A 72,089-nucleotide genomic window follows, 5' to 3' on the forward strand; every position below is an offset into this window, starting at 1 on the left:
TTGTGGTAGGCTATATACAATTAATTTAAAAGTAAAAAATGCATGTCCCTTTAACAATTCCTACAGTACTGAACAATATATTAATGTGTAGAACTCCAGTAGAATGCCCCTTTAAAACCACACATTAGTTTAACAAGGGTAGTTTATGCCCCTGTTTTTAAGCCAATACTCACTGGTGTTAATCAGATCTTCTGTCTCCTCCTCCTCTCCTTCCTCCTCTTTTATTGAGAGAGCCCCCTCCTCCTCCTCCTCTCCTTCCTCCTCCTCTTTTATTGAGAGAGCCCCCTCCTCCTCCTCTCCTTCCTCCTCTTTTATTGAGAGAGCCCCCTCCTCCTCTCTAAAAGGTTCTTCCTCTTCTTTTACTGTCACATCACCCTCTTCCTCTTTCAATGAGATGGCCTCTTCCTCCTTTTTGATTCTTAAAGATTCTATCCCCTCTTCCACGCTGATATCCTCAACTTCCTCCTTTTTAACTCTGAAAGCATCCATCTCTTCCTCTTCCACTGTGACAGCCTCTATCCACTCTTCCTCTTCCACTGTGCCAGCCTGTATCCCCTCTTCCTCTTCCACTGTGACAGCCTGTATCCCCTCTTCCTCTTCCACTGTGACAGCCTGTATCCCCTCTTCCTCTTCCACTGTGCCAGCCTGTATCCCCTCTTCCTCTTCCACTGTGACAGCCTGTATCCCCTCTTCCTCTTCCACTGTGCCAGCCTGTATCCCCTCTTCCTCTTCCACTGTGACAGCCTCTATCCACTCTTCCTCTTCCACTGTGACAGCCTGTATCCCTTCTTCCTCTTCCACTGTGACAGCCTGTATCCCCTCTTCCTCTTTCACTCCTAAAGTGTCTTTCTCTTCTTTAACTGTAACATCCTCCTCTTTCAATGTGAGAACGTCCTCTTCCCGTTTCATTCCACAAGTTTCTTTCTCTTTTTTAAATGTTATAGCATTTTCTTCCTCCTGCTTAAATCTAAACACGTCTTCGTCTCCTTTCATTCCAATATACTCATGTTCTTCTTTCACGACAAAGTTCAGCCCCAGAGATTCTTTCTCCGTGCAACAGACCTCTTCTTCTTTAGCAGGGGTGGAGTAGCTAAGTGAGCTCATGGTCGAGGATGTCAGCTAGCGACTAGCCTAGTGCTAGGCTCAGAAATAACCTTAACCTTATTTGCAAATGTAACAAGTAAATTATGTTCATTTAACTAGTAGATACTCAAACAGAATTGTGTTTAAAACACTGAGATGAATATATACAAACAACGGCAAAATAAGCGTCAATATCACGTTTTGTGTTGGCTAGCGAGAAAGTTGAATCAGTAACCGTGTTGTTATTGAAGTGTCCTTTCCCGTCCACTAGATTATACGTCACTGCAAGAGGCACAATCTGAAAGACGCACGTCGCCATCTGCTGACTGGAGTGGGTAACGCAGTTTAGGAAAAGTATTCACTACATTGTTTATTCTGTCGTGAGTCATTGCAAAACAACCAGCGCTCATGTTTTCTCTTACTTCTTACCAGTACTTTTCTCTATGGAATTAAATTGTTTATTTTATTTGTAATGAAATATTATCTTATGTTGTTGTTGTCTATATCAGTTCTGTAAACTGTCATGTATTTTTATGTTTGTGCATTTAAAAAAAACGCATTTTCCAAAAATGCATGTACCAATCACAGATTGCCCCTTTAACAAATCCTACAGTACTGAACAACACATTAGTTCAACAAGTGCCGAGTTTGTGCCCCTGTTTTTATGACACAACTAACTGGTGTTAATCTTCCTCTCCTCCTCCTCCTCTTACACTCCCAAAATGTCTTCCCCCTTCTCTTTCATTGAGATGTCCTCCTCTTCTTCAAAAGGTTCTTCCACTTCTTTCACTACAACATCCTCCTCTTCTTCTTTCACTACAACATCCTCCTCTTCTTCTTTCACTACAACATCCTCCTCTTCTTCTTTCACTACAACATCCTCCTCTTCTTCTTTCACTACAACATCCTCCTCTTCTTCTTTCACTACAACATCCTCCTATTCTTCTTTCACTACAACATCCTCCTCTTCTTCTTTCACTACAACATCCTCCTCTTCTTCTTTCACTACAACATCCTCCTCTTCTTCTTTCACTACAACATCCTCCTCTTCTTCACTCACTACAACATCCTCCTCTTCTTCTTTCACTACAACATCCTCCTCTTCTTCACTCACTACAACATCCTCCTCTTCTTCTTTCACTACAACATCCTCCTCTTCTTCTTTCACTACAACATCCTCCTCTTCTTCACTCACTACAACATCCTCCTCTTCTTCTTTCACTACAACATCCTCCTCTTCTTCTTTCACTACAACATCCTCCTATTCTTCTTTCACTACAACATCCTCCTCTTCTTCAGTCACTACAACATCCTCCTATTCTTCTTTCACTACAACATCCTCCTATTCTTCTTTCACTACAACATCCTCCTATTCTTCTTTCACTACAACATCCTCCTCTTCTTCACTCACTACAACATCCTCCTATTCTTCTTTCACTACATCCTCCTCTTCTTCTTTCACTACAACATCCTCCTATTCTTCTTTCACTACACCCTCCTCTTCTTCTTTCACTACAACATCCTCCTATTCTTCTTTCACTACATCCTCCTCTTCTTCTTTCACTACAACATCCTCCTCTTCTTCTTTCACTACAACATCCTCCTCTTCTTCACTCACTACAACATCCTCCTATTCTTCTTTCACTACATCCTCCTCTTCTTCTTTCACTACAACATCCTCCTATTCTTCTTTCACTACACCCTCCTCTTCTTCTTTCACTACAACATCCTCCTATTCTTCTTTCACTACATCCTCCTCTTCTTCTTTCACTACAACATCCTCCTCTTCTTCTTTCACTACAACATCCTCCTCTTCTTCACTCACTACAACATCCTCCTATTCTTCTTTCACTACATCCTCCTCTTCTTCTTTCACTACAACATCCTCCTATTCTTCTTTCACTACACCCTCCTCTTCTTCTTTCACTACAACATCCTCCTATTCTTCTTTCACTACATCCTCCTCTTCTTCTTTCACTACAACATCCTCCTATTCTTCTTTCACTACATCCTCCTCTTCTTCTTTCACTACAACATCCTCCTATTCTTCTTTCACTACATCCTCCTCTTCTTCTTTCACTACAACATCCTCCTATTCTTCTTTCACTACAACATCCTCCTATTCTTCTTTCACTACATCCTCCTCTTCTTCTTTCACTACAACACCCTCCTCTTCTTCACTCACTACAACATCCTCCTCTTCTTCACTCACTACAACATCCTCCTCTTCTTCTTTCACTACAACATCCTCCTCTTCTTCTGTCACTACAACATCCTCCTCTTCTTCACTCACTACAACATCCTCCTCTTCTTCACTCACTACAACATCCTCCTCTTCTTCTTTCACTACAACATCCTCCTCTTCTTCTGTCACTACAACATCCTCCTCTTCTTCACTCACTACAACATCCTCCTCTTCTTCACTCACTACAACACCCTCCTCTTCTTCTTTCACTACAACATCCTCCTCTTCTTCTTTCACTACAACATCCTCCTCTTCTTCTTTCACTACAACATCCTCCTCTTCTTCTTTCACTACAACACCCTCCTCTTCTTCTTTCACTACAACATCCTCCTCTTCTTCACTCACTACAACATCCTCCTCTTCTTCTTTCACTACAACACCCTCCTCTTCTTCACTCACTACAACATCCTCCTCTTCTTCTTTCACTACAACATCCTCCTCTTCTTCACTCACTACAACATCCTCCTATTCTTCTTTCACTACAACACCCTCCTCTTCTTCTTTCACTACAACATCCTCCTCTTCTTCTTTCACTACAACATCCTCCTCTTCTTCTTTCACTACAACATCCTCCTCTTCTTCTTTCACTACATCCTCCTCTTCTTCTTTCACTACAACACCCTCCTCTTCTTCACTCACTACAACATCCTCCTCTTCTTCACTCACTACAACATCCTCCTCTTCTTCACTCACTACAACATCCTCCTATTCTTCTTTCACTACAACATCCTCCTCTTCTTCACTCACTACAACATCCTCCTCTTCTTCACTCACTACAACATCCTCCTCTTCTTCACTCACTACAACATCCTCCTCTTCTTCTTTCACTACAACATCCTCCTCTTCTTCTGTCACTACAACATCCTCCTCTTCTTCACTCACTACAACATCCTCCTCTTCTTCACTCACTACAACACCCTCCTCTTCTTCTTTCACTACAACATCCTCCTCTTCTTCTTTCACTACAACATCCTCCTCTTCTTCTTTCACTACAACATCCTCCTCTTCTTCTTTCACTACAACACCCTCCTCTTCTTCTTTCACTACAACATCCTCCTCTTCTTCACTCACTACAACATCCTCCTCTTCTTCTTTCACTACAACACCCTCCTCTTCTTCACTCACTACAACATCCTCCTCTTCTTCTTTCACTACAACATCCTCCTCTTCTTCTTTCACTACAACATCCTCCTCTTCTTCTTTCACTACAACATCCTCCTCTTCTTCTTTCACTACAACACCCTCCTCTTCTTCTTTCACTACAACATCCTCCTCTTCTTCACTCACTACAACATCCTCCTCTTCTTCTTTCACTACAACACCCTCCTCTTCTTCACTCACTACAACATCCTCCTCTTCTTCTTTCACTACAACATCCTCCTCTTCTTCACTCACTACAACATCCTCCTCCTCTTGTTCTTTCACTACAACATCCTCCTCTTCTTCACTCACTACAACATCCTCCTCTTCTTCTTTCACTACAACATCCTCCTCTTCTTCTGTCACTACAACACCCTCCTCTTCTTCTTTCACTACAACATCCTCCTCTTCTTCTGTCACTAGAAAATCCTCCTCTTCTTCTTTCACTACAACATCCTCCTCTTCTTCTTTCACTACATCATCCTCCTCTTCTTCTTTCACTACAACATCCTCCTCTTCTTCTTTCACTACAACACCCTCCTCTTCTTCTTTCACTACAACATCCTCCTCTTCTTCTGTCACTACAACATCCTCCTCTTCTTCTTTCACTACAACACCCTCCTCTTCTTCTTTCACTACAACATCCTCCTCTTCTTCACTCACTACAACATCCTCCTCTTCTTCTTTCACTACAACATCCTCCTCTTCTTCTTTCACTACAACATCCTCCTCTTCTTCTTTCACTACAACACCCTCCTCTTCTTCTTTCACTACAACATCCTCCTCTTCTTCTGTCACTACAACATCCTCCTCTTCTTCACTCACTACAACATCCTCCTCTTCTTCTTTCACTACAACATCCTCCTCTTCTTCTTTCACTACAACATCCTCCTCTTCTTCTTTCACTACAACACCCTCCTCTTCTTCTTTCACTACAACATCCTCCTCTTCTTCACTCACTACAACATCCTCCTCTTCTTCTTTCACTGCAACATCCTCCTCTTCTTCACTCACTACAACATCCTCCTCTTCTTCTTTCACTACAACATCCTCCTCTTCTTCTTTCACTGCAACATCCTCCTCTTCTTCTTTCACAACAACATCCTCCTCTTCTTCTTTCACTACAACATCCTCCTCTTCTTCTTTCACTACAACATCCTCCTCTTCTTCTTTCACTACAACATCCTCCTCTTCTTCTTTCACTACAACATCCTCCTCTTCTTCTTTCACTGCAACATCCTCCTCTTCTTCACTCACTACAACATCCTCCTCTCCTTCTTTCACTGCAACATCCTCCTCTTCTTCACTCACTACAACATCCTCCTCTTCTTCTTTCACTACAACATCCTCCTCTTCTTCTTTCACTACAACATCCTCCTCTTCTTCTGTCACTACAACATCCTCCTCTTCTTCTTTCACAATAACATCCTTCTCTTCTTCTTTCACAACAACATCCTCCTCTTCTTCTTTCACAACAACATCCTCCTCTTCTTCTTTCACTACAACATCCTCCTCTTCTTCTTTCACTACAACACCCTCCTCTTCTTCTTTCACTGCAACACCCTCCTCTTCTTCTTTCACTACAACATCCTCCTCTTCTTCTTTCAATGTGATATCTTCTTCCTCCTTTTTCATTCGGAATCTCCTCTTCCTCTTCCTCGTCCACTGTAACACCCTCTATCTCCTCTTCCTCTTCCACTTTAACACCCTCTATCTCCTCTTCCTCTTCCACTGTAACACCCTCTATCTCCTCTTCCTCGTCCACTGTAACACCCTCTCTCTCCTCTTCCTCGTCCACTGTAACACCCTCTATCTCCTCTTCCTCGTCCACTGTAACACCCTCTATCTCCTCTTCCTCGTCCACTGTAACACCCTCTATCTCCTCTTCCTCTTCCACTGTAACAGCCTCTATCTCCTCTTCCTCTTCCTCGTCCACTGTAACACCCTCTATCTCCTCTTCCACTGTAACACCCTCTATCTCCTCTTCCTCGTCCACTGTAACACCCTCTATCTCCTCTTCCTCGTCCACTGTAACACCCTTTATCTCCTCTTCCTCGTCCACTGTAACACCCTCTATCTCCTCTTCTTCGTCCACTGTAACACCCTCTCTCTCCTCTTCCTCGTCCACTGTAACACCCTCTATCTCCTCTTCCACTGTAACACCCTCTATCTCCTCTTCTTCGTCCACTGTAACACCCTCTATCTCCTCTTCCTCGTCCACTGTAACACCCTCTATCTCCTCTTCCTCTTCCATTGTAACACCCTCTATCCCTTCTTCCACTGTAACACCCTCTATCTCCTCTTCCTCGTCCACTGTAACACCCTCTATCCCTTCTTCCACTGTAACACCCTCTATCTCCTCTTCCTCGTCCACTGTAACACCCTCTATCCCTTCCTCCTCTTCCACTGTAACACCCTCTATCCCTTCTTCCTCTTCCACTGTAACACCCTCTATCCCTTCTTCCTCTTCCACTGTAACACCCTCTATCCCTTCTTCCTCTTCCACTGTAACACCCTCTATCTCCTCTTCCTTGTCCACTGTAACACCCTCTATCTCCTCTTCCTCTTCCACTGTAACACCCTCTATCCCTTCTTCCACTGTTACACCCTCTATCTCCTCTTCCTCGTCCACTGTAACACCCTCTATCCCTTCTTCCACTGTAACACCCTCTATCTCCTCTTCCTCGTCCACTGTAACACCCTCTATCCCTTCCTCCTCTTCCACTGTAACACCCTCTATCCCTTCTTCCTCTTCCACTGTAACACCCTCTATCCCTTCTTCCTCTTCCACTGTAACACCCTCTATCCCTTCTTCCTCTTCCACTGTAACACCCTCTATCCCTTCTTCCTCTTCCACTGTAACACCCTCTATCCCTTCTTCCCCTTCCACTGTGACAGCCTCTATCCCTTCTTCCTCTTCCACTGTAACACCCTCTATCCCTTCTTCCCCTTCCACTGTGACAGCCTCTATCCCTTCTTCCCCTTCCACTGTGACAGCCTCTATCCCTTCTTCCCCTTCCACTGTGACAGCCTCTATCCCTTCTTCCTCTTCCACTGTAACACCCTCTATCCCTTCTTCCTCTTCCACTGTGACAGCCTCTATCCCTTCTTCCTCTTCCACTGTAACACCCTCTATCCCTTCTTCCCCTTCCACTGTAACACCCTCTATCCCTTCTTCCCCTTCCACTGTGACAGCCTCTATCTCCTCTTCCTCTTCCACTGTGACAGCCTCTATCCCTTCTTCCCCTTCCACTGTAACACCCTCTATCCCTTCTTCCCCTTCCACTGTGACAGCCTCTATCTCCTCTTCCTCTTCCACTGTGACAGCCTCTATCCCTTCTTCCCCTTCCACTGTGACACCCTCTATCCCTTCTTCCCCTTCTTTCAATGTGACAGCCTCCTCTTCCTCCTTTTTTCATTCTGAAAGCTTCCTCCTTTCAATATTTGGTAGCGCTTCATTTGAATGTCTGTTTTAGTACAAATATTGTAATAAATTACAATAATTCATAGTTATGCTGTAATAGTAACATCTAACTGGTGGTAATTGCTGTCTGTAATTACAGGGGTGTAACAATGAATGCTTGTCACCGTGCTTATTACGAATGTTAAAGTTTCCGCTAGCATCCTAATGCATCTTTTTGACCAATTGAAATTATCTGATCAAAACATGGGAGTTTTTGCCACCAAGGATTGTGACACGTCTTCAACGGTCACATGGGGCAGGAATGATGGAATGGCGATTTTTCACAAAGTAATTGACAGACTCTATGTCCATGTTTACATTCCAAGAGCAATTGGATTCTCAAAAAGAACAACGTGCACCACTCGGGGACTCGAGGACGGATTTCGGGAAACGCTGGGCTGAAAATCAAATACCAATAGGGTAACTTTAGACCGTCCCCTCGCCCATACCCGGGCGCGAACCAGGGACCCCCCGGGCGCGAACCAGGGACATCAACAACAGTCACCCATGAAGCATCGTTACCCATCGCTCCACAAAATCCGCGGCCCTTGCAGAGCAAGGGGGAACCACTACTTCAAGGTCTCAGAGCAAGTGACGTCACCGATTGAAACGCTATTTAGCGCGAACACCGCTAACTAAGCCGTTTCACATATGTTACACCACTATGACGTGCTCACATGTTGGCAGTACCCGCGTTTAACCACTAGATGGCCTCCGTGCTCCACGGTAAAGTTTTCCCCCTCTGCACGAGTCTCTCAGCAGCACTGCAATGTGGGGACTTTCAAAGTCAGTTGGCATGCAATGTTTTTCTTCGCTACATGACAATTCTCCATTCCAACACTTATTATTGGGACTCTTTGCCCTATATCATCACTATCACTCATTACTCCTAGTGTATTTCCCCCTCCTTTGACTGTTCTACTATAGGCATACTAATATACATCTAATCACATTCTAGTGGTCACGTCCCTCTCGTTAGCAGATAATATTGAAGCTAGAATTCCGCCGAGTAAAACGTGCACTACGCAGCTTCTATTTCTATGTGACCCTTTATTTAACTAGTCAAGTCAGTTAAGAACCAACTCTTATTTACAATCACGGCCGGTTGTGATACAGCCTGGAATCGAATCACGGTCTGTGGTGACTCGAGAGCAGGGAACACGACGTGTTCGTCAACAACATACATGGTGGGAAATGTAGAGGGACGTGTAGAAATGAAACAATTGTGCCTTTTTGACGGAAATATTTGGGGTATTTTGGAGATCGGGTCATCGTTTAAGCGCGCTCTCCGCGAATACCGCGGGCCAGCTAGATGTCCTTGGACATGATGGTCACCCTCTTGGCGTGGGTGGCGCACAGGTTGGTGTCCTCGAACAGGCCGACCAGGTAGGCCTCGCTAGACTCCTGCAGGGCCATCACGGCGGAACTCTGGAAGCGCAGGTCGGTCTTGAAGTCCTGGCCAATTTCTCTCACCAGGCGCTGGAAGGCCAGTTTGCGGATCAGCAGCTCAGTGGACTTCTGGTAACCTCGGATCTCTCTCAGAGCCACGGTACCGGGCCTGTAACGGTGAGGCTTCTTCACGCCGCGGGTGGCGGCGGCGATCTTGCGCGCAGCCTTGGTGGCGAGCTGCTTCCTGGGTGCTTTGCCACCGGTGGACTTGCGAGAGGTTTTACTTGGTTCTGGCCATGGACGCATTGTACGATACACAGAGAGTAACTGTCGAGAAAAGGAGCTGAGCACAGAACAACTGAGATGCACTGCAGCAGGTAACTTCCATTGTAAACTACATTAAACCACATCCACTGAGCACGTGCGCCTGTTCGCACAACTATGTGGAGATACGGCCCCGCGTCGTCCGGGTTCGGCAGGTATAGGCGGTCATTGTAAAAAATAATTTCTTCTTAACTGACTTGCCTAGTTATTTTTTTTTAAACAAATCTATCATGCTTGTGTTCCTAGTTCCAATAGTGATATCTAACTTGTGTTTGTGTTCCTAGCTCCAACAGTGATATCTATCATGTTTGTGTTCCTAGCTCCAACAGTGATATCTATCATGTTTGTGTTCCTAGCGCCAACAGTGATATCTATAATGTTTGTGTTCCTAGCTCCAACAGTGATATCTATCATGCTGTGTGTTCCTAGCTCCAACAGTGAAATCTATAATGTTTGTGTTCCTAGCTCCAACAGTGAAATCTATAATGTTTGTGTTCCTAGCTCCAACAGTGATATCTATCATGTTTGTGTTCCGAGCTCCAACAGTGATATCTATCATGCTGTGTGTTCCTAGCTCCAACAGTGAAATCTATAATGTTTGTGTTCCTAGCTCCAACAGTGAAATCTATAATGTTTGTGTTCCTAGCTCCAACAGTGATATTAAACATGTTTATGTTCCTAGCTCCAACAGTGATATCTAACTTGTGCTTGAGTTCCTAAAAAGTCAGATCCACTTCATGTATTATTAGGACCTGCCCTGGAGCAGCCATGTTGACGTCATGACCAGGGTCCCTTTAACCAAAGCAGACCTACTGGGCATCTACATCAGCTACTTATCAAATCAAATCACGTTATTGGTCCATTCACATGTTGTAGCAGATGTTATTTGTCCATACACACGTTGTAGCAGATGTTATTGGTCCATACACACGTTGTAGCAGATGTTATTGGTCCATACACATGTTGTAGCAGATGTTATTGGTCCATACACATGCTGTAGCAGATGTTATTTGTCCATACACATGTTGTAGCAGATGTTATTGGTCCATACACACGTTGTAGCAGATGTTATTGGTCCATACACATGTTGTAGCAGATGTTATTGGTCACATACACATGCTGTAACAGATGTTATTGGTCCATACACACGTTGTAGCAGATGTTATTGGTCCATACACATGTTGTAGCAGATGTTATTGGTCCATACACACGTTGTAGCAGATGTTATTGGTCCATACACATGTTGTAGCAGATGTTATTGGTCCATACACATGTTGTAGCAGATGTTATTGGTCCATACACATGTTGTAGCAGATGTTATTGGTCCATACACATGTTGTAGCAGATGTTATTGGTCCATACACACGTTGTAGCAGATGTTATTGGTCCATACACATGCTGTAGCAGATGTTATTGGTCCATACACATGTTGTAGCAGATGTTATTGGTCCATACACATGCTGTAACAGATGTTATTGGTCCATACACATGCTGTAGCAGATGTTATTGGTCCATACACATGCTGTAACAGATGTTATTGGTCCATACACATGCTGTAGCAGATGTTATTGGTCCATACACATGTTGTAGCAGATGTTATTGGTCCATACACATGTTGTAGCAGATGTTATTGCGGGTGTAGTGAAATGCTTGTGTTCATAGCTCCAAACAGTAGTATCTAACAATTCACAACAATTCCACACAAATCTAAAAGTAAAAGAATGGAATTAAGAAATATATAAATATTAGGACAAGTAATGTCAGAGTGGCATTGACTAAAATACAGTAGAATAAAATACAGAATATACACATATGAGGTGAGTAAATACAGTAGAATAAAATACAGAATATATACATATGAGATGAGTAAATACAGGAGAATAAAATACAGAATATACACATATGAGATGAGTAAATACAGTAGAATAAAATACAGAATATGTACATATGAGATGAGTAAATACAGTAGAATAAAATACAGAATATATACATATGAGATGAGTAAATACAGTAGAATAAAATACAGAATATGTACATATGAGATGAGTAAATACAGTAGAATAAAATACAGAATATGTACATATGAGATGAGTAAATACAGTAGAATAAAATACAGAATATATACATATGAGATGAGTAAATACAGGAGAATAAAATACAGAATATGTACATATGAGGTGAGTAAATACAGGAGAATAAAATACAGAATATGTACATATGAGATGAGTAAATACAGGAGAATAAAATACAGAATATGTACATATGAGGTGAGTAAATACAGGAGAATAAAATACAGAATATATACATATGAGATGAGTAAAGCAGTATGTAAACATTATTCAAGAGACCAGTTGTGGAGTCTGTTTTCCCTGGCTGTCACCCTCACATACCACGATCACATCCTGACCTCACTCAAACCCTGACCGTTCAAGCTGGAGAGTGTCCAGAAGAGACCCCTGCAGCAGAATCATTCTAGGCCGGTCGTAACTGTACACCAGCTACCGGGAAGCACTCATGTAAGACAGGAGCAGATTTGCCTGACATTTTGTTAAGTCCCTGAAGAACTCCCAGTTTACAGACTGGCTCCCTCCAACCAGAGAGCAAACTGAACACTCTCTGTCTCCGTGACAACAAACAGGCTGCTATCAGACTCTGCCGTTGCCCAGAGCTTTAGAAATGCCTTCCTAAGAACTCTAAAGATGGACTGTATTTTCTCAAGCTGCCAACCAAAAAAACTTGTCGTTGATTTGTATTAAAATGTGTTTTGCTAGTTTAGAATGTTACTATTTGATAATTATATATGATTGACGTTATGATTGTAGATTGGTGTACAATTCAGTCTATGACTGTGAGAAAGAAAGGAAAAGCTGCTACTACTACTACTACTACTACTACCACTACTGTTACTACTACCACTACTACTACCACTACTACTACTGTTACTACTACTGTTACTACTACCACTACTACTACCACTACTACTACTGTTACTACTACTGTTACTACTACTACTACTACTGTTACTACTACCACTACTACTACCACTACTACTACTGTTACTACTACTGTTACTACTACTACTACTACTGTTACTACTACCACTACTGCTACTACTACTACTACTACTATTGTTACTACTACCAGTACTACTGCTACTACTACTGCTACTACTACTACTATTGTTACTACTACCAGTACTACTGCTACTACTACTGTTACTACTACTACTACCACTACTGCTACTACTACTACTACTACTACTACTACTATTGTTACTACTACCAGTACTACTGCTACCAGTACTACTACTACCAGTACTACTGCTACCAGTACTACTGCTACCAGTACTACTGCTACCAGTACTACTACTACCAGTACTACTGCTACCAGTACTACTGCTACTACTACTACTGTTACTACTACTACTACCACTACTACTACTACTACTACTATTGTTACTACTACCAGTACTACTGCTACCAGTACTACTGCTACTACTACTACTGTTACTACTAATACTACCACTACTGCTACTACTACTACTACTACTACTACTACTATTGTTACTACTACCAGTACTACTGCTACCAGTACTACTGCTACTACCAGCACTACTGCTACTACTACTACCAGTACTACTACTGTTACCAGTACTACTGCTACCAGTACTACTACCAGTACTACTGCTACTACTACTACTACTACTACCAGTATTGCTGCTACTACCAGTATTACTGCTACTACTACTACTACCAGTATTACTGCTACTACTACTACTACTACCAGTATTACTGCTACTACCAGTACTACTACTACTACTACTACTACCAGTACTACTGCTACTACTGCTACTACCAGTATTACTGCTACTACTACTACTACCAGTATTACTGCTACTGCTACTACTACCAGTACTACTGCTACTACTACCAGTACTACTGCTACTACTACTACTACTACTACTACTACTACCACCAGTATTACTGCTACTACTACTACTACCAGTATTACTGCTACTACTACTACTGCTACCAGTACTACTGCTACTACCACTACTACTGTTACTACTACTGTTACTACTACCACAGTTACCACTACTACAGCGACTACTACTGCTACTACAATTCAGTCTATGACCGTGAGAAAGAAAGGAAAAGCTACTTCTACGCAACATAAGTGGTTTTATCCACATTTCAGCCTCATAACGTCAAATAATCAATATTCAGACTATCGACCAATAAAACAAAGTCTGTAACAGTAATAAAATAAAATGGCGTTTAGTCATATATTATCGTAAAATATAGTCTGAAGATGGGGGGAAACGTGGTGGAATCCATTTGAAATTCAAGAAAGCCGTTTTGTGGGACTACTACTGTGTCCACTACCTGGAAAAACACAAACATTTCAAACTGTCATTGAATATTACCATACGTTGTTCCACGTTTGAGATCAGTCCTCATTTAACAATGCTTAACTATGTATTAAAAAAGGCCATTGAAACACACCTAAAGTAAACGTATATTTTCTAGATCAGTAAAAATGCTATGCAAAACGGCATTCTAATGTGTCACTGTAGAGATGACCCTCTTGACTTCTCAACCGCCTGGTAGAGCTCTGTAACAAAGCGCCATTCTAATGTGTCACTGTAGATATGACCCTCTTGACTTCTCAACCGCCTGGTAGAGCTCTGTAACAAAACGCCATTCTAATGTGTCACTGTAGATATGACCCTCTTGACTTCTCAACCGCCTGGTAGAGCTCTTTCACTTGATTGGAAAAATAATATTGGAAATTCTTATTTCAGTTGGTAGTAATAAGAATTTAATGTTGAAGAATTGTTTTAACGCGTTTTCTCAAGAAGAAACAGAGGGTAACTTTTGTTTCGTCGTCATCGCTGTCGAGTATACTTTCTACAATTTGGTTTAATGTGGCATAAACAAAAAAACACGATTTTCAGTCAAAAATATGAGATAAGGGCGGGAGCACTGTGTGTGTTCTCTCATGGAGACTAAGTGCATGTGACGTGAAATATGTCTTTCCACACCGGGAGCAGTGGTAAGGCATCTTCCCTGTGTGTGTTACCTCGTGGTCTGTCAGGTGCCTAAACTGGGTAAATATCGTTCCACACTGGGAGCAGCGGAAAAGCTTCCCCCCTGTATGGCATTTCTCATGCACTTTCAGGTTCCCTAAATTCTTAAACGTTTTTTCACAATGAGAACAGTGGAAAAGCCTCTTTACTTCTGTGTGAGTTCTCTCGTGTGATTCCAGGTTCCCTAACTGGATAAATCTCTTTCCGCACTGAGAGCAGTGATAAGGTTTCTCCCCTGTGTGTATTTTCGTATGTGCTTTCAGGCTCCCTGAATGGGTGAATCTCTTTCCACACAGGGCGCAGTGGTACGGCTTCTCTCCCGTATGTGTCCTCCCGTGCGTTTTCAGGTTCCCTAAATGGTTAAAACTCTTTCCACACTGGGAGCAGTGGTGTCGTCCAGCTGGTTTGGACGTCGCTGGGTCCGGATCCCCCGAAGGACTCTTACCGCTGTCAACGTGAGAGTCTGATCTCTCTCCTGCCAAAGACAGTGTTTAGTTAGACAGACATGTACGAAGTCCACATGATGAAACCTCCTGCTAAGTCTTTGTATGGCATTTAATATAGATCCCTCAGAGCAGAGTGGCTGTAGAGAACTGTAGGCTAATAAAATAAATCCTATTGAACTTTACATGTTGTTGTGTCTTTTTTTGTTGACATCCAAATCTGATCTAGATTTATGACATCCTTATTACATCTTGACATCCTTATTGATCAGAAATGACATCCAAATCTGATCTACTTCTTATGGGGTTGTAAGGGAATTTATCCAAATCTGATCTCTATAACCTCCTTATTGATCTTCACATCCAACATCTGATCTCTATAACCTCCTTATTGATCTCCACATCCAACATCTGATCTCTATAACCTCCTTATTGATCTCCACATCCGACGTCTGATAAAGGGTTAGCAGGGCATCAATGGAATGTGGACGTCAGATTAAAAGAGGTTGGTTTCAATTTATTGACTAAGACTTTGGAAGTAAATCCAAATTCAATATATGACATCAAAATAGGTTAAATAAACAGAAACAGGAAGTATAAATAGAATATTGATTGATTGATTTATTTGTTGATATTCTTTTGCTTTTAACTCAGCTAAGGTGAACTGGAGGAGTGTGCTCGTACATGCCCTTAGGGATAGGGCCACCCCTTTTTTCTCCACTTCCTGTCTGAATGACGTGCCCAAAGTAAACTGACTGTAGCTCAGGCCCTGAAGGATATGCATATAATTGGTACCATTGGAAAGAAAAAAACATTGAAGTTCGTAAGAAATGTTACAATAATGTAGGAGAATATAACACAATAGATATGGTAGGAGAAAATCCAACTGGATTTTTTTATTTTTTGGAGAGACCATCCTCTTAGAAATGCAAGAGAAAGGTCATATTGTAAAATAGCTCCCTGATGCAATTCCTATGGATTCCACAGGGCGTCAACAGTACATCCTGTACAAAAACAAACTCACGTCCTTGACAACTTCCTGGACAACAGCTCTGCACTGCTTCACGAAGCGCAAGAAGTATGAATGCCCTTCTACTTCTGAAGAGGTCGTATCTCTGTAAATGCTACATGGTCAAGTATGAATGCCCTTCTACTTCTGAAGAGGTCGTATCACTGTAAATGCTACATGGTCAGGTATGAATGCCCTTCTACTTCTGAAGAGGTCGTATCACTGTAAATGCTACATGGTCAGGTATGAATGCCCTTCTACTTCTGAAGAGGTCGTATCACTGTAAATGCTACATGGTCAAGTATGAATGCCCTTCTACTTCTGAAGAGGTCGTGTCACTGTAAATGCTACATGGTCAAGTATGAATGCCCTGACTTCTGAAGAGGTCGTATCACTGTAAATGCTACATGGTCAAGTATGACGGCCTAGGAACAGTGGGTTAACTGCCCTGTTCAGGGGCAGAACGACAGATTTGTACCTTGTCAGCTCTGGGATTTGAACTTGCAACCTTCCGGTTACTAGTCCAACGCTGTGGACCTGTGGAGCTTCTCAATGTAATGTTTTCTTCACCTAAAACAGCTAGCAAAATAAAAGTGTGTTTTTACATCCATTGAGAATTACAATAGTTCCTCAATGTATATAAAAAATATTTTCCAGCTCTCTCCCTTTTCGATGAACCACTCAGCGGGAAACAAGTCAATGCTCTGATCCAGTGGAAACGCCATAAAATAGACCTGATTACTTCTCATCAGTACTTGACTTGGACTGGAATAGGTTCCGGTACTCATTTTGGGTGCTGGTACTGTTTATATGTAGGTGCAGGAGCTCCACTATACTTCTGAGCTAATATTCTATGAGAGGAACATTTGAGGTTTCGCTACTCAGCTCCAGTGAGCGCCTGTCCAAGTCGAGCATTGCTTCTTATCTCTTGCGCAAATAGCCTACAGCTGTGTCGGTCCTGAGCTCACCGGTTGAGGGGAAACTCTGAGGATCCAGAATATTTTTATACAATGTTGCTAGGTTGCTAGCACAAGCTTCAGGCCTGACCCAAGTTAATAGTTGATACAGTGTTTCAAGTTGGTTGCAGACAGGCCATGCATAGTCAATGTGATTTTATAGGATATTTATTTTTTAAATCAGGATATTTTCTACCTGCAGGCTGCAATGTTTTTATTTGTTGACTTTATGTCGGCTATTTTTACATAGTTGGAAACAGAAAATACTTTATAGGTTTTTATAATTTTCATTTAGATTGAATTTTGATGAACAACATGACAATGATTTTGACATATGAAGACGTTTATTATAAATGAAATTAAAATGTTCCATGAAAATGTGCAGATGAAAACCATATCTGGCACGCAGATAAGTAGAAATGGTACGATAAATTGGCATTCCACATAAGAAAAGGCAGAATGGTGTCTATATATGGAAAAATACACGCTAAAAAAATAAATCGACCAAGATTTGTATTAGTTGGGGAACAGCTCTACTGGGAACAGATACCAGCCCTACTGGGAACAGACCCGAGTGGGCAGATCTATTGTATTTGTTCAAACTAAACTACAGCACTTACTTTGATGAGTCAAATCTGATCCTTTCTTCTCTTCTCCTCCTCTCACAGTTCCACTCAGCCCTGTTGTTTTCCTGCAGTCCACCAGCAGCACAGACAACCTCTTCATACCCAGCAGTAAGGTGTTTCCGGGAGAGGCACGACACGGGGACTCCGGGAGGGAGGAAGGGCTAGCGTTGTCCTGGTAACCATAAAGAGGGGACACAGACACATATCATTATGGATGCTGATGTCACTGTTGACAAAGTGCTTTACAGAAACCCAGCCCAGACCCAGATAGAGCAAGCTGTATGCTAGACCAGACCAAGCTGTACCATCTGGTGTTCTGATCTGGAGAGACTCTTCTCTGCCTCGTCAGCATCAGGATGTTGTTGAGGCTCCCCAGAGGATCCATAATAGTCATGTCTCTCTCCTGTGTGAATGAGAACATCAAAACAGATGGTAAACTTATGACTTTTTATTGCAATCACAGATGGTAGGGAATTTGATTTGATTGGTCCTCAACTCACAGCTCAGACACAACACTTGAGTCAGGATAAAGTGGGGTTAGCCTGCCCCCTGATTGGTCCTCAACTAGCCTGCTCCGGAGAAGGTTAGAGATGAAGGATTTGTTGCCATAGAAACTTACATGGTTAAGAGGTAAGAGACCTTCAACAGTTATCCTGAGTTGAATTCAGTGAGTCGAATTCAGAATTGAACCGAAGTCAGCTCACTAACTCCTCTATCCCACTACATAGTATACCCCTCAGAGTTAAACAGGCTGTTGTGGGTTCTGATGGGAAATCAAAGTTGAGCAGGTGTTCATAATGTTTTGTAAACTCGGTATATATCGGGTTCAGATGGGGTATGACCGTTGAACTGAGGTCGTTGGGCATTTAGAAGTTATATTCTTCAAGAATCAATGGCTACAACTCTCTCTAATGTGTCATCAGGTTCTAGGACTTCTTCTCTGCTTTTAAACTGTGAGATGTGAAGTTGTGGACTGGTTCCGAGTGACATTATTGGTGTACAGAGCGCTCTGTGAATTTCATAGGTTCCCGTGCCTTATTGTGTCACAATGCCCCATATGTCAGCTCTCGGTTTCCACTCTCAGCGGAGCTGACTTGAACTGGCAGGTTTCACACCCCACATTTACATAGGGAGTAACGTGTCACATTTTCTGGCCTATCCAGAAAAATGATCTCTTCCTCTTGAGAGAGTGAGCCCAGCTTGGGAGACAGCTCCCAGTGTGGAAAGATGTTTACCTGCTGACTAAACTAAATTCATTTAGATGTAAATGGACAATAAAGTATCAATTTAAAAGTTTTTAAAAAATGCATGTACCAATCACAGATTGCCCCTTTATCAATTCCTCCAGTACTGAACAATATATTTGAGTGCATAACTTCAGTAGAATGCCCCTTTAAAACCGCACCCGTAGCCTAGTTCAACAACTGCTGAGTTTTTTTAGACAATACTCACTGCTGTTAATAAGATCTTCTGTCTCCTCCTCTTTCACTCCCAGAAAAGCTTCAACCTTCTCTTTTATTGAGACAGCCTCCTCTTCCTCCCAAAAAGGTTCCTCTTTCACTGAAACAGCCGCCTCTTCCTCCTTTTTCATTCTGAAAGCTTCTACCTCCTCTTCCACTGTGACAGCCTGTATCCCCTCTTCCTCTTTCACTCCTAAAGTTTCATTCTCTTCTTTCAATGTGATTACCTCCTCTTCCTCCTTTTTCATTCTGAAAGCTTCTACCTCTTTTTCCACTGTGACAGCCGATACTCCCTCCACTCCAAAATGCTCCTCCTCTTCTTTCAATGTGATAGCCTCCTCTTCCTCCTTTTTCATTCTGAAAGCTTCTTCCTTTCCTTTCACTATAATATCATCCTCTTTTACGACAATGTTCAGCCCCTGAGCTTCTTTCTGAGTCCAGCAGACCTCTGTAGCAGGGGAGAAGTAGCTTAGTGAGCTCATGGTCGGGGATATTAGTTCGCTAAATAGCATTAGCTGGTTAGCATTAGAAACTAGCCTAGTGCCGGGCTCAGTATCAATCTTAAGAATTTAACACATTTAACATGCAAATGACGTTACAATTAAGCAGTTGATACGTTAACATAATTGTGTTTAAACCACTGAGGCAAATATACACAAGAATGGCCTAAAGAGCTTCAATATTCCGGTTTCATGTTGCCTAGCAAGCAATCGAGGTGGATGAATACGTAGCCGTGTTGCTCTTCTTAGCATCCCGTCCACTAGATTATACGTCACGGAAGAATTACTCGCGTCGCCATCTGTTGGCTGAATTGGTTGACGCAAAGAGGATTCTGTCAAACAATGTCATAACAAATCATTTCAATGTAAGGTTTTTCCACACTTCTTATACATACACACTATACAACTATCTGCGGAGTTGATTAAAACCGGAAACATTCGGTATTGGTGGATATCAATATGTTGAATCATCTGGAAGATATATATATATATATATATATATGCATCGGTAGCGTGGCCGAGCGGTCTAAGGCGCTGGATTAAGGCTCCAGTCTCTTCGGAGGCGCGGGTTCGAATCCCGCCGCTGCCAGATATTTTGGCTCTTGAGTGGCGCTGCATCTCAGAGTCGTCTGGAGTCGCCACTACAGACTGTATCACAGTTTAGAATCGGTCGTGATCGGAAGTCCCATAGTGCGGCTCACAATTGGCCCATGTCATTGTAAATAAGAATTGTTCTTAACTGACTTGCCTAGTTAAATACGGGGCTAAAAAAAATATTTATATATATCATCAGAACTGACGGACATATTGTCCTCATTCCAGCACAGCTGTTGATTCTCCAATCCTTTTTCTCCATTTCATCCGCACTACTCGCCTCCTTTTCCTAAACGATGGTTCCTCGTCGTAGATGTATGTCTCGAAGGTGAATGTTGATCCAACACCTGCAGCTAATTCAAACCAGCCCACTGGGTACAGACGTCATTTCAACGTCGAGTTTTGATTTACATTTGGTTAAAATTGTCAACTAAAAGTGAATTCAACATGAAATCAACTAAACATTTCACCGTGTCATTGGATTTAAATTGGGTGAAAATGCTTAGTGTTAATCCTAAATCTTCAGCAATGCGTGGGCGAGTCAGTGCCACATGTTCATTTTTGCCGATATCAAGAAGTTATCCTGAAAAACCTAGGCTATGTGGCAAATAACGTTAAAAAAAATGTCGTCTTCCCTGACAACAAAAAAAGATTGCTGTTTTGAAACTGCAGTCCAAGTGCAGTAACTGCAGTCGGCTGTGGTATTTAGGACGCAGTAATTGCAGAATAGCTGCAGTGTACCACAAGGTTAATTTGATTGTACTAAATAAATGCGTTCTTTGGTTTCCATGACAATTAACTGTTTTTCCTTCACTCCTATTGATAAAGACCATTTTATTAAAAGGCATCTGTGCTGCATGTGTGAAGTGGCATCCTGTCATTAGCCCACAACATGTTTAGTTTGTAATTGCACAACAATGATTTTAATGTTAGTATTTTTTTTTTTAATAAAACATATCTGTGATATGGTTCAAAGCAGGGCTTGATGTGATATGGTTCAAAGCAGGGCTTGATGTGATATGGTTCAAAGCAGGGCTTGAACTGAAGGGATGCGTGACGATATAGTTTTAACCCTTGTTATAGTGAATGGTAAAACCCATAGGCTACCCACCCCTGGTTGGTTTATAAATGGTAATAAACAATGATCCACGGTGCTTTCTGCATATCGAAGGTCTTGCTCAGCCTCAACATGGGGTCATGGTAGACATATAGGCCTATGAAAAACATTGCATTTTAAATATGAAATCGAGTATCATTATCCCATTATACCGTTATCCCATTGAAAGTATGGTTGTTTTAAATGCTCCCGAAGTGAGAATATGTAATGTAATAAGCTATGCCTGTATCAAAAGACCACTGAAACAATATGTTTCTATCCATACACCGAACAGGTTAACAGACACTCAGTTTTCCATAGAAACGTTCATGACGGATTTTCGTCTGAATCTCTTCTTTGTATTTGACCTAGTCTAAAACAACCACAGCACCCCCCCCCCCCCCCCCCCCCCCCTGTCTGCAGGTTTGATGCAAAGATGACTCTTACATTAGTTCATTAAGTGCCTGTTCTTCTGTCCTGGTGAGGCTTGTTTTTCCTCATATACACAGACACAGCTTCTTGTTGGACTGACCTACAGCTGGTATTGATGGAGGAGTTGTGCCCCTGATAGGACATACACAGACACAGCTTCTTGTTGGACTGACCTACAACAGGTATTAATAGAGGAGTTGGTAACCATAGAATAGAATATGCCTTTTGGGTTTAATCAGTAACAGTTATTTGTTATTTTAGGGGGTAGATCAGCTTTAATATGAAATCAAATTTTTATTCGTCAAATACAACAGGTGTAAACTTTACAGTGAAATGCTGACGAGCCCCTAAACAACAATTCAGTAAAAAGAAAACATGTAAATAAGAAAAATAAATAAAAGTAATTAAAGAGCAGCAATAAAATAACAATAGTGAGACAATATACAAGGGGGGTACCAGTACAGAGTCAATGTGGAGGCTATATACAGGAGGTACCAGTACAGAGTCAATGTGGAGGCTATATACAGGGGGTACCGGTACAGAGTCAATGTGGAGGTTATATACAGGGGGTACCAGTACAGAGTCAATGTGGAGGCTATATACAGGGGGTACCAGTACAGAGTCAATGTGGAGGCTATATACAGGGGGTACCAGTACAGAGTCAATGTGGAGGCTATATACAGGAGGTACCAGTACAGAGTCAATGTGGAGGCTATATACAGGGGGTCCCAGTACAGAGTCAATGTGGAGGCTATATACAGGGGGTACCAGTACAGAGTTAATGTGGAGGCTATATACAGGGGGTACCAGTACAGAGTCAATGTGCAGACTATATACAGGGGGTACCAGTACAGAGTCAATGTGGAGGCTATATACAGGGGGTTCCAGTACAGAGTCAATGTGGAGACTATATACAGGGGGTACCGGTACAGAGTCAATGTGGAGGCTATATACAGGGGGTACCGGTACAGAGTCAATGTGGAGGCTATATACAGGGGGTACCGGTACAGAGTCAATGTGGAGACTATATACAGGGGGTACCGGTACAGAGTCAATGTGGAGACTATATACAGGGGGTACCAGTACAGAGTCAATGTGGAGGCTATATACAGGGGGTACCGGTACAGAGTCAATGTGGAGACTATATACAGGGGGTTCCAGTACAGAGTCAATGTGGAGGCTATATACAGGGGATACCAGTACAGAGTCAATGTGGAGGCTATATACAGGGGATACCAGTACAGAGTAAATGTGGAGGTTATATACAGGGGGTACCAGTACAGAGTCAATGTGGAGGCTATATACAGGGGATACCAGTACAGAGTCAATGTGGAGGCTATATACAGGGGGTACCAGTACAGAGTCAATGTGCAGACTATATACAGGGGGTACCAGTACAGAGTCAATGTGGAGGCTATATACAGGGGGTTCCAGTACAGAGTCAATGTGGAGACTATATACAGGGGGTACCGGTACAGAGTCAATGTGGAGGCTATATACAGGGGGTACCGGTACAGAGTCAATGTGGAGGCTATATACAGGGGGTACCGGTACAGAGTCAATGTGGAGACTATATACAGGGGGTACCGGTACAGAGTCAATGTGGAGACTATATACAGGGGGTTCCAGTACAGAGTCAATGTGGAGGCTATATACAGGGGATACCAGTACAGAGTCAATGTGGAGGCTATATACAGGGGATACCAGTACAGAGTCAATGTGGAGGTTATATACAGGGGGTACCAGTACAGAGTCAATGTGGAGGCTATATACAGGGGATACCAGTACAGAGTCAATGTGGAGGCTATATACAAGGGGGTTCCAGTACAGAGTCAATGTGGAGGCTATATACAGGGGATACCAGTACAGAGTCAATGTGGAGGCTGTATACAGGAGTTACCAGTACAGAGTCAATGTGGAGGCTATATACAGGGGGTCCCAGTACAGAGTCAATGTGGAGGCTGTATACAGGAGTTACCAGTACAGAGTCAATGTGGAGGCTATATACAGGGGGTCCCAGTACAGAGTCAATGTGGAGGCTATATACAGGGGGTCCCAGTACAGAGTCAATGTGGAGGCTATATACAGGAGATACCAGTACAGAGTCAATGTGGAGGCTATATACAGGAGATACCAGTACAGAGTCAATGTGGAGGCTATATACAGGAGATACCAGTACAGAGTCAATGTGGAGGCTATATACAGGAGATACCAGTACAGAGTCAATGTGGAGGCTATATACAGGGGGTACCAGTACAGAGTCAATGTGGAGGCTATATACAGGGGGTACCAGTACAGAGTCAATGTGGAGGCTATACACAGGGGGTACCAGTACAGAGTCAATGTGGAGGCTGTATACAGGGGGTACCAGTACAGAGTCAATGTGGAGGCTGTATACAGGGGGTACCAGTACAGAGTCAATGTGGAGGCTATATACAGGGGGTACCAGTACAGAGTCAATGTGGAGACTATATACAGGGGCTACCAGTACAGAGTCAATGTGGAGGCTGTATACAGGGGGTACCAGTACAGAGTCAATGTGGAGGCTATATACAGGGGGTCCCAGTACAGAGTCAATGTGGAGGCTATATACAGGGGGTTACCGGTACAGAGTCAATGTGGAGGCTATATACAGGAGGTACCAGTACAGAGTCAATGTGGAGGCTATATACAGGAGGTACCAGTACAGAGTCAATGTGGAGGCTATATACAGGGGGTTACCGGTACAGAGTCAATGTGGAGGCTATATACAGGAGGTACCAGTACAGAGTCAATGTGGAGGCTATATACAGGGGGTACCAGTACAGAGTCAATGTGGAGGCTATATACAGGAGGTACCAGTACAGAGTCAATGTGGAGGCTGTATACAGGGGGTACCAGTACAGAGTCAATGTGGAGACTATATACAGGGGGTACTGGTACAGAGTCAATGTGGAGGCTATATACAGGGGGTACCAGTACAGAGTCAATGTGGGGGCTGTATACAGGGGGTACCAGTACAGAGTCAATGTGGAGGTTATATACAGGGGGTACCAGTACAGAGTCAATGTGGAGGCTATATACAGGGGGTACCAGTACAGAGTCAATGTGGAGACTATATACAGGGGGTACCGGTACAGAGTCAATGTGGAGGTTATATACAGGAGGTACCAGTACAGAGTCAATGTGGAGGCTATATATAGGAGGTACCAGTACAGAGTCAATGTGGAGGCTATATACAGGGGGTACCAGTACAGAGTCAATGTGGAGGCTATATACAGGGGGTACCAGTACAGAGTCAATGTGGAGGCTATATACAAGGGGTACCAGTACAGAGTCAATGTGGAGGTTATATACAGGGGGTACCAGTACAGAGTCAATGTGGAGACTATATACAGGGGGTACCAGTACAGAGTCAATGTGGAGGCTATATACAAGGGGTACCAGTACAGAGTCAATGTGGAGGTTATATACAGGAGGTACCAGTACAGAGTCAATGTGGAGGCTGTATACAGGGGGTACCAGTACAGAGTCAATGTGGAGGCTATATACAGGGGGTACCAGTACAGAGTCAATGTGGAGGCTATATACAGGGGGTACCAGTACAGAGTCAATGTGGAGGCTGTATACAGGGGGTACCAGTACAGAGTCAATGTGGAGGCTATATACAGGGGGTACCAGTACAGAGTCAATGTGGAGGTTATATACAGGAGGTACCAGTACAGAGTCAATGTGGAGGCTATATACAGGAGGTACCAGTACAGAGTCAATGTGGAGGCTGTATACAGGGGGTACCAGTACAGAGTCAATGTGGAGGCTATATACAGGGGGTACCAGTACAGAGTCAATGTGGAGGCTATATACAGGAGGTACCAGTACAGGGTCAATGTGGAGGCTATATACAGGGGGTACCAGTACAGAGTCAATGTGGAGGCTATATACAGGGGGTACCAGTACAGAGTCAATGTGGAGGCTGTATACAGGGGTTACCAGTACAGAGTCAATGTGGAGGCTATATACAGGGGGTACCAGTACAGAGTCAATGTGGAGGCTATATACAGGGGGTACCAGTACAGAGTCAATGTGGAGGCTGTATACAGGAGGTACCAGTACAGAGTCAATGTGGAGGCTATATACAGGGGGTACCAGTACAGAGTCAATGTGGAGGCTATATACAAGGGGGTTACCGGTACAGAGTCAATGTGGAGGCTATATACAGGGGGTACCAGTACAGAGTCAATGTGGAGGCTGTATACAGGAGGTACCAGTACAGAGTCAATGTGGAGGCTATATACAGGGGGTACCAGTACAGAGTCAATGTGGAGGCTATATACAGGGGGTACCAGTACAGAGTCAATGTGGAGGCTATATACAGGGGGTACCAGTACAGAGTCAATGTGGAGGCTATATACCAGTACAGAGTCAATGTGGAGACTATATACAGGGGGTACTGGTACAGAGTCAATGTGGAGGCTATATACAGGGGGTACCAGTACAGAGTCAATGTGGAGACTATATACAGGGGGTACTGGTACAGAGTCAATGTGGAGACTATATACAGGGGGTACCAGTACAGAGTCAATGTGGAGGCTATATACAGGGGGTACCGGTACAGAGTCAATGTGGAGGCTATATACAGGGGGTACCAGTACAGAGTCAATGTGGAGGCTATATACAGGGGGTACCAGTACAGAGTCAATGTGGAGGCTATATACAGGGGGTACCAGTACAGAGTCAATGTGGAGGCTATATACAGGGGGTACCAGTACAGAGTCAATGTGGAGGCTATATACAGGGGGTACTGGTACAGAGTCAATGTGGAGACTATATACAGGGGGTACCAGTACAGAGTCAATGTGGAGGCTATATACAGGGGGTACCAGTACAGAGTCAATGTGGAGGCTATATACAGGGGGTACCAGTACAGAGTCAATGTGGAGACTATATACAGGGGGTACTGGTACAGAGTCAATGTGGAGGCTATATACAGGGGGTACCAGTACAGAGTCAATGTGGAGGCTATATACAGGGGGTACCAGTACAGAGTCAATGTGGAGGCTATATACAAGGGGTACTGGTACAGAGTCAATGTGGAGACTATATACAGGGGGTACCAGTACAGAGTCAATGTGGAGGCTATATACAGGAGGTACCAGTACAGAGTCAATGTGGAGGCTATATACAGGGGGTACCAGTACAGAGTCAATGTGGAGGCTATATACAGGGGGTACCAGTACAGAGTCAATGTGGAGGCTATATACAGGGGGTACCAGTACAGAGTCAATGTGGAGGCTATATACAGGGGGTACCAGTACAGAGTCAATGTGGAGGCTATATACAGGGGGTACTGGTACAGAGTCAATGTGGAGACTATATACAGGGGGTACCAGTACAGAGTCAATGTGGAGGCTATATACAGGGGGTACCAGTACAGAGTCAATGTGGAGGCTATATACAGGGGGTACCAGTACAGAGTCAATGTGGAGACTATATACAGGGGGTACTGGTACAGAGTCAATGTGGAGGCTATATACAGGGGGTACCAGTACAGAGTCAATGTGGAGGCTATATACAGGGGGTACCAGTACAGAGTCAATGTGGAGGCTATATACAAGGGGTACTGGTACAGAGTCAATGTGGAGACTATATACAGGGGGTACCAGTACAGAGTCAATGTGGAGGCTATATACAGGAGGTACCAGTACAGAGTCAATGTGGAGGCTATATACAGGGGGTACCAGTACAGAGTCAATGTGGAGGCTATATACAGGGGGTACCAGTACAGAGTCAATGTGGAGGCTATATACAGGGGGTACCAGTACAGAGTCAATGTGGAGGCTATATACAGGGGGTACCAGTACAGAGTCAATGTGGAGACTATATACAGGGGGTACTGGTACAGAGTCAATGTGGAGGCTATTTACAGGGGGTACCAGTACAGAGTCAATGTGGAGGCTATATACAGGGGGTACCAGTACAGAGTCAATGTGGAGGCTATATACAGGGGGTACTGGTACAGAGTCAATGTGGAGACTATATACAGGGGGTACCAGTACAGAGTCAATGTGGAGGCTATATACAGGAGGTACCAGTACAGAGTCAATGTGGAGGCTATATACAGGGGGTACCAGTACAGAGTCAATGTGGAGGCTATATACAGGGGGTACCAGTACAGAGTCAATGTGGAGACTATATACAGGGGGTACTGGTACAGAGTCAATGTGGAGGCTATATACAGGGGGTACCAGTACAGAGTCAATGTGGAGGCTATATACAGGGGGTACCAGTACAGAGTCAATGTGGAGGCTATATACAGGGGGTACTGGTACAGAGTCAATGTGGAGACTATATACAGGGGGTACCAGTACAGAGTCAATGTGGAGGCTATATACAGGAGGTACCGGTACAGAGTCAATGTGGAGACTATATACAGGGGGTACCAATACAGAGTCAATGTGGAGGCTATATACAGGGGGTACTGGTACAGAGTCAATGTGGAGACTATATACAGGGGGTACTGGTACAGAGTCAATGTGGAGGCTATATACAGGAGGTACCGGTACAGAGTCAATGTGGAGGCTATATACAGGGGGTACTGGTACAGAGTCAATGTGGAGACTGTATACAGGGGGTACCAGTACAGAGTCAATGTGGAGGCTATATACAGGGGGTACCAGTACAGAGTCAATGTGGAGGCTATATACAGGGGGTACCAGTACAGAGTCAATGTGGAGACTATATACAGGGGGTACTAGTACAGAGTCAATGTGGAGACAATATACAGGGGGTACCAGTACAGAGTCAATGTGGAGGCTATATACAGGGGGTACTGGTACAGAGTCAATGTGGAGGCTATATACAGGGGGTACCAGTACAGAGTCAATGTGGAGGCTATATACAGGGGGTACCAGTACAGAGTCAATGTGGAGGCTATATACAGGAGGTACCAGTACAGAGTCAATGTGGAGGCTATATACAGGAGGTACCAGTACAGAGTCAATGTGGAGGCTATATACAGGAGGTACCAGTACCGAGTCAATGTGGAGGCTATATACAGGGTGTACCAGTACAGAGTCAATGTGGAGGCTATATACAGGGGGTACCAGTACAGGGTCAATGTGAAGGCCATATACAGGGTGTACCAGTACAGAGTCAATGTGGAGGCTATATACAGGGTGTACCAGTACAGAGTCAATGTGGAGGCTATATACAGGGTGTACCAGTACAGAGTCAATGTGGAGGCTATATACAGGGGGTTACCGGTACAGAGTCAATGTGGAGGCTATATACAGGGTGTACCAGTACAGAGTCAATGTGGAGGCTATATACAGGGGGTTACCGGTACAGAGTCAATGTGCAGACTATATACAGGGGGTTACCGGTACAGAGTCAATGTGGAGGCTATATACAGGGGGTACCGGTACAGAGTCAATGTGGAGACTATATACGAGGGGTACCAGTACAGAGTCAATGTGGAGGCTATATACAGGGCGTACCAGTACAGAGTCAATGTGGAGGCTATATACAGGGGGTACCGGTACAGAGTCAATGTGGAGGCTATATACAGGGGATACCAGTACAGAGTCAATGTGGAGACTATATACAGGGGGTACCAGTACAGAGTCAATGTGGAGGCTATATACAAGGGGGTTACCGGTACAGAGTCAATGTGGAGGCTATATACAGGGGGTACCAGTACAGAGTCAATGTGCAGACCATATACAGGGGGTACCAGTACAGAGTCAATGTGGAGGCTATATACAGGGGGTACCGGTACAGAGTCAATGTGGAGGCTATATACAGGGGGTACCAGTACAGAGTCAATGTGGAGGCTATATACAGGAGGTACCAGTACAGAGTCAATGTGGAGGCTATATACAGGGGGTACCAGTACAGAGTCAATGTGGAGGCTATATACAGGGGGTACCAGTACAGAGTCAATGTGGAGGCTATATACAAGGGGGTTACCGGTACAGAGTCAATGTGGAGGCTATATACAGGGGGTACTGGTACAGAGTCAATGTGGAGACTATATACAGGGGGTACCAGTACAGAGTCAATGTGGAGGCTATATACAGGGGGTACCGGTACAGAGTCAATGTGGAGGCTATATACAGGGGGTACCAGTACAGAGTCAATGTGGAGGCTATATACAAGGGGGTTACCGGTACAGAGTCAATGTGGAGGCTATATACAAGGGGGTTACCGGTACAGAGTCAATGTGGAGGCTATATACAGGGGGTACCAGTACAGAGTCAATGTGGAGGCTATATACAGGGGGTACCAGTACAGAGTCAATGTGGAGGCTATATACAGGGGGTACCAGTACAGAGTCAATGTGGAGGCTATATACAGGGGGTACCAGTACAGAGTCAATGTGGAGACTATATACAGGGGGTACCAGTACAGAGTCAATGTGGAGGCTATATACAGGGGGTACCAGTACAGAGTCAATGTGGAGACTATATACAGGGGGTACCAGTACAGAGTCAATGTGGAGACTATATACAAGGGGGTTACCGGTACAGAGTCAATGTGGAGACTATATACAAGGGGGTTACTGGTACAGAGTCAACGTGCGGGGGCACCGGTTGGTCGAGGTAATATGTACATGTACGTAGAGGTATTAAAGTGAATATGCACAGACAATTATAACAGAGAGTAGTAGCAGTGTAAACATGTGGGGGGGGGGGGGGGGGGGGGGGGCAATGCAAATAGTCTGGGTAGCCATTAGACGTTCAGGAGTCTTATGGCTTGGACCTAGACTTGGCACTCCGGTAAGGCTTGCCGTGTGGTAGTAGAGACAACAGTCTACGACATGGGTGGCTGGAGTCTTTGACAATTTTTTTGGGCCTTCCTCTGACACCGCCTGGTTTAGAGGTCCTGGATGGCAAGAAGCTTGGCCCCGGTGATGTACTGGGCCGTACGCACTGCCCTCTGTAGTGCCTTGCTGTTGGAGGCCGAGCAGTCGCCATACCAGGCAGTGAGTCAACCAGTTAGGATGCTCTCGATGGTGCAGCTGTCGAACCTTTTGAGGATCTGAGGACTCATGTCAAATCTTTTCAGTCTCCTGAGGGGGAATAGGCTTTCTCGTGCCCTCTTCACGACTGTCTGTTCTTTGTCCTACTGTTCAGCAACCTACATCCTTATCTCCTGTGTGTACTCTCTTATGTCTTCTCATGTGACCCAACCAGGAAAAACTCTTTTCACATTGGGAGCAGTGGTACGGCTTCTCCCCTGTGTGTATTATCTCATGCTGTTTCAATTGTCCTTTCAGCTTAAAACTCTTTCCACACTGGGAGCAATGATGAGGCTTCTCCCCTGTGTGTATTCTATCATGTATTTTCAGGCTCGCTAACAAGGAAAAATTATTTCCACACTTAGAGCATTGGAAAGGTTTATTTCGCTTCTCTCCTGTGTGTAATCTCTCATGCTCTTTCAGGTATTCTTTCCGGTTAAAACTCTTTCCACACTGGGAGCAGTGATAAGGTTTTTCCCCTGTGTGTATCATCTCATGTCTTTTCAGGCACCCTGATGAGAAAAAACTCTTTCCACATTGAGAGCAGTGATGAGGCTTCTCTCCTGTGTGTGTCCTCTCATGTCTTTTCATGCTCGCTAACAAGGAAAAACACTTTCCACACTGGAAGCATTGGAAAGGCTTCTCCCCTGTGTGTATTCTCTCATGTCGTTTCAGACACCTTAACTGGTTAAAAATCATTCCACAGTGGGAGCAGTGGTGTCGTCTTGCTGGTTTGGACGTCTCTGGTTTCTCCGAGTCTGGTCTTTCTCCTGCCAAAGACAGAGTGTTTATTTAAATAAAGACCTGAATGAAACCTCCACATGACACAACTCTCTTGCTAGGAGGTTGAATCCAAATCACATCCCTCAATAACCATAGGCCAGTTTACAAAAAATGTCTAATTTAAAAGAGTCTTGGTGTAATTTGAAAATCAAAAGATGCAGAGTTCCAACTAGAGTCCTGCTCTCATGGAATGTCATGTTGAGGCTGAGCAGAGCTCTATAATAATAGATAATATCATGTTTTTAGGCTGAGCAGAGCTCTATAATAATAGATAATATCATGGTTACAGGCTGAGCAGAGCTCTATAATAATAGATAATGTCATAGTTACAGGCTGAGCAGAGCTCTATAATAATAGATAATGTCATAGTTACAGGCTGAGCAGAGCTCTATAATAATAGATAATGTCATAGTTACAGGCTGAGCAGAGCTCTATAATAATAGATAATGTCATAGTTACAGGCTGAACAGAGCTCTATAATAATATATAATGTCATAGTTACAGGCTGAGCAGAGCTCTATAATAATATATCATGTCATAGTTACAGGCTGAGCAGAGCTCTATAATAATAGATAATGTCATAGTTACAGGCTGAGCAGAGCTCTATAATAATAGATAATGGCATGTTGAGGCTGAACAGAGCTCTATAATAATAGATAATGTCATAGTTACAGGCTGAGCAGAGCTCTATAATAATAGATAATGTCATGGTTGCAGGTTGAGCAGAGCTCTATAATAATAGATAATGTCATGTTTACAGGCTGAACAGAGCTCTATAATACTAGATAATGTCGTTTACAGGCTGAGCAGAGCTATATAATAATAGATAATGGCATGTTGAGGCTGAACAGAGCTCTATAATAATAGATAATGTCGTTTACAGGCTGAACAGAGCTCTATAATAATAGATAATGTCATGGTTACAGGCTGAGCAGAGCTCTATAATAATAGATAATGTCGTTTACAGGCTGAACAGAGATCTATCATAATAGATAATGGCATGTTGAGGCTGAACAGAGCTCTATAATAATAGATAATGACGTTTACAGGCTGAACAGAGCTCTATAATAATAGATAATGTCATGGTTACAGGCTGAACAGAGCTCTATAATAATAGATAATGTCGTTTACAGGCTGAGCAGAGCTCTATAATAATAGATAATGTCATGGTTACAGGATGAACAGAGCTCTATAATAATAGATAATGTCATGGTTACAGGATGAACAGAGCTCTATAATAATAGATAATGTCATGGTTACAGGATGAACAGAGCTCTATAATAATAGATAATGTCATGGTTACAGGATGAACAGAGCTCTATAATAATAGATAATGTCATGGTTACAGGATGAACAGAGCTCTATAATAATAGATAATGTCATGGTTACAGGATGAACAGAGCTCTATAATAATAGATAATGTCATGGTTACAGGATGAACAGAGCTCTATAATAATAGATAATGTCATGGTTACAGGCTGAACAGAGCTCTATAATAATAGATAATGTCATGGTTACAGGCTGAACAGAGCTCTATAATAATAGATAATGTCATGGTTACAGGCTGAACAGAGCTCTATAATAATAGATAATGTCATGGTTACAGGCTGAACAGAGCTCTATAATAATAGATAATGTCATGTTGACAGGCTGAACAGAGCTCTATAATAATAGATAATGTCATGGTTACAGGCTGAACAGAGCTCTATAATAATAGATAATGTCATGGTTACAGGATGAACACAGCTCTATAATAATAGATAATGTCATGTTTACAGGCTGAGCAGAGCTATATAATAATAGATAATGTCATGTTTACAGGCTGAGCAGAGCTATATAATAATAGATAATGTCATGTTTACAGGCTGAACAGAGATCTATAATAATAGATAATGGCATGTTGAGGCTGAACAGAGCTCTATAATAATAGATAATGTCATGGTTACAGGATGAACAGAGCTCTATAATAATAGATAATGTCATGGTTACAGGCTGAACAGAGCTCTATAATAATAGATAATGTCATGGTTACAGGCTGAACAGAGCTCTATAATAATAGATAATGTCATGGTTACAGGCTGAACAGAGCTCTATAATAATAGATAATGTCATGGTTACAGGCTGAACAGAGCTCTATAATAATAGATAATGTCATGTTGACAGGCTGAACAGAGCTCTATAATAATAGATAATGTCATGGTTACAGGCTGAACAGAGCTCTATAATAATAGATAATGTCATGGTTACAGGATGAACACAGCTCTATAATAATAGATAATGTCATGTTTACAGGCTGAGCAGAGCTATATAATAATAGATAATGTCATGTTTACAGGCTGAGCAGAGCTATATAATAATAGATAATGTCATGTTTACAGGCTGAACAGAGATCTATAATAATAGATAATGGCATGTTGAGGCTGAACAGAGCTCTATAATAATAGATAATGTCATAGTTACAGGTTGAACAGAGCTCTATAATAATAGATAATGTGGACTACAGTATTTCAATCAATGTCATAGGCTGCATTTGATCCATTGTTATTAATGTAGGTTATTAATGTAGGTTCGCCAGGTTCGATCCCGGGCTGTGTCCGGGGAGAAAAAGGAAACCAACAAAGTGCCGTAACTGCCAATATAAAGGAAACACTTGAGCAAACGAGGGATACGAAGTATTCGTTATGGTGTGATGTGCCTTTTACTGAGGAGTGGCTTTTGACTGACGACTCTACCATAAAGGCCTGATTTATAGGGAGTGCTGCAGAGATGGTTGTCCTTCTGGAAGGTTCTCCCATCTCCACAGAGGAACTAGAGCTTTGTCAGAGTGACCATCGTGTTCTTGGTCACCTCCCTGACCAAGGCCCTTCTCCAACAAATACTGAGCTACAGGTAACTGGTCAAATTTGATCCATTGTTATTAATGTAGGTTATTAATGTAGGTTCGCCAGGTTCGATCCCGCGCTGTGTCCGGGGAGAAAAAGGAAACCAACAAAGTGTCGTAACTGCCAATATAAAGGAAACCCCGACATAAAGTGTGTTGAGCCCCGACAACGGCTTCAGTGTGCCTTGGCCTTTAGGAGATTAAACACTTCATTAGAATTGTTTGGAAAATACTCTTCATAACTTGAATTTCTCCGAATGCTTTCATGATATTTAAATCCTAGGCATTTGGTTCCCAAATGGCAAGGAGGGATTTCTCTGATGGGCCTTGTCATTTCTGCCTTGATAAATGCTAGGCTTTTGGTTCCCAAATGGCAAGGAGGGATTTCTCTGATGGGCCTTGTCATTTCTGTCTTGATAATGCTAGGCTTTTGGTTCCCAAATGGCAAGGAGGGGTTTCTCTGATGGGCCTTGTCATTTCTGCCTTGATAATGCTTTGCTCAACTGTAAGGTTTGTTCAAATTTTACATTTGATTTTTCAATATTGCTATTTTTCCTTCTCTCTCTCTCTCATTATTACTTGAGGGTTCCCATGTTTTAGGTTATTCAGAAACAACGTCTAACTTTCTGATAAAGCCTAGAACTCAACAAAGTACTGAGTAAAGGGTCTGAATACTTCCCGAAAAACTAGTGTTTTTCCAATGTTGTAGTATGGGCATGTTATACATTACAATGTTAATGACAGTGGAATAGGTGTCAGACGTGACACATTTTCTATCATCCGATTTCGCTTCAACATTAACTGTAATATAGAAGTAGCAATTATGTTAACCCATATTTTAAATTGGCAGAATATGGTCATCACACTGGATTAATGATATACTGAAAACATATCAGACTCAATTAGATCGTCCTGTGCGTCATGACGTCATAAACACATCTTGGATTGATAATTTAACATTTCCTAAACAGCGCCAACAGTCTACTGCAGCCTCACTCTACCCGTGATGTCAAAGCAATTTATGATAAGGTGCGAAAATGAACTAAACGATTTGGTATCACTTTGATTACGGAAGATTAAATAAGTGTGAGGCAAACTGTTTGCTTGGAATAATTTGTAGCTGTCGTTTCTATCAGAGCATTAGAGAACATCCTAATCAGTTTCCCCTCCCAGAAAACACGCGGTACCATAAAGTGTTGTCACTTCGCTTAAAACAATTCACACGGAAGTTTTGCGAATTCCGGCTCACTTGACCGCAGTCTTGAACATGACACATTAGTTCAACAACTACAGAGTTTGTTCCACTGTTTTTAAAATAGCACTTACTAGCGTTAATCAGATCTCCAGTCTCCTCCAATGGGACAGTAATCTCCCCCTCCTCCTCCTCCTTCATTCCACAAACTGCATCCTCCTCCTTCACTCTAAAAGCTTCTTCCTCTTTCACGTCTTTCTCCTCTTCTTTCACTGTAACAGCCTCACCCTCTACTTCTTCTTTCACTGTAACAGCCTCATCTTCCTTCTCCTCTTTCACTGTAACAGCCTCCTCTTCCTTCTCCTCTTTCACGAGAACATCTTTCTCTGTCCAGCAGACCTCCTCTTCTTTAGCAGGGAGGGAGTAGCTTAGTGAGCTCATGGTCGAGGATGTTAGCAAGCTAGTTAGCATTAGCCGAGTGAGCCGAGCTAAACACGTAAATAGTAAATTAAATAGAGTAACTAGTAAATACGCAGACAGTGTGTTTAAAACACCGAGGTTAATATGAACCAAAATGGCCTAAAGCGCTTCAATGTTTTGGTTTTATGTTGGCTAGCACGCTACCGAGGTGGCTGAAGTGTTGTTGAAGAAAAAACATCCCGTCCCGTACATTATACGTCACGAATGAAGCATCACCTGAAAGACTCTCATCGCCACCTGCTGACTGGAGTGGGTAACACAGTTGAACAAAAACAACATTCTGGCAAAACAATGTAAACTAATAATTGTTAAATAACCAGTTATCTTACTTCTTACAGATAATAATTTCCTCTACGCAAATGTAGAGGCTGAATAGGGAGGGATAAGTACATTATTAACAAACCTGTTACAAATAAACCATGTTATGGCAAACCCTGTTATAAGATACCCCCCCCCCCCCCTCCCATAAATGACTACAGCTTTATACACGTTTTTTAAAGGTGACATAAGTAATGGCGAGAAACAATAAGAAACTCCCACACCGCTCCTGAAAGTGCCACCGCTCTCAATTAAACGTATCCGCCGCAAGGCCTTCGTCAGAGCTTTAGTGAGTTAAAAAAAAAAAATTGCACCCGTATTTAGACATAGCCACACCCACATCCGTTCCACGCATCCAATGGGGTTGGAGGGAAAACAAGCATCAGGAAAGAAGTGCTACCAAATATAACAACGTGCATTTCATAAATATTCTAATCCAGTGTGAACATAAACACTTCATAAACACGTCAACATAACACTTCATAAACACGTCAACATAACACTTCATAAACACGTCAACATAACATTTCATCAACACGTCAACATAACACTTCATCAACACGTCAACATAACACTTCATAAACACGTCAACATAACACAACATAACACTTCATCAACACGTCAACATAACACTTAATAAACACGTCAACATAACACTTCATCAACACGTCAACATAACACTTCATCAACACGTCAACATAACACTTCATCAACACGTCAACATAACACTTCATCAACACGTCAACATAACACTTCATAAACACGTCAACATAACACTTCATAAACACGTCAACATAACACAACATAACACTTCATCAACACGTCAACATAACACTTAATAAACACGTCAACATAACACTTCATCAACACGTCAACATAACACTTCATCAACACGTCAACATAACACTTCATAAACACGTCAACATAACACAACATAACACTTCATCAACACGTCAACATAACACTTAATAAACACGTCAACATAACACTTCATCAACACGTCAACATAACACTTCATAAACACGTCAACATAACACAACATAACACTTCATCAACACGTCAACATAACACTTCATAAACACGTCAACATAACACAACATAACACTTCATCAACACGTCAACATAACACTTAATAAACACGTCAACATAACACTTCATCAACACGTCAACATAACACTTCATAAACACGTCAACATAACACTTAATAAACACGTCAACATAACACTTCATCAACACGTCAACATAACACTTAATAAACACGTCAACATAACACTTCATCAACACGTCAACATAACACTTCATCAACACGACAACATAACACTTCATAAACACGTCTGTAAAACCAGGAGGAGGACATCGACCTATCCAGGAAGGTTCCATAAATCATTGGGTACAGCGCAGGAAAGAAACGTCAGAGTCGGCTGAGGTGGTGTGGCGGCATCAGTTCATGTTCACATTTACAACATAACATAACATGGGCATCACATCATTAAGACCTTTAGGGAATAATGTATGGAGGGTGAAAATATCAAAAAACATTCTCTTTTACTCAGAGTTATTTATATCTCCTCCCCTGTCTGATATCTAGACTTTCTCTACGCCACAAAATCTAAAAAGGTAGATGTTTTTGGTCATTAAAATGTTCTGGATAATCCCTGTCGTTTCTTCTAGTTTAAATTTTATGTTCACAAATTCTGTTTGAGAGACAGAGGTTTTACCAACATAACACAGCCAACTACATAACACAGCCCACAACATAACACAGCCCACAACATAACACAGCCCACAACATAACACAGCCCACAACATAACACAACCCACAACATAACACAGCCCACAACACAACACAACACACTACATAACACAGCCCACAACATAACACAACCCACAACATAACACAACCCACTACATAACACTACATAGCACAGCCCACAACATAACACAGCCCACAACATAACACAACCCACAACATAACACAACCCACTACATAACACTACATAACACAGCCCACAACATAACACAACCCACAACATAACACAGCCCACAACACAACACAGCCCACAACATAACACAACATAACACAGCCCACAACATAACACAGCCCACAACATAACACAGCCCACAACATAACACAGCCCACAACATAACACAGCCCACAACATAACACAACCCATAACACAACCCACAACATAACACAGCCCTCAGCATAACACAACCCACAACATAACACAGCCCACAACATTACACAACCCACAACACAACACAGCCCACAACATAACACAACCCACAACATAACACAGCCCACAACATAACACAACCCAACACAACCCACAACATAACACAGCCCACAACATAACACAGCCCACAACATAACAAAACACAACCCAACACAGCCCACAACATAACACAACCCACAACATAACACAGCCCACAACATAACACAACCCATAACACAACCCACAACATAACAAAGCCCACAACATAACACAACCCATAACACAACCCACAACATAACACAGCCCACAACATAACACAACCCATAACACAACCCACAACATAACACAACCCACAACACAGCCCACAACATAACACAACCCATAACACAACCCACAACATAACACAACCCACAACATAACACAACCCACAGCATAACACAGCCCACAACACAACACAGCCCACAACACAACACAGCCCACTACATAACACAACCCATAACACAACCCACAACATAACACAACCCATAACACAGCCCTCAGCATAACACAACCCACAACATAACACAGCCCACAACATTATACAACCCACAACATAACACAACCCACAACATAACACAGCCCACAACATAACACAACCCAACACAACCCACAACATAACACAGCCCACAATATAACACAGCCCACAACATAACACAGCCCACAACACAACACAGCCCACAACATAACACAGCCCACAACATAACACAACCCACAACATAACACAACCCACAACACATCCCACTACATAACACAGCCCACAACATAACACAACATAACACACCATAACACAACCCACAACATAACACAGCACACAACACAACACAGCCCACAACACAACACAACCCACAACATAGCACAGTCCACAACATAACACAGCCCACAACATAACACAGTCCACAACATAACACAACATAACACAGCCCACTACATAACACAGCCCACAACATAACACAGTCGACAACATAACAAAACATAACACAGCCCACAACATAACACAGCCCATAAAACAACCCACAACACAGCCCACAACATAACACAACCCACAACATAACACAACATAACACAGCCCACTACATAACACAACATAACACAACATAACACAACATAACACAGCCCATAACACAACCCACAACACAGCCCACAACATAACACAACCCACAACATAACACAACATAACACAGCCCACAACATAACACAGCCCACAACACAACACAGCCCACAACATAACACAACCCACAACATAGCACAACATAACACAACATAACACAACCCACAACATAACACAGCACATAACACAGCCCACAACACAGCCCACAACATAACACAGTCCACAACACAACCCACAACATAACACAACCCACAACATAGCACAACCCACAACATAACACAGCCCACAACACAACACAACACACTACATAACACAGCCCACAACATAACACAACCCACAACATAACACAACCCACTACATAACACTACATAGCACAGCCCACAACATAACACAGCCCACAACATAACACAACCCACAACATAACACAACCCACTACATAACACTACATAACACAGCCCACAACATAACACAGCCCACAACATAACACAACCCACAACATAACACAGCCCACAACACAACACAGCCCACAACATAACACAACATAACACAGCCCACAACATAACACAACCCATAACACAACCCACAACCCACAACATAACACAGCCCTCAGCATAACACAACCCACAACATAACACAGCCCACAACATTACACAACCCACAACACAACACAGCCCACAACATAACACAACCCACAACATAACACAGCCCACAACATAACACAACCCAACACAACCCACAACATAACACAGCCCACAACATAACAAAACACAACCCAACACAACCCACAACATAACACAGCCCACAACATAACACAACCCACAACATAACACAGCCCACAACATAACACAACCCATAACACAACCCACAACATAACACAGCCCACAACATAACACAACCCATAACACAACCCACAACATAACACAACCCACAACATAACACAGCCCACAACATAACACAACCCATAACACAACCCACAACATAACACAGCCCACAACATAACACAACCCACAACACAACACAACATAACACACCATAACACAACCCACAACATAACACAACCCACAACATAACACAGCCCACAACACAACACAGCCCACAACACAACACAACATAACACACCATAACACAACCCACAACATAACACAGCCCACAACACAACACAGCACACAACACAGCCCACAACATAACACAGCCCACAACACAACACAGCACACAACACAACACAGCCCACAACATAACACAGCCCACACCATAACACAACCCACAACATAACACAACCCACAACACAACACAACACAACATAACACAACATAACACAACCCACAACATAACACAGCCCACAACACAACACAGCACACAACACAACACAGCCCACAACACAACACAACCCACAACATAACACAGCCCACAACATAACACAACCCAACACAACCCACAACATAACACAGCCCACAACACAACACAGCACACAACACAACACAGCCCACAACACAACACAACCCACAACATAACACAGCCCACAACATAACACAGCCCACAACATAACACAGCCCACAACATAACACAGCCCACAACATAACACAGTCCACAACATAACACAACATAACACAGCCCACAACATAACACAGCCCATAAAACAACCCACAACACAGCCCACAACATAACACAACCCACAACATAACACAACATAACACAGCCCACTACATAACACAACATAACAAAACATAACACAGCCCATAACACAACCCACAACACAACCCACAACATAACACAACCCACAACATAACACAACATAACACAGCCCACAACATAACACAGCCCACAACACAACACAGCCCACAACATAACACAACATAGCACTACATAACACAACATAACACAGCCCACTACATAACACTACATAACACAACATAACACAACATAACACAACCCACAACATAACACAGCACACAACACAGCCCACAACATAACACAGCCCACAACACAGCCCACAACATAACACAGCCCACAACACAACCCACAACATAACACAACCCACAACATAGCACAACCCACAACATAACACAGCCCACAACATAACACAGCCCACAACATAACACAGCCCACAACACAACACAACATAACACAACCCACAACATAACACAGCCCACAACATAACACAACATAACACAGCCCACAACATAACACAGCCCACAACATAACACAACCCACAACATATCACAACCCACAACATAACACAGCCCACAACACAACACAGCCCACAACACAACACAACCCACAACATAACACAGCCCACAACACAACACAGCCCACAACACAACACAACCCACAACATAACACAGCCCACAACACAACACAGCCCACAACACAACACAACCCACAACATAACACAACCCACAACATAACACAACTCGACCAGCTTCATGAGGTAGTCACCTGGAATGCATTTCAATTAACAGGTGTGCCTTGTTAAAAGTTAATTTGTGAAATTTCTTAATGCGTTTTGAGCCAATCAGTTGTGTTGTGACAAGGTAGGGGGGAAGACAGCCCTATTTGGTAAAAGACCAAGTCCATATTATGGCAAGAACATCTCAAATAAGCAAAGAGAAGCAACAGTCAATCATTACTTTAAGACATGAAGGTCAGTCCATCATTACTTTAAGACATGAAGGTCAGTCCATCATTACTTTAAGACATGAAGGTCAGTGAACCCGGAACATTTCAACCATTAAAGGAAAAGAGAAAAACAAGAAATATTCTCAATCAAAAACAACAGTCAAAGCCTCTATATTCTCTCATGAAAAACTCCCTAGAAAGGCCAAAACATAGGAAGAAACCTAGAGAGGAACCAGGCTATGTGGGATGGCCTGTCCTCTTCTGTCTGTGCCGGGTGGAGATTATAACAAAGCCTCTATATTCTCTCATGTGATTTCAGGTCCTCTAACACACATCAATAAAAGCTTGATGATGAGTTGGTTATTTGAATCAGCTGTGCTAGGGCACAAACCAAAACCTGCCCCCCAGAAAACACATCCACAAACACAATACTTTATAATACATGCAGGAGGGGAAACACTGGAAAGTCAATACACAAGACACAATCAGAGTCTCTGGGGACTACTGTCCCACCATGTATTGGGACTTCATCTGTCCTCTGTTCCACTGTTCAGCCTTCATCTGTCCTATGTCCTACTGTTCAGCCTACATCTGTCCCACTGTTCAGTCTTCATCTGTCCTACTGTTCAGCCTACATCTGTCCCACTGTTCAGTTTACATCTGTCCTATGACCCACTGTTCAGCCTACATCTGTCCTATGTCCCACTGTTCAGCCTACATCTGTCCTATGACCCACTGTTCAGCCTACATCTGTCCTATGACCCACTGTTCAGCATACATCAATCCTATGACCTACTGTTCAGCCTACATCTGTCCTATGTCCCACTGTTCAGTCTACATCTGTCCTATGACCCACTGTTCAGCCTACATCTGTCCTATGACCCACTGTTCAGCAGCCTTTATCTGTCCCATGTCCCACTGTTCAGCAGCCTACATCCTTATCTCCTGTGTGTATTCTCTCATGTCTTCTCATGTGTCCTAACCAGGCAAAACTCTTTTTACATTGGGAGCAGTGGTAGGGCTTGTCTCCTGTGTGTATTCTCTCATGCTCTTTCAGGTGTTCGTTCCGGTTAAAACTCTTTCCACACTGGGAGCAGTGATGAGGTTTTCCCCCTGTGTGTGTTCTCTCATGTCTTTTCAGGCACCCTGATGCGGAAAAACTCTTTCCACACTGGAAGCATTGGAAAGATTTATCGCCTGTGTGTATTCTCTCATGCATTTTCAGGTCCCCTAACTGGTTAAAACCCTTTACACAGTGGGAGCAGTGGTACGGCTTCTCTTGCTTCTGCACTGTGTGTATTCTTTCATGCTCTTTCAGGGATTCTTTCCGGTTAAAACTCTTTCCACATTGGGAGCAGTGGTAGGGCTTCTCCCCTGTGTGTATCCTCTCGTGCACTTTCAGGTGTCCTAACTGGGTAAAACTCTTTCCACACTGGGAGCAGTGATGAGGCTTCTCTCCTGTGTGTGTCCTCTCATGTCGTTTCAGGCTCGCTAACAAGGAAAAACTTTTTCCACACTGGGAGCATTGGAAAGGCTTCTCCCCTGTGTGTATTCTCTCATGTCGTTTCAGGTCCCTTACATGGTTAAAACCCTTTCCACAGTGGGAACAGTTGTGTTGTTTTGCCGGTTTGGACGTCTCTGGTTCCTCTGAGTCTGGTCTTTCTCCTGCCAAAGACAGAGTGTTTATTTAAATAGAGAACTGAATGAAACCTCCACAACTCTCTTGCTAGGAGGTTAAATCTAAATCAGATCCCTCAATAATTTAAAATAAAAGATGTAGAGTTCCAACTAGAATCTTGCTCTCATGGAATGTTGTGTTTTTAGGCTGAGCAGAGCTCTATAATAATAGATAATGTCATGTCTTCAGGCTGAGCATAGCTCTATAATTATAGATAATGTCATGTTTATAGGCTGAGCAGAGCTCTATAATAATAGATAATGTCGTGTCGTTAGGCTGAGCAGAGCTCTATAATAATATACAGTGCCTTGCGAAAGTATTCGGCCCCCTTGAACTTTGCGACCTTTTGCCACATTTCAGGCTTCAAACATAAAGATATAAAACTGTATTTTTTTGTGAAGAATCAACAACAAGTGGGACACAATCATGAAGTGGAACGACATTTATTGGATATTTCAAACTTTTTTAACAAATCAAAAACTGAAAAATTGGGCGTGCAAAATTATTCAGCCCCTTTACTTTCAGTGCAGCAAACTCTCTCCAGAAGTTCAGTGAGGATCTCTGAATGATCCAATGTTGACCTAAATGACTAATGATGATAAATACAATCCACCTGTGTGTAATCAAGTCTCCGTATAAATGCACCTGCACTGTGATAGTCTCAGAGGTCCGTCAAAAGCGCAGAGAGCATCATGAAGAACAAGGAACACACCAGGCAGGTCCGAGATACTGTTGTGAAGAAGTTTAAAGCCGGATTTGGATACAAAAAGATTTCCCAAGCTTTAAACATCCCAAGGAGCACTGTGCAAGCGATAATATTGAAATGGAAGGAGTATCAGACCACTACAAATCTACCAAGACCTGGCCGTCCCTCTAAACTTTCAGCTCATACAAGGAGAAGACTGATCAGAGATGCAGCCAAGAGGCCCATGATCACTCTGGATGAACTGCAGAGATCTACAGCTGAGGTGGGAGACTCTGTCCATAGGACAACAATCAGTCGTATATTGCACAAATTTGGCCTTTATGGAAGAGTGGCAAGAAGAAAGCAATTTCTTAAAGATATCCATAAAAAGTGTTGTTTAAAGTTTGCCACAAGCCACCTGGGAGACACACCAAACATGTGGAAGAAGGTGCTCTGGTCAGATGAAACCAAAATTGAACTTTTTGGCAACAATGCAAAACGTTATGTTTGGCGTAAAAGCAACACAGCTCATCACCCTGAACACACCATACCTACTGTCAAACATGGTGGTGGCAGCATCATGGTTCTGGCCTGCTTTTCTTCAGCTGGGACAGGGAAGATGGTTAAAATTGATGGGAAGATGGATGGAGCCAAATACAGGACCATTCTGGAAGAAAACCTGATGGAGTCTGCAAAAGACCTGAGACTGGGACGGAGATTTGTCTTCCAACAAGACAATGATCCAAAACATAAAGCAAAATCTACAATGGAATGGTTCAAAAATAAACATATCCAGGTGTTAGAATGGCCAAGTCAAAGTCCAGACCTGAATCCAATCGAGAATCTGTGGAAAGAACTGAAAACTGCTGTTCACAAATGCTCTCCATCCAACCTCACTGAGCTCGAGCTGTTTTGCAAGGAGGAATGGGAAAAAATGTCAGTCTCTCGATGTGCAAAACTGATAGAGACATACCCCAAGCGACTTACAGCTGTAATCGCAGCAAAAGGTGGCGCTACAAAGTATTAACTTAAGGGGGCTGAATAATTTTGCACGCCCAATTTTTCAGTTTTTGATTTGTTAAAAAAGTTTGAAATATCCAATAAATGTCGTTCCACTTCATGATTGTGTCCCACTTGTTGTTGATTCTTCACAAAAAAATACAGTTTTATATCTTTATGTTTGAAGCCTGAAATGTGGCAAAAGGTCGCAAAGTTCAAGGGGGCCGAATACTTTCGCAAGGCACTGTATATTGTAGACTACAGTATTTCAATCAATGTCATAGGCTGCATTTGATCCATTGTTATTAATGTTTTGTTGGTGGCCCACTCTTTGATGGTAAACACATCTTACAGACTGTGACATTCTAGTGTTAGCACGAGTTTAATCGGACTCCGTACGCCAGAGTCACATAGTATCCCTTTAACAATTCCTATATTTAAAAACAACATATTCAATGTAAAACTTGAGCAGAACGTGTGGGGGGATTGGGGGATTTTAACCAAATGTCATCCATAGAAGAAGTGTCCTTTGAGGGGAAGGATTGTTGCCATGTATTCAGGTCCAAAATGATCCATGGGGCCTCCCGAGTGGCACAGCGGTCTAAGGCACTGCAGTGCTTGAGGCATCACTACAGAGCCAGGTTCGATCCCGGGCAGAGTCCGGGGAGAAAAAGGAGGTAAAAAAAATGATCCATTGGTAAGGAAATTAATAATAATGGCTACAGGTAACTGCCCAAGTAAAGGAATCCCCAACATAAAGAGTCATAATTACCAAAATAAAGGAATCCCCAACATAAAGAGTCATAATTACCAAAATAAAGGAATCCCCAACATAAAGAGTCATAATTACCAAAATAAAGGAATCCCCAACATAAAGAGTCATAACTACCAAAATAAAGGAATCCCCAACATAAAGAGTCATAACTACCAAAATAAAGGAATCCCCAACATAAAGAGTCATAACTACCAAAATAAAGGAATCCCCAACATAACGAGTCATAACTACCAAAATAAAGGAATCCCCAACATAAAGAGTCATAATTACCAAAATAGTAGGAAATGTAACCAATCACAGCCCTTCTTTGACCTGCAGAGGGCAAGATTTTTTAATACATTTTTTACATTCATTATGTTGGTACGGCTTACCAAATGGATCATATCTCTAAAAGTAGCAGAGATTCAACTCTGAATCTTTGACATGTCCATAGAGTATATTATGCTCAACAATAGATTGAAAAATTAGGTCCCAAAAAATTGTATTATTTCAATATTAATGATTATATGTTTCAATATGAATAAATACATGTAAGAAATGTAAAGCAGGTGTCTAATGACACCAATTCCCATCTTTGAATTTTTGCTTTGCAGCATCTACAGATTAAACATTATGGAGTCTTAAAGGAGGACTGTAACATCTAATGATGAAACATTATGGAGTCTTAAAGGAGGACTGTACCATCTAATGATGAAACATTATGGAGTCTTAAAGGAGGACTGTAGCATCTAATGATGAAACATTATGGAGTCTTAAAGGAGGACTGTAGCATCTAATGATGAAACATTATGGAGTCTTAAAGGAGGACTGTAGCATCTAATGATGAAACATTATGGAGTCTTAAAGGAGGACTGTAGCATCTAATGATGAAACATTATGGAGTCTTAAAGGAGGACTGTAGCATCTAATGATGAAGCATTATGGAGTCTTAAAGGAGGACTGTAGCATCTAATGATGAAACATTATGGAGTCTTAAAGGAGGACTGTAGCATCTAATGATGAAACATTATGGAGACTTAAAGGAGGACTGTAGCATCTAATGATGAAACATTATGGAGTCTTAAAGGAGGACTGTAGCATCTAATGATGAAACATTATGGGGTCTTAAAGGAGGACTGTAGCATCTAATGATGAAGCATTATGGAGTCTTAAAGGAGGACTGTAGCATCTAATGATGAAACATTATGGAGTCTTAAAGGAGGACTGTAGCGTCTAATGATGAATCATTATGGAGTCTTAAAGGAGGACTGTAGCATCTAATGATGAAACATTATGGAGTCTTAAAGGAGGACTGTACCATCTAATGATGAAACATTATGGAGTCTTAAAGGAGGACTGTACCATCTAATGATGAAACATTATGGAGTCTTAAAGGAGGACTGTAACATCTAATGACGAAACATTATGGAGTCTGAAAGGAGGACTGTAGCATCTAATGATGAAATATTATAGAGTCTTAAAGGAGGACTGTAACATCTAATGATGAAACATTATGGAGTCTTAAAGGAGGACTGTACCATCTAATGATGAAACATTATGGAGTCTTAAAGGAGGACTGTAGCATCTAATGATGAAACATTATGGAGTCTTAAAGGAGGACTGTAGCATCTAATGATGAAACATTATGGAGTCTTAAAGGAGGACTGTAGCATCTAATGATGAAACATTATAGAGTCTTAAAGGAGGACTGTAGCATCTAATGATGAAACATTATGGAGTCTTAAAGGAGGACTGTAGCATCTAATGATGAAGCATTATGGAGTCTTAAAGGAGGACTGTAGCATCTAATGATGAAACATTATGGAGTCTTAAAGGAGGACTGTAGCATCTAATGATGAAACATTATGGAGACTTAAAGGAGGACTGTAGCATCTAATGATGAAACATTATGGAGTCTTAAAGGAGGACTGTAGCATCTAATGATGAAACATTATGGGGTCTTAAAGGAGGACTGTAGCATCTAATGATGAAGCATTATGGAGTCTTAAAGGAGGACTGTAGCATCTAATGATGAAACATTATGGAGTCTTAAAGGAGGACTGTAGCGTCTAATGATGAATCATTATGGAGTCTTAAAGGAGGACTGTAGCATCTAATGATGAAACATTATGGAGTCTTAAAGGAGGACTGTACCATCTAATGATGAAACATTATGGAGTCTTAAAGGAGGACTGTACCATCTAATGATGAAACATTATGGAGTCTTAAAGGAGGACTGTAACATCTAATGACGAAACATTATGGAGTCTGAAAGGAGGACTGTAGCATCTAATGATGAAATATTATAGAGTCTTAAAGGAGGACTGTAGCATCTAATGATGAAACATTATGGAGTCTTAAAGGAGGACTGTAGCACCTAATGATGAAACATTATGGAGTCTTAAAGGAGGACTGTAAAATCTAAAGATGAAACATTATGGAGTCTTAAAGGAGGACTGTAACATCTAATGATGAAACATTATGGAGTCTTAAAGGAGGACTGTAGCATCTAATGATGAAACATGGAGTCTTAAAGGAGGACTGTAGCATCTAATGATGAAACATTATGGAGTAGGCAAAGAGTGTCTTTTTCAAAAATATGAGTTTCTGTGCACCGGGACCCCGGGTTACCTGAACGAGCACCGGGACCCCGGGTTACCAGAACGAGCACCGGGACCCCGGGTTACCTGAACGAGCACCGGAACCCCGGGTTACCAGAACGAGCACCGGGACCCCGGGTTACCTGAATGAGCACCGGGACCCCGGGTTACCAGAACGAGCACCGGGACCCCGGGTTACCAGAACGAGCACCGGGACCCCGGGTTACCTGAACGAGAGCATCAGAATGGTCCTTGAGTATCGTTTCCTGTCCAGCCCCGTTAAGGTGATGCTGAACGAGCACCGGGACCCCGGGTTATCAGAATGATAGCATCAGAAAGGTCCTTGAGTATCGTTTCCTGTCCAGCCCCGTTAAGGTGATGCTGTGCTTCATAGAACCGTAAGCAGCAGTCATCGTTAGAAGTGGATTGGCAGTACAGGGTGATTCCACACCATCATGGTTCGAATAATGTGTGTGGTATCTCTGCCAAATTCTCACATAGAAACTTAAAACGGGGCGGAAATATGTTTTACATTTGTATCACAAACCCTTTTCTGACAACATCAGGATGAAAGTGGGTCATTTTAGGCCAAAACATGCCCCCCCCTCCTGTAAGACCCTGTGATCCATGAACGACACAGACAACATCCCGTCATTATGATCCTTATAATGTGCTCTAACACGTCGAGTATGGCTACATTCTGAAATGCACATTTTCACATAAATCTATTCAATCTTAAACGTTAATATTAATTAGGGAAGCGTGATATATCGGTAAGAATATATTTTTTTAAATCGGCCAATATTAACTAAAAATGCCAAAAAAACGATGTCAAAGATGACCTACATACCTATATAACGTAGGTAGATGACCTACATACCTATATAACGTAGGTATATGACCTGTATAACGTAGGTAGATGACCTACATACCTATATAACGTAGGTGTATGACCTGTATAACGTAGGTAGATGACGTAATCACGCCACGAAAAATACAGCGCTACACAGAACAAAAGCAGAAAAATACTAAGCGCACACTTCATCTACCTACGTCACTTCCAACAACTGAACAAGTTCATGTCCAGTAGTCATTTGAAAGTGAAATACATTTTCAGCGAGACAACTCAAGGAAGAGAGGCCACGGACCGACTGAGCTGAAACTTCCCTGCTTCTATGATGTATGATGAAATCCTGGTTGAGAATGAAACGACTGAACAAATTAACAACAAAACAGCACAGCACAGTAAGTGAAAAAAATAGGTTTTAATTATGTTTTTACTGGTAATGGGGACATACGTAAATGCCAACAAAATAACCTTTCGGTCAGTGTGTTTGTTTAAACTATTGAACTGTATTAGAAGGCTTAAAAGGCCGCTAAAATGTTTAGTATCGGTAATAGGTAAAGGTTTTTTTGGGCAAAGAAAATAACGGATATCGGGACAAAAATGTAATATCGGTGCATAATATTAATATCGCAAAAGTAGCCTTTTGATTTCACTTATTTGTACACATATGGGCTGGAACAAGACTTGACAAATGTCCAGGGTCCCTGGTACTTTAAAAGGGTATCACCCATTTTATAAATATACTTAAAACAAATATAAACCATGTAAAGTGTTGGGTCCCACCTTTCACGAGCTGAAATAAAAAGATCCCTGAAAAACTTGTATTGCAGATAATGCTGATCGAGATGTTTAAAGAGCATCCGACTCGGTCTCCGCATCAGAAAACACGCGGTACCATAAAGCGTCGTGTATTCACATTGGAAAATTAATGTCGTTTTGGTGTCCCCAAAATGCAATAACAACTTTCGGAATGATCTCGGTGTAAGAAAATGCAGGCGGAAACAGAAGAGTGGGTGGCTTGACAGCGTTTTTGCGAATGTCGGCAGTCTTTAACACGACACATTAGTAACACAGTTCAACAACTACACAGTCAGAAAAACTCTGGACAGAAACAGTCTGATAGAAACACAGTGTTTTTAAAATAGTACTTACTCGTGTTAATCAGATCTCCAGTCTTCCCTTCCTCCTCCAACGTGACAGTTATCTCCCCCTCCTCCTCCTCCATTCCAAAAACTGCATCCTCCTCTTTCACTCTTAAAGATTCTTCCTCTTCTTTCACTGTAACTTCTTCCTCTTTCACGTCTTTCTCCTCTTCTTTCACTGTAACAGCTTCACCCTCTACTTCTTGTTTAACTGTAACAGCCTCACCCTCTACTTCTTGTTTAAATATAACAGCCTCCTCTTCCTTCTCCTCTTTCACGAGAACATCTTTCTCCGTCCAGCAGACCTCCTCTTCTTTAGCAGGGAGGGAGTAGCTTAGTGAGTTCATGGTCGAGGATGTTAGCTAGTAAGCTAGTTAGCATTAGCCGAGTGTTACTTAGCCAGATAGCTAATAACGTAAATGCTAAATTAAAATGCCTATTTACTAGTTAACGTTACTCTGACAGTGTGTTTAAAACACTGAGGTTAATATACTTTGCCTAAAGAGCTTCAATGTTGTGGTTTTATGTTGGCTATAGCACGCTACCGAGGTGGATGAATTGTTGTTGTTGAAAAAACATCCCGTCCCGTAAATTATACGTCACGCAAGAAGCATCACCTGAAAGTCTCATATCGCCGCCTGCTGACTGGAGTGGGTAACACAGTTGAACAAAAACATTCTGGAAAACAACGTAAACAAATAATTGTTAAATAACCAGTTCTCTTACTTCTTACAGATAATTTCCTTTACGCAGATATAGAAGCGGAATAGAGATTTGTACATTATGATAAATCCTGTTATAGTAAACCCTGTTATAGTCAACCCTGTTATGATCAACCCTGTCATGATCAACCCTGTCATGATCAACCCTGTCATGATCAACCCTGTCATGGTCAACCCTGTTATAGTAAACCCTGTTATAGTAAACCCTGTTATGATCAACCCTGTCATGATCAACCCTGTCATGGTCAACCCTGTTATAGTAAACCCTGTTATAGTAAACCCTGTCATGAATAAACCCTGTCATGATCAACCCTGTCATGATCAACCCTGTCATGATCAACCCTGTCATGATCAACCCTGTCATGGTCAACCCTGTTATAGTAAACCCTGTTATAGTAAACCCTGTTATGATCAACCCTGTCATGATCAACCCTGTCATGATCAACCCTGTCATGAATAAACCCTGTCATGATCAACCATGTCATGATCAACCCTGTCATGATCAACACTGTCATGATCAACCCTGTCATTAATAAACCTTGTCATTAATCAACCCTGTCATGATCAACCCTGCCATGAATAAACCCTGTCATGATCAACCCTGTCATGAATAAACCCTGTCATGATCAACCCTGTCATGATCAATCCTGTCATGATCAACCCTGTCATTAATAAACCTTGTCATTAATAAACCCTGTCATTAATAAACCCTGTCATGTTCAACCCTGTCATTAATAAACCCTGTCATGTTCAACCCTGTCATGATCAACCCTGTCATTAATAAACCCTGTCATTAATAAACCCTGTCATGTTCAACCCTGTCATTAATAAACCTTGTCATTAATAAACCCTGTCATGTTCAACCCTGTCATGTTCAACCCTGTCATTAAACCCTGTCATTAATAAACCCTGTCATTAATAAACCCTGTCATTAATAAACCCTGTCATTAATAAACCCTGTCATTAATAAACCCTGTTATTAATAAACCCTGTCATTAATCAACCCTGTCATGATCAACCCTGTCATTAATAAACCCTGTCATTAATAAACCCTGTCATGTTCAACCCTGTCATTAATAAACCTTGTCATTAATAAACCCTGTCATGTTCAACCCTGTCATTAAACCCTGTCATTAATAAACCCTGTCATTAATAAACCCTGTCATTACTAAACCCTGTCATTAATAAACCCTGTCATAATCAACCCTGTCATTAATAAACCCTGTTATTAATAAACCATGTCTTGTTCAACCCTGTCATTAATAAACCCTGTCATTAATAAACCCTGTCATGTTCAACCTTGTCATTAATAAACCCTGTCATAATCAACCCTGTCATTAATAAACCCTGTCATTAATAAACCCTGTCATTAATAAACCCTGTCATTAATAAACCCTGTCATGTTCAACCCTGTCATTAATAAACCCTCTCATTAATAAACCCTGTCATGTTCAACCCTGTCATTAATAAACCTTGTCATTAATAAACCCTGTCATGTACAACCCTGTCATTAAACCCTGTTATTAATAAACCCTGTCATTAATAAACCCTGTCATTAATAAACCCTGTCATTAATAAACCCTGTCATTAATAAACCCTGTCATTAATAAACCCTGTTATTAATAAACCCTGTCATTAATCAACCCTGTCATGATCAACCCTGTCATTACTAAACCCTGTCATTAATAAACCCTGTCATAATCAACCCTGTCATTAATAAACCCTGTTATTAATAAACCATGTCTTGTTCACCCCTGTCATTAATAAACCCTGTCATTAATAAACCCTGTCATTAATAAACCCTGTCATGTTCAACCTTGTCATTAATAAACCCTGTCATAATCAACCCTGTCATTAATAAACCCTGTCATTAATAAACCCTGTCATTAATAAACCTTGTCATTAATAAACCCTGTCATTAATAAACCCTGTCATAATCAACCCTGTCATGGTCAACTATCATAATAAACCCTGTCATTAATAAACCCTGTCATGATCAACCCTGTCATGGTCAACTGTCATAATAAACCCTATCATGATCGACCCTGATATAATCAACCCTGAGATGATAACAGGGTTGATCATAACTGGGTTTATTATGACGGTTGATCATGACATGAAATTATAGCCATTTGATTACCTGTTCAGGAGTCTTATGGTTTGGGGGTAAAATCTGTTGAGATGCCTTTTGGTCCTAGACTTGGCACTCCGGTACCGCTTGCCATGCGGTAGTAGAGAGAACAGTCTATGACTGGGGTGTCTGGGGTATTTGACAATTTTTTTGGCCTTCCTCTGACACCGCCTGGTGTAGAAGTCCTGGATGGCAGGCAGCTTTGCCCCAGTGATTTACTGGGCCGTTCGCACTACCCTCTGTAGCGCCTTGAAGTCGGAGGCCGAGCAGTTGCCGTACCAGGCAGTGATGCAGCCACACTCTCGATGTTGCAGCTGTAGAACCTTTTGAGGATCTGAGGACCCATGCCAAATCTTTTTAGTCTCCTGAGGGGGAATAGGTTTTGTTGTACAGCCCCGTCGTGGAGAATGGGGGTGTGCTCGGTCCTCCTTTTCCTGTAGTCCACAATCATCTCTTTAGTCTTGGTTACGCTGAGGGATCGGTTGTTATTCTGGCACCACCCAGCCAGGTGGCCTATAGGGAGGAGGTCTCTGACCTCCTCCCTATAGGCTGTCTCGTCGTTGTCGGTGATCAGGCTTACCACTGTTTTGTTGTCTGCAAACTTAATGATGGTTTTGGAGTCGTGCCTGGCCACACAGTCATGGGTGAACAGGGAGTAAAGGAGGGAACTGAGAAAGCACCCTTGAGGGGCTCCAGTGTTGAGGATCAGCGTGGCAGATGTGTTGTTACTTACTCTTACCACCTGGGGGTGGCCAGTCAGGAAGTCCAGGATCCAGTTCCAGAGGGAGGTGTTTAGTCCTAGGATCCTTAGCTTAGTGATGAGCTTTGAGGGAACTATGGTGTTGAACGCTGAGCAGTTGTCAATGAATAGCATTCTCACGTAGGTGTTCTGTCATGTATTGTCATGTTGTGTCCTGTTCCTGTTCTTTCTCTTCACCCTGTCTCCCTCTGCTGGTCGTATTAGGTTACCTTTTCTTCCCCTCTTTCCCCCAGCTGTTCCTTGTCTTCTCTAACTACCTCGTTCACCCCTTTTCCCACCTGTTCCCTTTTTCCCTCTGATTAGGTCCCTATATCTCTCTCTGTTTCTGCTTCTGTCTTTGTCGGATTCTCGTTTGTGTTACTCATGCCTGAACCAGACTATCGTCGTGTTTGCTGCAACCTTGTCCTGTCCTGTCGGAATCTGCATGTTCATCTAACCTTGTCCTGTCCTGTCGGAATCTGCCTGTCCATCTGAGCCTACGTGTGTTTCGTCATTAAAGAAACTCTGTTTTGTTAATTCGCTTTTGGGTCCTCATTCACGCACCTGACAGAAGAATCCGACCAAGAATGGACCCAGCGACTTCGGATCCTCTCCACTCAGCCGTCGAGATCCAGGGAGCGATGCTAGGCAGACACGAGCAGGAATTGTCTGCTGCTCGACATGCCGTTGAGACCCTGGCCACCCAAGTCTCCAACCTCACAGAACAGGTTCACCATCTCCGCCTCGATCCACCGGCCACTTCCAGGGCTTTCGAATCTCCGGAGCCCAGAATCAATAACCCGCCGTGTTACTCTGGGGAGCCCACTGAATGCCGCTCGTTCCTCACCCAGTGTGATATTGTGTTTTCTCTCCAGCCCAACACTTACTCCAGGAGCACTGCTCGTATCGCCTACGTCATATCTCTCCTTACTGGACGGGCTCGTGAGTGGGGCACGGCAATCTGGGAGGCAAGGGCTGAGTGTACTAACCAGTATCAGGACTTTAAGGAGGAGATGATACGGGTTTTTGATCGATCTGTTTTTGGGGAGGAGGCTTCCAGGGTCCTGTCTTCCCTATGTCAAGGTAATCGATCCATAACAGACTACTCTATTGAGTTTCGCACTCTTGCTGCCTCCAGTGGCTGGAACGAGCCGGCTTTGCTCGCTCGTTTTCTGGAGGGTCTCCGCGCAGAGGTAAAGGATGAGATTCTCTCCCGGGAGGTTCCTTCCAGCGTGGATTCCTTGATTGAACTCGCTATTCGCATTGAGCGACGGGTTGATCTTCGTCACCGAGCTCGTGGAAAGGAGCTTGCGTTCTCCGTTGCCCCCCTCTCCGCATCACTACCATCTTCCTCTGCCGGCTCGGGTGCTGAGCCTATGCAGCTGGGAGGTATCCGCATCTCGACTAAAGAGAGGGAACGGAGAATCACCAACCGCCTCTGTCTCTATTGCGGTTCCGCTGGTCATTTTGCCACTTCATGTCCAGTAAAAGCCAGAGCTCATCAGTAAGCGGAGGGCTACTGGTGAGCGCTACTACTCCTGTCTCTCCTTCAAGATCCTGCACTACCTTGTCGGTCCATCTACGCTGGACCGGTTCGTCAGCTTCCTGCAGTGCCTTGATAGACTCTGGGGCGGAGGGCTGTTTTATGGACGAGACCTGGGCTCGGGAACATGACATTCCTCTCAGACAGTTAAGGGAGCCCACGGCCTTGTTCGCCTTGGATGGTAGTCCTCTCCCCAGGATTCAGCGTGAGACGCTACCTTTAACCCTCACTGTCTCTGGTAATCATAGCGAAACCATTTCTTTTTTAATTTTTCGTTCACCTTTTACACCTGTTGTTTTGGGCCATCCCTGGCTAGTTTGTCATAATCCTTCTATTAATTGGTCTAGTAATTCTATCCTCTCCTGGAACGTCTCTTGTCATGTGAAATGTTTAATGTCTGCTGTCCCTCCTGTTTCCTCTGTCTCTTCTTCACAGGAGGAGCCTGGTGATTTGACAGGGGTGCCGGAGGAATATCACGATCTGCGCACGGTGTTCAGTCGGTCCAGGGCCACCTCTCTTCCTCCACACCGGTCGTATGATTGTAGTATTGATCTCCTTCCGGGAACCACTCCCCCCCGGGGTAGACTATACTCTCTGTCGGCTCCCGAACGTAAGGCTCTCGAAGATTATTTGTCTGTAGCTCTTGCCGCCGGTACCATAGTCCCCTCCTCCTCTCCCGCCGGAGCGGGGGTTTTTTTTGTTAAGAAGAAGGACGGGTCCCTGCGCCCCTGCATAGATTATCGAGGGCTGAATGACATAACAGTGAAGAATCGTTATCCGCTTCCTCTTATGTCTTCAGCCTTCGAGATCCTGCAGGGAGCCAGGTTTTGGACCTTCGTAACGCTTACCATCTCGTGCGCATCAGGGAGGGGGACGAGTGGAAGACGGCGTTTAACACTCCGTTAGGGCACTTTGAATACCGGGTTCTTCCTTTCGGCCTCGCTAACGCTCCAGCTGTCTTTCAGGCATTAGTCAATGATGTCCTGAGAGACATGCTGAACATCTTTGTTTTCGTTTACCTTGACGATATCCTGATTTTTTCACCGTCACTCCAGATCCATGTTCAGCACGTTCGACGTGTCCTCCAGCGCCTTTTAGAGAATTGTCTTTTTGTGAAGGCTGAGAAGTGCACTTTTCATGCCTCCTCCGTCACATTTCTCGGTTCTGTTATTTCCGCTGAAGGCATTAAGATGGATCCCGCTAAGGTCCAAGCTGTCATTGATTGGCCCGTCCCTAAGTCACGCGTCGAGCTGCAGCGCTTTCTCGGCTTCGCGAACTTCTATCGTCGTTTCATCCGTAATTTCGGTCAGGTGGCAGCTCCTCTCACAGCCCTTACTTCTGTCAAGACGTGCTTTAAGTGGTCCGTTTCCGCCCAGGGAGCTTTTGATCTCCTCAAGAATCGTTTTACATCCGCACCTATCCTTGTTACACCTGACGTCTCTAGACAGTTCGTTGTCGAGGTTGACGCGTCAGAGGTGGGCGTGGGAGCCATTCTTTCTCAGCGCTCTGACGACAAGGTCCATCCTTGCGCGTATTTTTCTCATCGCCTGTCGCCGTCGGAACGTAACTATGATGTGGGAAACCGCGAACTGCTCGCCATCCGCTTAGCCCTAGGCGAATGGCGACAGTGGTTGGAGGGGGCGACCGTTCCTTTTGTCGTTTGGACTGACCATAGGAACCTTGAGTACATCCGTTCTGCCAAACGACTTAATGCGCGTCAGGCGCGCTGGGCGCTGTTTTTCGCTCGTTTCGAGTTCGTGATTTCTTATCGTCCGGGCTCTAAGAACACCAAGCCTGATGCTTTCTCGTCTCTTCAGTTCTTCAGTAGCCTCCACTGACCCTGAGGGGATTCTCCCTGAGGGGCGTGTTGTCGGGTTGACTGTCTGGGGAATTGAGAGGCAGGTAAAGCAAGCACTCACTCACACTCCGTCGCCGCGCGCTTGTCCTAGGAACCTTCTTTTCGTTCCCGTTCCTACTCTTCTGGCCGTTCTTCAGTGGGCTCACTCTGCCAAGTTAGCCGGCCACCCTGGCGTTCGGGGTACGCTTGCTTCCATTCGCCAGCGTTTTTGGTGGCCCACCCGGGAGCATGACACGCGTCGTTTCGTGGCTGCTTGTTCGGTCTGCGCGCAGACTAAGTCCGGTAACTCCCCTCCTGCCGGCCGTCTCAGGCCGCTTCCCATTCCCTCTCGACCGTGGTCTCACATCGCCTTAGATTTTGTCACCGGACTGCCTTCGTCAGCGGGGAAGACTGTTATTCTTACGGTTGTCGATAGGTTCTCTAAGGCGGCTCATTTTATTCCCCTTGCTAAGCTTCCTTCTGCTAAAGAGACGGCACAAATCATCATCGAGAATGTTTTCAGAATTCATGGCCTTCCGTCAGACGTCGTTTCGGACAGAGGTCCGCAATTCACGTCTCAATTTTGGAGGGAGTTTTGCCGTTTGATTGGGGCTTCCGTCAGTCTCTCTTCCGGCTTTCACCCCCAGTCTAACGGTCAAGCAGAACGGGCCAATCAGACTATTGGTCGCATCTTACGCAGTCTTTCTTTTCGCAACCCTGCGTCTTGGTCAGAACAGCTCCCCTGGGCAGAATACGCCCACAACTCGCTTCCTTCGTCTGCGACCGGGCTATCTCCTTTTCAGAGTAGCCTCGGGTACCAGCCTCCGCTGTTCTCATCTCAGTTCGCCGAGTCCAGCGTCCCCTCCGCTCAGGCTTTTGTCCAACGTTGCGAGCGCACCTGGAAGAGGGTCAGGTCTGCACTTTGCCGTTATAGGGCGCAGACTGTGAGAGCTGCTAATAAGCGTAGAACTAAGAGTCCTAGATATTGTCGCGGTCAGAGAGTTTGGCTCTCCACTCAGAACCTTCCCCTTAAGACAGCTTCTCGCAAGTTGACCCCGCAGTTCATTGGTCCGTTCCGTATTTCTCAGATCATTAAGCCTGTCGCAGTGCGACTTCTTCTTCCGCGATATCTTCGTCGCGTCCACCCGGTCTTCCATGTCTCCTGTGTTAAGCCCGTTCTTCGCGCCCCCGCTCGTCTTCCCCCCCCCCCCATCCTTGTCGAGGGCGCACCTATCTACAGGGTCCGTAAGATTTTGGACATGCGTCCTCGGGGCCGTGGTCACCAGTACCTAGTGGATTGGGAGGGGTACGGTCCTGAGGAGAGGAGTTGGGTTCCCTCTCGGGACGTGCTGGACCGTTCGCTGATCGATGATTTCCTCCGTTGCCGCCAGGTTTCCTCCTCGAGTGCGCCAGGAGGCGCTCGGTGAGTGGGGGGGTACTGTCATGTATTGTCATGTTGTGTCCTGTTCCTGTTCTTTCTCTTCACCCTGTCTCCCTCTGCTGGTCGTATTAGGTTACCTTTTCTTCCCCTCTTTCCCCCAGCTGTTCCTTGTCTTCTCTAACTACCTCGTTCACCCCTTTTCCCACCTGTTCCCTTTTTCCCTCTGATTAGGTCCCTATATCTCTCTCTGTTTCTGCTTCTGTCTTTGTCGGATTCTCGTTTGTGTTACTCATGCCTGAACCAGACTATCGTCGTGTTTGCTGCAACCTTGTCCTGTCCTGTCGGAATCTGCATGTTCATCTAACCTTGTCCTGTCCTGTCGGAATCTGCCTGTCCATCTGAGCCTACGTGTGTTTCGTCATTAAAGAAACTCTGTTTTGTTAATTTGCTTTTGGGTCCTCATTCACGCACCTGACATGTTCCTTTTGTCCAGGTGGGAAAGGGCAGTGTGGAGTGCAATAGAGATAGCATCATCTGTGGATCTGTTTGGGCGGTGTGCAAATTTGAGTGGTTCTAGGGTTTCTTGGATAATGGTGATGATATGAGCCATTACCAGCCTTTCAAAGCACTTCACGGCTACATACGTGAGTGCTACGGGTCTGTAGTCATTTAAGCGGGTTGCCTTAGTGTTCTTGGGCACAAAGACTATGGTCGTCTGCTTGAAACATGTTGGTATTACAGACTCAATCAGGGACATGTTGAAAATGTCAGTGAAGACACCTGCCAGTTGGTCAGCGCATGCCTGGAGTACACGTCCCGGTAGTCCGTCTGGCCCCGCGGCCTTGTGAATGTTGACCTGTTTAAGGTATTACTCACGTCGGCTACGGAGAGCGTGATCACACAGTTGCCTGAAACAGCTGATGCTCTCATGCATGCCTCAGTGTTGCTTGCCTCGAAGCGAGCATAGCAGTGATTTAGCTCGTCTGGTAGGCTAGTGTCTCTGGGCAGCTCGCGGCTGTGCTTCCCTTTGTCGTCTGTAATAGTATGCAAGCCCTGCCACATAAGTCCAGCGTCAGAGCTGGTGTAGTACAATTTAATTTTAGCCCTGTATTGGCAACTCCAACCCAGGAGGAGCCAATGCCCAAGTCTCATCACCCATTGGCCCATTCTTTAAAACCACAGTATTTAAGACACAGGCAGGAAGTAGAAAGGGAAATATGCTAACCTAAATATGCTACAGGCGTCTCGTGGTATCCAATTGTTAGTAGCTACTATCTTGTCTCATTGCAACAACTCCCGTACGGGCTCGGGAGAGACGAAGGTTGAAAGTCATGTGTCCTCCGATACACAACCCAACCAAGCTGCACTGCTTCTTAACACAGCGCGCACCCAACCCGGAAGCCAGCCGCACCAATGTGTTGGAGGAAACACTGTGCACCTGGCAACCTTGGTTAGCCCGGCCCACCACAGGAGTCGCTGGTGCGCGATGAGATTTGTCGTGATGAACGTGGTTCCTTAGGGCGTTTGTAAATTGCTCCCAAGGACGAACTAGACTTGTGGTCTACCATTTTTTTTCTGAGGTCTTGGCTGCTTTTTTTTAATTTTCCCATTATGTCAAGCAAAGAGACACTGAGTTCGAAGGTCGGCCTTGAAATACATCCACAGGTACACCTCCAATTGACTCAAATTATGTCAATTAGCCTATCAGAAGCTTCTAAAGATATTATGAATTATAAGTGAAATAATCTGTCTGTTTTTTTACAAATCAAAAACTGAAAAATTGGGCGTGCAAAATTATTCAGCCCCTTTCCTTTCAGTGCAGCAAACTCTCTCCAGAAGTTCAGTGAGGATCTCTGAATGATCCAATGTTGACCTAAATGACTAATGATGATAAATACAATCCACCTGTGTGTAATCAAGTCTCCGTATAAATGCACCTGCACTGTGATAGTCTCAGAGGTCCATTAAAAGCGCAGAGAGCATCATGAAGAACAAGGAACCCACCAGGCAGGTCCGAGATACTGTTGTGAAGAAGTTTAAAGCCGGATTTGGATACAAAAAGATTTCCCAAGCTTTAAACATCCCAAGGAGCACTGTGCAAGCGATAATATTGAAGTGGAAGGAGTATCAGACCACTGCAAATCTACCAAGACCTGGCCGTCCCTCTAAACTTTCAGCTCATACAAGGAGAAGACTGATCAGAGATGCAGCCAAGAGGCCCATGATCACTCTGGATGAACTGCAGAGATCTACAGCTGAGGTGGGAGACTCTGTCCATAGGACAACAATCAGTCGTATATTGCACAAATCTGGCCTTTATGGAAGAGTGGCAAGAAGAAAGCCATTTCTTAAAGATATCCATAAAAAGTGTCGTTTAAAGTTTGCCACAAGCCACCTGGGAGACACACCAAACATGTGGAAGAAGGTGCTCTGGTCAGATGAAACCAAAATTGAACTTTTTGGCAACAATGCAAAACGTTATGTTTGGCGTAAAAGCAACACAGCTCATCACCCTGAACACACCATCCTCACTGTCAAACATGGTGGTGGCAGCATCATGGTTTGGGCCTGCTTTTCTTCAGCAGGGACAGGGAAGATGGTTAAAATTGATGGGAAGATGGATGGAGCCAAATACAGGACCATTCTGGAAGAAAACCTGATGGAGTCTGCAAAAGACCTGAGACTGGGACGGAGATTTGTCTTCCAACAAGACAATGATCCAAAACATAAAGCAAAATCTACAATGGAATGGTTCAAAAATAAACATATCCAGGTGTTAGAATGGCCAAGTCAAAGTCCAGACCTGAATCCAATCGAGAATCTGTGGAAAGAACTGAAAACTGCTGTTCACAAATGCTCTCCATCCAACCTTACTGAGCTCGAGCTGTTTTGCAAGGAGGAATGGGAAAAAATTTCAGTCTCTCGATGTGCAAAACTGATAGGGACATACCCCAAGCGACTTACAGCTGTAATCACAGCAAAAGGTGGCGCTAAAAAGTATTAACTTAAGGGGGCTGAATAATTTTGCACGCCCTATTTTTCAGTTTTTGATTTGTTAAAAAAGTTTGAAATATCCAATAAATGTCGTTCCACTACATGATTGTGTCCCACTTGTTGTTGATTCTTCACAAAAAAATACAGTTTTATATCTTTATGTTTGAAGCCTGAAATGTGGCAAAAGGTCGCAAAGTTCAAGGGGGCAGAATACTTTCGCAAGGCACTGTATATACCAGTCAAAGTTTGGACACACCTACTCATTCAAGGGTTTTTATTTATTTTTAGTACTTTATACATTGTAGAATAATAGTGAAGACATCAAAACTATGAAATAACACATATGGAATCATTTCGTAGCCAAAAAAGTGTTAAACAAATCTAAATATATTTGAGATTCTTCAAAGTAGCCACCCTTTGTCTTGATGACAGCTTCGCACACTCTTGGCATTCTCTCAACCAGCTTCATGAGGATGTCACCCGGAATGTATTTCAATTAACAGGTATGCCTTGTTAAAAGTTAATTTGTGCATTTTCTTTCCTTCTTAATGTGTTTGAGCCAATCAGTTGTGTTGTGACAAGGTAGGGGTGGTATACTGAAGATAGCTAAACGATAGTCCATCATTACTTTAAGATGTGAAGGTCAGTGATTCCGGGAAACATTTCAACAACTTAAAGGAAAAGAGAAGAGTCAGAACAATTCTCAGTCAAAAACAACAGCCAGAACAAAACCTCTGTATTTGTTCAGGTCCTCTAACACTACACAGCCCATTCAAATAAGAAAAGCTTGATGATGAGTTGGTTATATGAATCAGCTGTGCTAGGGCACAAACCAAAACCTGCCCCCAGAAAACACATCCACAAACACAATACTTTATAATACATGCAGGAGGGAAAACACTGGAAAGTCAAGACACATTCAGAGTGTCTGGGGACTACTGACCCACCATGAATTGGGCCTTCATCTGTCCTCTGTTCAGTCTATATCTGTCCTATGTCCTACTGTTCAGCAGCCTACATCTGTCCTATGTCCCACTGTTCAGCCTACATTTGTATCTCCTGTGTGTATTATCTCATGTCTTTTCATGTGTCTTAACTGGGTAAAACTCTTTCCACACTGGGAGCAGTGATGAGGCTTCTCTCCCGTGTGCGTCCTCTCATGTCTTCTCAGGTCCCCTAACCAGGCAAAACTCTTTTCACATTGGGAGCAGTGGTATGGCTTCTCCCCTGTGTGTATTCTCTCATGCTGGTTCAATTGTCCTTTCAGCTTAAAACTCTTTCCACACTGGGAGCAGTGATGAGGCTTATTTCCTGTGTGTGTCCTCTCATGTTTTTTCAGGCTCGCTAACAAGAAAAAACTCTTTCCACACTGGGAGCAGTGGAAATGCTTCTCTAGCTTCTCCCCTGTGTGTATTCTCTCATGCACTTTCAGGTATTCTTTAAGGTTAAAACTCTTTCCACACTGGGGGCAGTGATGAGTCTTATTTCCTGTGTGTGTCCTCTCATGTCTTTTCAGGCTCGCTAACAAGGAAAAACTCTTTCCACACTGGGAGCATTGGAATGGTTTATCGCCTGTGTGTGTCCTCTCATGTCTTTTCAGGCACCCTGATGAGGAAAATCTCTTTACACAAAGGGAGCAGGGGTAAGGCTTCTCCCTTGTATGCAGTATCTTATGCTCTTTCAGATTTTCTAACTGGGTAAATCTCTTTCCACACTGGGAGCAGTAGTAAGGCTTCTCTCCTGTGTGTATTCTCTCGTGTATTTTCAGGCTCCCTAACTCTGTAAAACTGTTTTCACACTGGGAGCAGTGGTAAGGCTTCTCCATTGTGTGATTTATTTCGTGTATTTTCAAGCTCCCTAACACAGTAAAACTCTTTCCGCAAAGGGAGCAGTGATAAGGCTTCTCCGCTGTGTGCAAAGTCTTGTGGCCTTTCAGGTCCCACAACTGGTTAAAACCCTTTCCACAGTGGGAGCAGTGGTACGGCTTTTCTCCTGTATGTATTCTCTCATGCCGTTTCAAGTTTCCTAACTGGTTAAAACCTTTTTCACACTTGGAGCAGTGGTATGGCTTTTCTCCTGTGTGTATTCTCGCATGTGTTTTCAGGTCCCCTAACTGGTTAAAACCCTTTCCACAGTGGGAGCAGTGGTGTCGTCTTGCTGGTTTGGACGTCCCTGGTTCCTCTGAGTCTGGTCTTTCTCCTGCAAAAGACATACTGTTTATTTAAATAGAGACCTCAATGAAACCTCCACAACTATCTTGCGAGGAGGTTGAATTCAAATCAGATCCCTCAATAATATTATTATTTGACCCTGCTAGTCATCTATGATTGTTTGAACATCTTGGCCATGTAGTGTTATAATCTCCACCTGGCACAGCCAGAAGAGGACTGGCCACCCCTCAGAGCCTGGTTCCTCTCTAGGTTTCTTCCTAGATTCCGGCCTTTCTAGGGAGTTCTTCTACATCTGCATTGCTTGCTGTTTGGGGTTTTAGGCTGGGTTTCTGTATAGCATTTTGTGACATCGGCCGATGTAAAAAGGGCTTTATAAATACATGTGATTGAATAACCCGAGGCCAGATTACAACAAAAAAAATCTAATTTAAAATAATCTTGGTGTAATTTGAATAAGTAGGAGTCATTTTTTTACTTTTCCAAAAGCTGAAGGTTTACTGAAAATGACTTGCATTGCTACAGGAAGGACGAGAGGAATCATGGCATTGACAAACTATATTTGGTGGAGCCAAATCTTTTAGCCCATTCCAACTCTAGTGGAGCTGTGGCAGTAATGAGCTGTGTAGTAGCCTGTATTCTGGTTATCTGTGATAGTAATGAGCCGTGTAGTAGCCCTATCTGATTATCTGTGGTAGTAATGAGCTGTGTAGTAGCCCTATCTGATTATCTGTGGTAGTAATGAGCTGTGTAGTAGCCCTATCTGATTATCTGTGGTAGTAATGAGCTGTGTAGTAGCCCTATCTGATTATCTGTGGTAGTAATGAGCTGTGTAGTAGCCCTAACTGGTTATCTAATAGACCTAGGCCAACGACACATCATTTATTTCCTCAGCTTTCCTCCGCTGTGGCCTCAGTTTGCCTTTCACTCCTCATTGAATTTTTCCATCTTGGTATTGTTTTCTCAATCTCACTTCCTGTGAGATGTGTCATTCCGAATATATATATATATGATTGACAAATAGCATAGAATCAGACTTTCCAAAATTATTCACATTTTAAAAGCTGCAACATTAGGATTTTAAACACGTCATTAGAACAGTTTGGAAAATACTCGTCATAACTTTTTGTCTTCATGCTGTTATGATATTTAAATTAGTAGGTTATTTTTTGGTCGTTTGGTTCCAATTGGGGGCGGGGCTTGCATGCATAATTTCTGTCTTGATAATGCTTTGTTATAAATGTTTGTTCAAATTTCTCATGTGATTTTTATATCTTGCTATTGTTCCTTCTCTCTCTCATTATTACTTGAGGGTTCCCATGTTTTAGGTTATTCAAAAACAACTAACTTTCTGATAAAGCCTAGAACCCTGTTAGATGTATCTATTGTTTGATCATGAAATAGCGCGACACGAGAAATCTAACCCGCATTAAACTGAGTGTCTTAATAGACCAAGTCGTATCACCGCCCCCAGGTGGTGAAGGTAGGAAACAACACATCCACTCCGCTGAGCCTCAACACTGGATCAAATGGAGAGAAAATAGAACATGTGAGCAATAAGACACCCGAGTGTCCGCTATAAAAAATAGACTTCAGCTATTGGCCCAGATCATCCAATGTTCAACAGAGAAAATAATAATTTCTGATTGGATATTTTGCACTCTTTTATACAGACCCCTTGACTTTTTCCACATTTTGTTACATTACATTCTTGTTCTAAAAAGGATTACATTTATTTTACTCCGATTTTTATTCTACACACAATAACCCACAATGACAAAGCGAAAACAGGTTTGTATACATTTTTGCAAATGTATAAAAAAAATAAATCTGGAACTGATTTACATAAGTATTCAGACCCTTAACTCAGTACTTGATGAAGCAGACTCACTCTACCCCTGATACCAAATTAATTTTTGTTGAGGTCGGCAGGTAGCCCAGTGGGGCGGATAGATCATTGGACCAGTAGCCGAAAGGTTGCAAGATCAAATCCCTGAGCTGACAAGGTAAACATCTGTCCTTCTACCACAGAACAAGGCAGTTGTTGTTGAACCCACTGTTCCTAGGCCGCCATTGAAAATAGCATTTTGTTCTTATTAACTGACATGTCTAGTGAAATAAAGGTAAAAATAAAAACAATTAAAAGGTGCGAAAATGAACTAAACGATTTGGTATCTTTTTGATTATGGAAGATTGAATACGCGCACGTGAAACTGTTTGCTTGGAATAATTTGTAGCTGTCGTTTCTATCTGAGCATTAGAGAACCCCCGACTCAGTTTCCCTCCCAGAAAACAGATGCATGGGTGGCTTGACCACCTTTTGCGAATTACGGCTCATTTGACCAAATAAAATAAAATTGATTTATATAGCTCTTCTTACATCAGCTGATATCTCAAAGTGCTGTACAGAAACCCAGAATAAAACCACAAACAGCAAGCAATGCAGGTGTAGAAGCACGAAGCACTTGACCGCAGTCTTTAACACGACACATTAGTTCAATAGTTAAAACAACTACAGAGTTTTTTCCACTGTTTTTAAAATAGCACTTACTGGTGTTAATCAGATCTCCAGTCTCCTCCAATGTGACAGTAATCTCCCCCTCCTCCTTCATTCCCTCTTTCACTCTTAAAGATTCTTCCTCTTCTTTCACCGTAACTTCTTCCTCTTTCAATGTAAATTCTTTCTCTTTCACTGTAACAGCCTCATCCTCTACTTCTTGTTTAACTGTGACAGCCTCCTCTTCCTTCTCCTCTTTCACGGGTGCTTCTTTCTCCTCTTCTTTAGCAGGGAGGGAGTAGCTTAGTGAACTCATGGTCGAGGATGTTAGAAAGCTAGTTAGCATTAGCCTAATGTTACTTAGCTAGAGAGCTAACAACGTAAATAGTACATTAAATAGAGTAATTTGTAAATACGCAGACAGTGTGTTTAAAACTCTGAGGTTAATATACACAAAAATGGCCAAAAGGCTTCAATGTTTTAGTTTTATGTTGGCTAGCACTCTACCGAGGTGGATGAATTGCGGTTGTCGAAAAAACATCCCGTCCACTACATTATACGTCACGGAAGAGGCATCACCTGAAAGACTCTCATCGTCACCTGCTGTCTGGAGTGAGTAACACAGTTGAACAAAAACAATATTCTGGAAAACAACGTAAAAAAATAATTGTTAAATAATAATTGTTAAATAACCAGTTCTCTTACTTCTTACAGATATTAATTTCCTCTACGCAAATGTAGAGGCTGAATAGGGATTTGTACATTATGAATAAACCCCGTTAGGAATCAACCCTGTTAGCTTAACCCCAACCTTAACCCCATAAACCCAACCCCTAGCCTAGCTAATGTTAGCCACAACGCATAGAAATTGGTAACATATCATACGAAATGGATGGACATCCACAAACTAATACATACCATACGATTGGTAACATATCATACGAAATGGATGGACATCCACAAACTAATACATACCATACGATTGGTAACATATCATACGAAATGGAGTGTCTCGGCTTTACACGTAATTTCAATGAAAATTACAATTGAACCAAAGTGGAATAGACGTTGAATTGACGTCTGTGCCCAGTGGGTTGCTAGTTATAAATATATTTGATAGTCTAGTGTCTTGCTACCAAAGCAAGCCAGCTAGCTACTAGCAAAGTAAATATGACATTAAATGGGACAACCAGCCATATCCGAGAGAAGTGCGTTTAAAACACAGCGGCAAATATACACAGAAAGCGCGGTAGCCATTTCCTGCAGTCATTTATGCTGCAATTATTTATTTATTTAAATGTATTTCAGAATTTAATTGTAAATAAAGGCTCATTCAAACATCCCGACAAAAATCTGGTGTTTCTATGTCAAACAGTTTTGTTATATTTCTTCTGTGATGTATATAGAGTGTAATAAACAAACCCAAAACGTGTCTTCTTTTTTTGTTGTTGCCCGTAAACCATGTATGTGAGACGTATACTTTTATTTAAAAGTGTATTTGTTTTGAGACGACCAAGAATCACTCTGTGTGACCCTGATTTAGCCCCCTTTGCAGTAAAAGGTTAAGAGCCTCAATGTTTCGGGTATGTTGGTTACCAAGGTAACCGACTAGCTGTTGTTGAGGAAGCGTCCCGTCCACTAGATTATACGTCACACTGGCCACACCATTTACTACCGACCGAAGTTGGTAATGCGCTGAACTAGGAAACTCAAACATTCCTGACTTGCTGATTAGTTGAACGCAAGTTTCCTAGTTCCGACTAGCACGTGAACGTGGTAAAAAAACTTTATTTTATTTTCAGACAAAACTCTTTATTTTTCATGTATTTTTATTTAAAAAACTATATGGATACGTACAAAAGAGAAGCATGTGTTGATCAGAACAGATTTTTAATGAGCAAGTTTTTAAAACAGGCTACTATACTACACATCTGCATTTAGGATATAAATCAAACAGATCATCTCACAATATGCAGCTGGATCTATACTGCTCCTACATAGTATAACAATGCAATGTATTTAACGAACAGACTAGGTCTATACTGCTCCTACATAGTATAACAATGCAATGTATATAACGAACAGACTAGGTCTATACTGCTCCTACATAGTATAACAATGCAATGTATATAACGAACAGACTAGGTCTATACTGCTCCTACATAGTATAACAATGCAATGTATATAATGAACAGACTAGGTCTATACTGCTCCTACATAGTATAACAATGCAATGTATATAATGAACAGACTAGGTCTATACTGCTCCTACATAGTATAACAATGCAATGTATATAATGAACAGACTAGGTCTATACTGCTCCTACATAGTATAACAATGCAATGTATATAACGAACAGACTAGGTCTATACTGCTCCTACATAGTATAACAATGCAATGTATATAATGAACAGACTAGGTCTATACTGCTCCTACATAGTATAACAATGCAATGTATATAACGAACAGACTAGGTCTATACTGCTCCTACATAGTATAACAATGCAATGTATATAACGAACAGACTAGGTCTATACTGCTCCTACATAGTATAACAATGCAATGTATATAACGAACAGACTAGGTCTATACTGCTCCTACATGCTTGCCACAGATTGCGTGCAAGGATTTGAAATCATCACAGCACAGCTACATCATTCCATACATCAGAGGGGTGGGGAGGCAGGGTAGCCTAGTGGTTAGAGTGTAGGGGCGGCAGGGTAGCCTAGTGGTTAGAGTGTAGGGGCGGCAGGGTAGCCTAGTGGCTAGAGTGTAGGGGCGGCAGGGTAGCCTAGTGGTTAGAGTGTAGGGGCGGCAGGGTAGCCTAGTGGTTAGAGTGTAGGGGCGGCAGGGTAGCCTAGTGGTTAGAGTGTAGGGACGGCAGGGTAGCCTAGTGGTTAGAGTGTAGGGGCGGCAGGGTAGCCTAGTGGTTAGAGTGTAGGGGCGGCAGGGTAGCCTAGTGGTTAGAGCGTTGGACTAGTAACCGGGAAAGTTGCAAGTTCAAACCCCCGAGCTGACAAGGTACAAATCAGGTACAGTGAATTTGTTCTTTAACTGACTTGCCTAGTTAATTAAAGGTAAAATAAAAAAAAATAAGAGAACTGACTAAACATCTCACCAATTGCTCTACCAGGTACAATGGAAAGCTTGTCAAAAAATCTGAAAGAAGCAGATGAGCAGATGAAGCCACACCAGATGGGACACCAATGTAGAGTTGGGCTGTATGTTGTGATTAAACAGTGAAATAAGACGAGTACATGTGAAGTTGTTTGTTACTTTTTTTAAATTTTAAATACTAAGTACTTTCACAACTATTTTAAATACTAAGTACTTTCACAACTATTTTAAATACTAAGTACATTCACAACTATTTTAAATACTAAGTACTTTCACAACTATTTTAAATACTAAGTACTTTCACAACTATTTTAAATACTAAGTACATTCACAACTATTTTAAATACTAAGTACTTTCACAACTATTTTAAATACTAAGTACTTTCACAACTATTTTAAATACTAAGTACTTTCACAACTATTTTAAATACTAAGTACTTTCACAACTATTTTAAATACTAAGTACTTTCACAACTATTTTAAATACTAAGTACTTTCACAACTATTTTAAATACTAAGTACTTTCACAACTATTTTAAATACTAAGTACTTTCACAACTATTTTAAATACTAAGTACTTTCACAACTATTTTAAATACTAAGTACATTCACAACTATTTTAACTACTAAGTACTTTCACAACTATTTTAAATACTAAGTACTTTCACAACTATTTTAAATACTAAGTACTTTCACAACTATTTTAAATACTAAGTACTTTCACAACTATTTTAAATACTAAGTACTTTCACAACTATTTTAAATACTAAGTACTTTCACAACTATTTTAAATACTAAGTACTTTCACAACTATTTTAAATACTAAGTACATTCACAACTATTTTAACTACTAAGTACTTTCACAACTATTTTAACTACTAAGTACTTTCACAACTATTTTAAATACTAAGTACTTTCACAACTATTTTAAATACTAAGTACTTTCACAACTATTTTAAATACTAAGTACTTTCACAACTATTTTAAATACTAAGTACTTTCACAACTATTTTAAATACTAAGTACTTTCACAACTATTTTAAATACTAAGTACTTTCACAACTATTTTAAATACTAAGTACATTCACAACTATTTTAAATACTAAGTACATTCACAACTATTTTAAATACTAAGTACATTCACAACTATTTTAAATACTAAGTACATTCACAACTATTTTAAATACTAAGTACATTCACAACTATTTTAAATACTAAGTACTTTCACAACTATTTTAAATACTAAGTACTTTCACAACTATTTTAAATACTAAGTATATTCACAACTATTTTAACTACTAAGTACATTCACAACTATTTTAAATACTAAGTACATTCACAACTATTTTAAATACTAAGTACTTTCACAACTATTTTAAATACTAAGTACTTTCACAACTATTTTAAATACTAAGTACATTCACAACTATTTTAAATACTAAGTACATTCACAACTATTTTAAATACTAAGTACATTCACAACTATTTTAAATACTAAGTACATTCACAACTATTTTAAATACTAAGTACATTCACAACTATTTTAAATACTAAGTACATTCACAACTATTTTAAATACTAAGTACATTCACAACTATTTTAAATACTAAGTACTTTCACAACTATTTTAAATACTAAGTACATTCACAACTATTTTAAATACTAAGTACATTCACAACTATTTTAAATACTAAGTACATTCACAACTATTTTAAATACTAAGTACATTCACAACTATTTTAAATACTAAGTACATTCACAACTATTTTAAATA

At 42.4% G+C, this 72,089-nt stretch overlaps 4 protein-coding genes, 1 non-coding gene and 1 pseudogene across 5 annotated transcripts; 1 reads left to right on the plus strand and 5 right to left on the minus strand.

Moving 5' to 3' along the window:
• Positions 1–9,206: 9,206 nt before the first annotated feature.
• LOC110495092 lies at positions 9,207–9,626 on the minus strand (annotated as a pseudogene).
• Positions 9,627–13,659: 4,033 nt separating this feature from the next.
• On the minus strand, positions 13,660–17,934 carry LOC110494905 (gastrula zinc finger protein XlCGF17.1-like). The gene is made up of 2 exons (XM_036973163.1): positions 17,762–17,934; positions 13,660–15,208 (listed from the first exon to the last, which is right to left on the minus strand). Exons 1-2 carry the CDS (start codon positions 17,865–17,867, stop codon positions 14,598–14,600), a joined length of 717 nt encoding a protein of 238 aa, XP_036829058.1. The 5' UTR covers positions 17,868–17,934; the 3' UTR covers positions 13,660–14,597.
• A 2,300-nt stretch (positions 17,935–20,234) lies between these two features.
• On the plus strand, positions 20,235–20,316 carry trnal-aag. The gene has a single exon. It is a non-coding gene; the product is annotated as a tRNA-Leu (tRNA).
• A 10,499-nt stretch (positions 20,317–30,815) lies between these two features.
• Positions 30,816–36,617, minus strand: LOC110495091 (gastrula zinc finger protein xLCGF3.1-like). Its single transcript, XM_036973165.1, has 2 exons — positions 35,838–36,617; positions 30,816–31,617 (listed from the first exon to the last, which is right to left on the minus strand). Exons 1-2 carry the CDS (start codon positions 36,172–36,174, stop codon positions 30,959–30,961), a joined length of 996 nt encoding a protein of 331 aa, XP_036829060.1. The 5' UTR covers positions 36,175–36,617; the 3' UTR covers positions 30,816–30,958.
• Positions 36,618–42,477: 5,860 nt separating this feature from the next.
• LOC110517975 (zinc finger protein 239-like) lies at positions 42,478–51,986 on the minus strand. Its single transcript, XM_021595778.2, has 2 exons — positions 51,196–51,986; positions 42,478–44,145 (listed from the first exon to the last, which is right to left on the minus strand). Exons 1-2 carry the CDS (start codon positions 51,530–51,532, stop codon positions 43,403–43,405), a joined length of 1,080 nt encoding a protein of 359 aa, XP_021451453.2. The 5' UTR covers positions 51,533–51,986; the 3' UTR covers positions 42,478–43,402.
• An 11,100-nt stretch (positions 51,987–63,086) lies between these two features.
• Positions 63,087–67,761, minus strand: LOC118948170 (zinc finger protein 568-like). Its single transcript, XM_036973159.1, has 2 exons — positions 67,252–67,761; positions 63,087–64,731 (listed from the first exon to the last, which is right to left on the minus strand). The coding sequence occupies exons 1-2, from the start codon at positions 67,541–67,543 to the stop codon at positions 63,572–63,574; spliced, it is 1,452 nt and encodes a 483-aa protein (XP_036829054.1). The 5' UTR covers positions 67,544–67,761; the 3' UTR covers positions 63,087–63,571.
• Positions 67,762–72,089: the final 4,328 nt, after the last annotated feature.

This window comes from Oncorhynchus mykiss, unplaced genomic scaffold (assembly GCF_013265735.2).
Source record: "Oncorhynchus mykiss isolate Arlee unplaced genomic scaffold, USDA_OmykA_1.1 un_scaffold_223, whole genome shotgun sequence".
Taxonomy (NCBI): Eukaryota; Metazoa; Chordata; class Actinopteri; order Salmoniformes; family Salmonidae; genus Oncorhynchus; species Oncorhynchus mykiss.

What these genes read in the sequence shown, in the direction of transcription:
- LOC110495091 (XM_036973165.1), bottom strand. Translation starts at nt 36,174, where the DNA reads ATGCTAACTAGCTTGCTAACATCCTCGACCATGAGCTCACTAAGCTAC. An exon ending in TGGAGATCTGATTAACGCTA is followed by an intron (nt 31,618 to 35,837) that starts GTAAGTGCTATT and finishes TGTCTTTGGCAG; the next exon opens with GAGAAAGACCAGACTCGGAG.
- LOC110494905 (XM_036973163.1), bottom strand. Translation starts at nt 17,867, where the DNA reads ATGAAGAGGTTGTCTGTGCTGCTGGTGGACTGCAGGAAAACAACAGGG. An exon ending in ATCAGATTTGACTCATCAAA is followed by an intron (nt 15,209 to 17,761) that starts GTAAGTGCTGTA and finishes TGTCTTTGGCAG; the next exon opens with GAGAGAGATCAGACTCTCAC.
- LOC110517975 (XM_021595778.2), bottom strand. Translation starts at nt 51,532, where the DNA reads ATGAACTCACTAAGCTACTCCCTCCCTGCTAAAGAAGAGGAGGTCTGC. An exon ending in TGGAGATCTGATTAACACGA is followed by an intron (nt 44,146 to 51,195) that starts GTAAGTACTATT and finishes TGTCTTTGGCAG; the next exon opens with GAGAAAGACCAGACTCAGAG.
- LOC118948170 (XM_036973159.1), bottom strand. Translation starts at nt 67,543, where the DNA reads ATGCTAACTAGCTTTCTAACATCCTCGACCATGAGTTCACTAAGCTAC. An exon ending in TGGAGATCTGATTAACACCA is followed by an intron (nt 64,732 to 67,251) that starts GTAAGTGCTATT and finishes TGTCTTTTGCAG; the next exon opens with GAGAAAGACCAGACTCAGAG.